Below are 59116 nucleotides of genomic sequence, written 5' to 3' on the forward strand. Positions count from 1 at the left end.
AGCTATATGTTAGCTTCTATCTTCTTACAGGATCTTAAAGGAGGTAGTTCATATGCACAAGTAATTATAGGTGATAGTGTGTTTAAAGAGATGATATGAACAGGACCACCCACAACCAAGGGTTTCCAGGTAGAGTAGGGAGAGATCCCTTCACACAGGAATAATCCAACTTCACGAAAGGATGGCACTTCACAGAGGCCTTTCTCAGAGGAAACAGAACAAAAGTAGGAAAGCACAAGTCGGGTTCAGGTCCAGCGGGTAGTTAAGCTCTGCAGGATAAGTGATGAGTCATTGGTAAGCAAATACGGAGTTTAACAGGTGCCTGTTAAAGAGCCAGTCCAGATTTTTAGAAAAGAGCTTTAAAATGTCTTATGGGAAGATCTATAGAAGAGAATGAATGAAATATGAGCAAAGAAGCACTTAAAAAAAAGTCACCCCAGGGATCCCTGGGTGGCGCAGTGGTTTGGCGCCTGCCTTTGGCCCAGGGCACGATCCTGAAGACCTGGGATCGAATCCCACATCGGGCTCCTGGTGCATGGAGCCTGCGTCTCCCTCTGCCTGTGTCTCTGCCTCTCTCTCTTTCTCTGTGTGTGACTATCATAAATAAATAAAAATTAAAAAAAAAAAAGATTTAAAAAAAGTCACCCCAAAATACAGCTGAGTCAGGTGAGAAGGCCTCAGGCTGTTTGCCCGTGAATTCTCACTCCCTGGCATTGAGCTGTGTGACCTTGGGCAAGCTAGTCAACCCTTCTGAGCCTGTGTCTCATGTGTAACACGGGGTTAATGAGAGCATGAGCCTCATAGGGTTAATATACATATCACATAAATCAGCTACAGAAGGCACCTGTACAGTGGCAGCACTGTGTACTCGTCACTCATGAAGATGATGGCACTCTGAGGAAATTGTGGCTCAACTAGATCAACAACTACCCAGAGGTAAATCTGAACAAACTGTAGTCTTACGACTCTGATCCAGGGTCCTTCTTCCTTACACGTACAAAAAAAATCCAAAGTCCTTCCGTCCTTCCCCCAAATATCTCCTGCAATCTTGTATTTTCACCTTTATGTTAAAGCACCAATAGTTTCAGAAATATAGTAGTCTCAGTAGTAGCTCCATTTTCATGACTCTGAGGAAGAAAGCCTAATTTGTGACTACAGTTAACTGATTTCCAATTAATAAAGATTTTATTTAGCTGGGGATTTCAATGCCTTTCCGTCGAATCCATTGTTTTCATTTCAATAAGTAAATTTGATAGTATCTATAAACATGCTATACAATAAAATGTATTTAAACTTTTTTCTGGGCAGCCCGGGTGGCTCAGCGGTTTAGTGCTGCCATCAGGCCAGGGCGTGATCCTGGAGTCCCGGGATTGAGTCCCACGTCAGGCTCCCTGCATGGAGCCTGCTTCTCCCTCTGCCTGTGTCTCTGCCTCTCTCTCTGTGTGTCTCTCATAAATAAATAAAATCTTTAAAAAATAAATATAAATAAATAAATTTTTTTCTACTTTAGGAGACATAGTGTATACATTTTTATTTGTATTATTTTCTTTAAAGATTTATTCATTTATTTTAGGGTAAAACAGAGAGAGAATGAGGACAAGCCAGGGAGGGGCAAAGGGAGAGGGAGAGAAAGAATCTTAAGCAGACTCCCTGCTGAGTGTGGCACCCAACAGGGCGCTAGATCCCAGACCCTGAGATTATGACCTGAGCCAAAATCAAGAGTCAGCTGCTTCATCGACTAAGCCACCCAGCCACCCCGTCTATACATTTTTTTTTTTTTAATTATCTTGGGGATGCCTGAGTGGCTCAGCGGTTGAGCAGCTGCCTTTAGCTCAAGGCATGATCCCAGATCTTGGGATTGAGTCCTGCATCGGACCCCCACAGGGAGTCTGCTTCTCCCTCTGCCTAGGTCTCTGCCTCTCTCTCTGTGTCTCTCATGAATAAATAGAATCTTTAAAAAAAAAGTTATCCTGATTTTTAAAGTCTACTTTTGTAGGTGCAAAAAAAACCCAAGTCATAAAATGTCTTATTTAGGCAAGTAAAATTAAGATAATTGAGATGCATAAAGTCTTCGGGACATAACCACATATAACCAAATGCTATAACAGCAATAATGATGCCATATAATGGCATAATAATGCTATAAGAACAGGAACAAACCAATCATCCTTTCACCAGAAGTGATTAACTGGTTTTATTTAACCCAAAGCAAGCTTACTATTCTGGATGTTTTTACTGGCAAGGAATAAGTAAAATTATTTTTAATTCTACGATGCCATAGGAGAAATAAAGATACTCAAAATACTTTGGCGGGTGCTGGGAGAGAGAAGAGCACTGTCTTGAAGCCCTTGCAGAACCATCACTGCATCGAAGAGTTCCACTCATTCCGTGAAGTTCTAGAAACCAAGACAAGGACTAAACAATTTGAAATGATATAAGTTCCAGTTCAATTTAGGCACAACTTTCTGTCCATTAGAGTGCTCAAAATGGAACTTAACATGAAATTATGTTCTTATTCAGATTACATAAAAAGTATATGTGTGGTGCTGTCTGAAGGAAGGGTACAACAATCATATAAATATGTGTACAAAACCCTCCAGGTACAATGGTTGCCACAGTGAGGGGCACTGAACAGACGGAGAATTATCCTCTCAGCATACTCTTTTGTTCTGCATGTGTTTTCATGTGTAATAAAATGAGAATAAAAGGAATGCCTCAGTAATTTTTCTAATTCTGATGGTGGTTGGGCACAATCTTGTCGACCAGTTGATAGGATTGCTTTGAAAAGAATTCTTGCTTTGGGTGAGGACCTGTTCATGACAAAATTCCAAGTTCCATTCCAATTTAGAGATCTATGAACAGGTTAGAGTGGTGGAGGTAGATGAGGCAGGTGAGCCAGAGACAGTGGGGAGGACTTCATGCACTACATTTCTTTCCAGTTTCCATGAAAGAAGGGGTGTTAGCTTTCCAGGTGTGCACCAATGCAGAATCAGTGATGGTTACCAGAAGCAGAGGGATGCTTGCAACATAGTCTTGATTTTTCTCCTTATACTTTTCTGCTTGTATATTTAATCTCTTAGCTTCACATCAGCACAGTGGCAGATAGTATCAACAACTATTATCTCTGCCCTGAGGTAGTTATCAACCTGGGAGAGAAACAGGATCAACTCTGGGGAAATACCACCTGGGCTTTGCTCCTAGAGGCTGTAATTGCCTCTGTCAGGAGAGGTATAAAATTCCACTTCCCTCTGCCACAGAAACCAGAGTGAAATTCTCTTCCCTTGCATTCCTCTGGGCTCCATTGAGAATAAGGCTGGCTCTGGACAAGAAGGAAATGAAAGCAGATTGTCCCAGTTACAATGTCTCACTGGATCCTTCCAGCTGCCACTGCCCTAGCCAGTTCTGCTGACCTCCCTCGGGCACTGTGGCCAGTTGACTGCCAACACCATCTTGCTTCCTCTGCTCGTGTTCACTCTGGCCCAACCTGGCCCAGGCTTTGACATATTTAGTATTGATCACTGACTTAGCTATAACCTTTCTTAAGAGGTCACCTCCTCGCTTGCACCTTTAACCCAGTGTCCCCTACACCCCTGGTATGACATATGGTGTGCACAACCCCAGGTCATTGAGGAAGGAAAAATAAGTTCGGTCCTCTTTGATGAAATACCTGATTGCTTTATGCTTTGCATAAAGAGAAGTTTGCTTCAGGTAACACATAACACATGAAAGCTGAGAATGGGATTGCCTTTTTAAAGGGAGAATGTCTGCTCAACCTAATTTGGGGAATGTTTCTCTTATCTCCATTGTTCAGGCTAACTATACAATTTGGGAACCAACCAGATCTTTTCCTTTTTTTTTTTTTTTTTTTTTTTTAGATCTTTTCCTTTATCTTGTTTAGTCACCTGTCTTGCCTCTCAGTTATTTAGAAAGTGCTTAATAGCATCTTCACTAATGAGTAAAGAAACAGTAAATGACATTTTAAAAAAAATAAAAGCTTTTGTTTTGTTTTTACTATTAACTTATCTGGTAAGGATAAAATTTTAATAAGGATTGAATTCGATACCTTCTGCAAATGGTAGACTGGATAATGAGGAATAACTCCTCCACTGAGAACAATTAGAAAAGCTGCTCAAAATATAGAAATAATTTGTTTGAAGGCATTAGGGGAATTAACAACACAGTAAAAAAATTACAGGGTTGGCATCTAGAGAAGAATTAAACCCAAGGAGTGACATCCAGCATTAGGTCTACTATTCCCCCAAGGCACCTGCCTTACTAAAAAAAGTAACTGAAAGATTGAAAAGCTCAGCAGATATTTTAATAGCTTTGTGAGGGAGATCTCTGAGGGGGAGTGCTAGAGAAACACACACACACACACACACACACACACACACACCACTGTGGGTTGGGAAATTCAAGGAGCAGATCCCAGAAATCAGGATGAACTGAAGCTCAGCTTCCAATTATCTTAAGGCCTCTATTGAATTAATCTGATCTGGAATTCCTGGTATCCCTAGCCACCTGCCAAAAGCAAATACAAATCTTCTCTAGCAAAAGATAACATTATATCAGATTTAAATTATTTCTGTAATAATTGATATACAATGTTCTTGTACACAACAAAAAAGAAATAGGTTTATGAGGAGTCAAGTCAGCTGAAACCTAGAGAAACAAAAAACAATAGAATATACCCATAAGGATCAAAATAGTGGAGTTCTTCTTACTCAGAGGTGTTAAAATAACTATGCTGATTATGTTCCAAGAGACGAAAAACAACTCAAAAGAGCATTGGAAACTATAAGGCAGAACTAAATGAAAGTTATAGAATTAAAAAAGTAATAACTTTGGTTATTATTATAAGAATTCAGTATATGCATTTAACCTCATATTAGACACAGCTAACAAGGGAATAAATTAGGAAGAGGTCAGGAAAAAAATATCTAGCATGAGCCTTGAGAGACAAAAGGTAAGAAACCATAGAAGAGGAAGTAAGAGGGATCCCTGGGTGGCGCAGCGGTTTAGCGCCTGCCTTTGGCCCAGGGCGTGATCCTGGAGACCCGGGATCGAATCCCACGTTGGGCTCCGGGTACATGGAGCCTGCTTCTCCCTCTGCCTATGTCTCTGCCTCTCTCTCTCTCTCTTTCTCTCTCTCTCTGTGTGACTATCATAAATAAATAAAAATTAAAAAAAAAGAAGAGGAAGTAAGAGGAAGAGGCAGAAGGGATTAAAATATGTCTAAATAGAGTACCAAGAGAGAAAAGAGAATGGGGATGAAGCAATATTTGAAGAGATAATGGTAAAGAATGTTCCAGAATTGATGAAAGATATGAAGCTACAGATACCATCATCCCAATGAGCCGCAAGCAAGATAAATACAAAGAAAAATTTCCATGTAGATATATCACAGTAGAACTTCTTGGAAACCAAAAACAAAGAGGAAAATACACAAGTTCAGCCAGAGGAAAAGAAGCTTTCAAAAGAATAACACTAAGACTGGTGGCAGAATTCTCAATAGAAACAACAGAATCCAGAAGATAAGAAATATCTTTGAAGTGGTTAAAAAAAAAAAAAAAAGATTTAGAAACTACTTGATAAAAAGCAACCTTACTAATTCATTCAATCAGTACATATCGTGCATCCATTGTGTGCCAGGGACTCTGTTAGACAATGGGCGTATAGCAATTAAAAGGCACATTGCTTAATTCAAGAAGCTCAATAATGGTACTCAACCCTTTGCTCAACAGCTTTCCACACTTGAGCTACATAACATATTTCCAGCATTAATGGGGGGGGGTCCTCACAGAGCAACTTGAAGAAGGTGGGGATTCAAGGGTACACATCAGAACTTGAAGGTGTGTGTCATTTTAAAAGCATCTCCCAAATGATATAATACTCTCCCTTACTCCCCTGCAGGACGTTAGATGTATTGAGAGAGAAGGTGTAAATATTTGCACTGTAATAAAGTAAAGCCATGATCAGTTACCTAACCCAATCATTTAACATTGTGTTATGAGTACAATGATAAATAAATCCTATTTCCTGACTTCAAGATGCTTACAGGTCAATGGGAGAGACAGCCAAGAGAAATCACTAATTACAACACAGGGTTTATTATTCAATATTCTTTGTGAAACAGAATGGTACGAGCATGATCTCTCTCCGTTTCGCTATGTTCTTATAAAGATTAAGTGAGCATATGCAAAACATTTAGTACCATACAGCCCTTGGAATTTTAAGTAACTGTTAGTAAATATTGGCTATTTGATTAAAAGTGCCAGAATTCAACTTTATGTCGAATAAGCAAAAAAGGTGGGATTTTTCTAAAGACACAGGCATATACCAAGAAACTTAAGGACAACAGGGCCACAGGAAAGGATCCAAATGAAATGAAGAAAATTAGTAGAAATGGGCAAAGTACCATCTCTCCTCTTTCTTCTCTACTTTCTGCATTCATTTGGCTACCCTTCTGAAGCCTGGACTTCTCTTTTCCAGTAAAAAGGCCAACTGTGGCCACTCCCTAACTCCTGAATTTATGGTCTGTGGTCCAGCCGTATACAGGGACTGCTGACAGTTTTACAGATGCCAATTCTAAAACTCCCGATTATGACAGACACTCACTTATGATACAATTAGTTTGGGGGGAGAGGTGAGGCCAGTGATACAAACATGATTGGAGGGACGCTCGGGTGGCTCAGCGATTGAGCATCTGCCTTCAGCCCAGGGTGTGATCCTGGAGTCCCCGGATCGAGTCCCACATCGGGCTGCTTCTCCCTCTGCCTGTGCCTCTGCCTTTCTCTATGTCTCTCATGAATAAATAAATAAAATATTTTTAAAAAGAAACATAATTGGATAAAAAATAAATAATATAGCCCTTTTCATATTCTTTTCTATGCCTTCAATTAAATACTACATATGGTAAGCTAAGTATATTCTTAATAATTGATGAATGCAGCTCAGTGATGTGAGCTAGTCAAGCTTCCCTTCTTCCAGCATATCTAGAAAGTAAGACTTTGCTTTAGAAGTATGTAACAGATCCTTGGTAACTAGAATTTATAATGGATGGTCATGTGCAAGATTCTTCCAGACGCCCTATAGGCATGAGATGATATGAACAGCGGTCTTGGTCTGTGAAGCTAGGAGGGGGATATGGTATGGCGTGCATGGATGCCTGGACAGAATGGGTGAAATGAGATAAAGAGAGAAGATGGCTAGGCCTATGTTCCCAGTTGCTATTGACTGAGGGGTAAGGTCTCAACGTGGAAGAAACATATTTCCAAAAGGCTCTGGCTGGTAGAAGTCTGGATGACAGCTGCATGGCTCTGAGTTCCAGCTGAGAGACTACAACACAAGACTGGTGGGAAGTCTATCCACCATAGTCTGTACATTTGCCCTCTGAGGGTTCAGTGTAAACACCTGCAGAGGACAGCTGGGTCCAGTCAAATCATTGTTCAACCAGGGCACCAGTAGCAAGCCAGGATAAGATCCTCAACAAGAAAACTGCACAGAAGAACCTAACTGGGACCCATTTCTTTTTTTTTAAGACTTTATTTATTTATTCATAGACACACACACACAGAGAGAGAGAGAGAGAGGCAGAGACACAGGCAGAGGGAGAAGCGGGCTCCATGCAGGGAGCCCAACATAGGACTCGATCCCGGGTCTCCAGGATCATGCCTTGGGCCACAGGCAGTGCTAAACCGCTGCGCCACTGGGGCTGCCCCTGGGACCCATTTCTCAGGATATGACACAAATCGAATGGATCCCAGAAATGCCTTGGGGTGTAGAAGGAAGGGATAAAAGAGGTTAAGCTATTTTCTGAGCATGTGAAAACTGAGGCTCATCCTGGGTTTATGGTATTCACGGTGTTCCTCAGTTACACCCTGAGCTGGGCCTGAGATCTTTGACACTAAATAAAAAGAAACAATTTTATGTATGAAACATTTGCAGACAGAGGTTACCCTTTTATATATGTAAAGTAAATCAAGTTTTAAAAAATCATCCTTTTTAAATTGGGTTATTAACTTTTTTGCTCTTGAGTTTTATGAGTTTTATTTTATTTATTTATTTATTTTTTTAAGGATTTTTTATTTATTTTTTCATAGAGAGAGGCAGAGACACAGGCAGAGAGAGAGAGAAGCAGGCTCCATGCAGGGAGCCTGACGTGGGCCTTGATCCTGGGTCTCCAGGATTACACCTCGGGCTGCAGGCAGCACTAAACCGCTATGCCACCGGGGCTGCCCAAGTTTTATGAATTTTTTGGAAATTTACCAATTTACCTACTACTTGATGGTATAGATATTTTCTTCCATCTTTAGGTTAACCTTCCATTTCATTGCTTGTTTTCTTTGTGGGGTGGAAAATTTTTAGTTTAATATAATCCTACTTGTCTATTTTTGTTTTTGTTGCCTGTGTTTTTGGTGTCATATCCAAGAAATCACTGCCAAGACCAATGTCATGAAGCTTTTAAAAAATGGGCTAAATACTTGAATAGACATTTCTTCAAAGAAGATATACAAAAGGCCAATAGATTCATGAAAAGATGTTCAACATCATTCATCATCAGGGAAATGCATATCAACATCACAATGAGATACCACCTCATACCTGTCAGAATGGCTGTTATCAAAAACTCCAAAGGATGATAAATGTTGGCAGGGATGTGGAGAAAGGGAACTCTTCTACTCTGCTGGTGGGAATGCAAAATAGTGCTGCCACCCTGGAAAACAGTATGGAGAGTCCTCAAAAAATGAAAAATGGAACTACCATCTAATCTAGCAATCCCACTCCCAGGTATTTATACAAAGAATTTAAATCAGGATTTCAAAGAGTTATTAGCCCTCCAATGCTCACAGTAGTATTATTCACAGTAGTCAAGATGTAGAAATAATCTCAATGCCTGTTGGTAGATGAGTAAAGAAAACATGGCATGTACATACAATGGAATTTTTTAAAGATTTTATTTAAGAAAAAAAAAGATTTTATTTTTAGGGGCACCTGGGTGGCTCAGTTAAGCATCTGACTCTTGGTTTCAGCTCAGGTCATGATTTCAGAGTCAAGAAATCAAGCTCTACTTCAGTTTACCACTCAGTGGGGAGTCTGCTTGAGATTCTCTTTCCCTCTTCCTCTGTGCCTCCCCTTACTCCTTCTATAAAATAAGATAAGATAAATAAAATTAAATTAAATTAAATAAATAAAATAAAATAAAATAAAATAAAATAAAATAAAATAAAATAAAAAACTCAGAGTCAGAGAGTAGAACATTGGTTTCTAGCGGCTACAGGGATTGGGAAATGGGCAGCTTTTAATCAAGGGCCTAAAGTGTCAGTTATGCAAGATGGATAGATTCCTGAGCTCTGCTGTACAACATCATACACGTAAACATTTGTCGAGAGTAGATCTCATGTTGTGTTATAATAAATTTAAAAATGTATATATGATACTTTTTCTTCAATGCATTTTGAAGTTTCTGTTTTCAACAGATTTTGTTAAAATTGGAAGGGAAGATTCTACCCTCAAAGAGGTTATAGTTTTACTGGAGAGACACCGAGGGGAATTTTTTTATGTAGCCAAGTACACTGTTTAAGGAGCAGTGAAACTGACGTCAACTATTCCTCTGGTTGCACTTCACATTTCATGACTCTAATCCATACTGTCACTGAACTTCCCAGTTTCAACTGACATCTTTGTGATGCACATTTTGGGTGAGGCCTAAGGACATTTAGAAATAGCTTAGTGCTGAGCATAAGCTGAATATAGTCCCAGAATTCCTGTGCTAATCAATTATTTATCCCTTACAAATGCTGAGATCAAAAATGAAGAAAAGTTATATATTCGAGCTTGACAGGAGGCTTTGGGAGAGCAGCAGGAACAAAATAGTTTTGAGTCTACAGTGGGTAAAAATGAGCTTCTCAGTTTAGCTTTACTTTATCTAAAACAAGGCAAAGAATTCTCCTTTGCTACCAGGAGTTAAAAATCAATTTATAAATTATAAGCAATATGTAATTTATATGAAACGTTGCAGTCTTTTACCATGACTTACCGGGATTTTCTAATGTAACTATAAATATATTGTGTTATTTCTCACACTTTACCCCTCATTTTTGTTAGTATGGAGGTGATAAGATATACTAAATTGCTACTTCAAAAAGCATCTTTTCATCTATAAAATTCTCATCCTTGTACACATACATTTTTAACTAGGCTTTAGTTTTACTGTTACATTTATAGGAAAATTGATAAGATAGAACAAAATGTACCTGGACCCATGTACCCAGGTACCTGACACCCTGTTTCAGCAATGATTACCATCTGTGGTATATTTGTTACACGTGATAAGCCAATATTAACACTTGTCTCCTGTTTCTTTTGTCTTTGGTTTTCTTCCAGCCTCTCTGTCTTCAGTGGTGCTGGGCTCTCCCCTTGTGCTCACAGCCTCTGACCACACCCAGCTCTGCCTCTTGCTTTTCACCCCAACAGTATTATGCTCCCAATCTTTTCTGTTTCCATATATACAGCTCCCTTCTTCTCTGAGTGCTATGAAATAATCCCTGATGTGAAATACCATAATTATTAAATCAATCACCTATTTATAGACATTGGTATGACTTTACAAGCAAAGCTTCAGCACTTACCTGGCACATATTTCTTTATGTACTTGGGCTCATATTTCCAAGGGATGGCTTCTTGGAGGGGAATTGATAGGTAAGAGGGTATCGGCTGTACTCTTTTAAACCTTTTAGAAATAGAGGTTTCACAGTAGTGAACATTCTATCTGTCCGCTTTTACTTTTCTATGTTATTAATAAACTATTAAATGCTTGATTTAATCAAAATATATCAGGGGTGCCTGGGTGGCTCAGTCAATTAAGCATCTGTCTTTGGCTCAGGTCATGATCCCAGGGTCCTGGGATCAAGCTCCACATCAGGCTACCTGCTGGGGGGAGGGCTACCTGCTGCTTCTCACTCTGCCCCTCCCCCTACTCATGCTACCTCACTTGTGTGCTCTCTTTTAAATAAATAAAAAATAAATATATATATATATATATATAAATGATAATTCCACTCTATAAGAGACTGACTCATTTTTAGAGCCATCTTCCTTTGGCCCTATTCACTTTTCCATTGTCTACCCACAGGTTATAGCTTTCCCCCCCCCCCCCCCTCCACTGGAATTCTACTATTCTTAAGTCTGGGACCTATCTGACTAGACCCATGTTTCCTCTAAAATACAGTCACTTTCCATTGCTGCCTTTCCATGTGGTCAGAGTTAAGTTCTATATAGAGGTTCCTGTCATCTAACATTTAAATCTGAACACTTTAATCTCCAACAAAGGAGGGAAAGGATGTATCTGAGGCTCTGCTTTCAACAGAATGAGGCTTCTATCAGTGAGCAGACGGTTCAATCCTCTTTCTTTTTCTTGTGCTGGTTTTGCATTTCATTTTAGGAAAACATGACTCATTTTTTCTGTGTGGTCTGGTGGTTTGTGGTCTCCTTGCCCTCCGACCAACCTCCAGCACCCTTCCTCCGTCCCTACTTTCCCGAATGCTTCCCGCCATCTTCCCCACTGGTGCGTGTGTCTCCACAGTAGAGGGACATGTTCTGAAGACAGCGCCAGTTCACCTCTGTGTTTTAATATATGTGGTTCTTTAATATATGTGAAAACAGAGTGTAGCCTCTTATTTCCTGGCTCATACCCTAAGTTTTATTTCCCTGATTTTCAGTGGTGTTTATAAGATCATTTTCCAGATCCATCTATTCAAAGTTCATTTTGTTTGGTACCCAGGCTCTGTACGTGGCCATACCAACTGTTGCAGCAATATGGGTTTGTTTAGACCTGTTGTATCATCACCCCCAGAATTACTGAGACCAGTACTACCTCAGTTCTTGCTCCTGTATTACTGACTCTGGCCTGGACTTAAACCTGTTCCCCTCCTGCCTTCTCTCACTTCCTCACACAAAGCTTCACAACCATTAGTGACACATTCTAGCTTCCTTCTGGGCTTTTCAGCAATCGTGATTACCGAAAAATATACCTAAAGTTGAGTAGAAGGGCAATGGGCTCTGCATTTAAAGTCATCAACTGTAAGACTATCATGTCATTGTGAGGGATTTCCTTTTTCTGTTAGCCACTCCTCTTCTGTAATTAAAATGGCTTTTTTTAAAAAAAGATTTTATTTATTTATTTTAGAGGCATGGGGAGAGAGAGAGAGAGAGCAGAAGGAGGAGCAGAGGGAAAGGGACAAGCTCAGAGCCTGACATGGAGCTCAAGCCCACAGCCCTGAGATCATGACCAGAGCTGAAGTCAAGAGTTGGATGCTTTACCAACTGAACCATCCAGGTGACCCTGGTTTCTATATTTTCATAGAACAAAAGTAAATGTTTAGTTGTGAGGCACGTGCTTTGTTACATAATTTTTGTACATATTCCTAGGCATCTGTGCACATATTTTGAAATGTAATTATTAAATAATGATTCTGTTAAAATGAAATGGGAAACCTAGTCAAAGCAACCATTATAAGGAATTTTAGCCCTAAACCAGTGGTCAGTGTGCTATGATCTGAGGCTCCTGCAATCGCCGGACATTTCAGGGGTTCATGAGATCAACACTGTGTTCATAAAAATACTAAGATGTTATCTTCCTTTCTCTTTGTGTTGGCATTTGCACTGTGCCGACATCACAACAGACTGAATTCAGAAGCAGATAGGAGATTCTAGCTGTCATCTGATTAACCATTAAAGAGATTTGCAAAAAATGCAAAATGATGCTATTCTTTTCTCCAATTTTTTATTTAATTTAATTTTTAAAGATTTTATTTTTGTTAAATAATCTCAACACCCAGCATGGGGCTCAAACTCACAACCAGTCCCAGGACCTGGGTTGCATGCTCTACCAACTGAGCTAGCTGGGTGCCTCTCACTAATTTTTGATTTAACAAAATACTTTTTTAAATAAAATGTGTTGGGGACACCTGGGTGGCTCAATGGTTGAGCATTTGCCTTCGGCTGAGGGCATGATCCCAGGTCCTGGGACTGAGTCCCACATTGGGCTTCCTGCATGGAGCCTGCTTCTCCCTCTGCCTGTGACTCTGCCTCTCTCTGTGTTTCTCATGAATAAATAAATAAAATCTTAAAAATGTATATATTACATAAAATATATTGACATGTAACAGGTTAAATAAATAAATATATATATTTAATTTTCTCAACTTATAGTACAGCAATTACCATTAGATATATCCCATATAAATAGAAGTTTTTTTGGGATCCTTAATAATTTTTAAGAGTACAAAGTGTTCCTGAGCCCCAAAATTCTGAGAGCTGCGGCCCAAAAATGATTATTCTAATTCAGTCTGGATAGTTTTCTTGAATTTCCTTTGACTTTTTTTTTTTACCTAAAAAGATGAGAGAATTCTATCTACTATTTCCATCTTCACCTACATAACAGATTTTTATTATAACAACTCTTTTAATATATATCTATATAAATATAGATTCTATAATTTCTATATAATATTTCATTCTATAAATGAAAAGGAAAATAAGAGAGGGCATTGGAAATCCTATTCTCTAAGACCCAAAAGAGATATACAGATGGGTAAAAAAGCAGTCTCTGAGAAATAAAAATTTCTTCTGGAATGAACTGAGGTCTGTGTAATTAATTGTCTGTAAAAATAATAAAACATTGGGGGACCTGGGTGGCTCAGTGGTTGAGTTGGCTTGGGTCCTGATCCCAGGGTCTTGAGATCAAGTCCCATATCAGGCTCACTGTTGGGAGCCTGCTTCTCCCTCTGCCTATGTCTCTGCCTCTCTGTGTGTCTCTCATAAATAAATAAATAAAATCTTTAAAATAGTAAGTTTGTAAATAAAGAAGATAATGTTGTCCTAGTCCATTCCCAACATCCACTTCTCTAAAAGTCTTATCTCATAGTCTTTTTCAACAGCTTTCCTGAAAAACTCACATGCATACAGTTTACCTATTAAAGTGTATAGTTGAGTGGCTCTTAGCTTATTCAATAGTTGTGCCTTCATTATACCATCAATTTTAGAACATTTTCATTATTTCAAAAAGAAACCCAGTACTCATTAGCCATTATTCACCAACACTCCCCCACACCCTCCAACACTAGGCAACCAATAACCTGATTTTTTTATTTTATTTTATTTATTCATGAGAGACACACGGAGAGAGAGGCAGAGACACGGGCAGAGGGAGAAGCAGGCTCCATGCAGGGAGCCCGATGCGGGACTCGATCCAGGGACTCCAGGATCACACCCTGGGCCGAAGGCAGGCGCTCAACCACTGAGCCACCCAGGTGCTCCATCTAAAGCTAATTTTTACACCTACACCCTCCATCTTCTCTAGGGCCTGACTCCATCAAGTAGTCTTCCTCTTCCTTTAACCAGTAGGTTTCCTAGTTCTTTCCTGCCAGCATTTAAAATGCCCCAGGCTTTGCCTTCTTAAAAGACTCTTCCTTGATTTTTCTTGTTACTAAGTTATCTCCTTCCCTCACAACCATGTTTCTTTGAAGAACTGTTTGTTTGTATTCATGCTCTTTCCTATTTCTCATTAATGCGCTGATTCACTACACTATGGTCATCAGAGTAACGTGCACCACGGTTGTGCCTCGGTTTCCTCATCTGTAAAATGGGGATAATAGTATCTACTTCATAGGACTGTGGGATTAAGTTAATTATTATATGCAAAGCACTAAGGACACATACTAACCACTCTTAGTGTTAACTGTAATTACTATTATTATAATACTTATTTCTTAATTACATAGATTCTTGCAAACTTACTGTGATTCCTGGTTTTCAGAATTAACCATGAATCCCATGTACAGCCAGCCACAGACTTTTAACCCACAACTGGACAAAAAACCCTACGTGCTCAGTAACTGCTTTGTTTATAATTAAAAAAAAAAAAAAAGGTACATAATGCTAGTCTTGCCTAATAAAAACGAATTGTAGTTTATGAGAGAAGACAAAAAAAATCACCAGCGGTCTCCGGGTCTCCTAGGAGACGGGGTCTGACGTCACCTGAGCGAGGGACGCCCGTCAGCCCTGCTGCGCATGCCCGCTGCCTCCCTGGCTGAGGAAGGGCGCAGTGCGCATGCTCCCTTCCGGGTCAGCGGGTCAGCGAGTCTGTCACGGTAAATGGCGCTGGTGGCGGGAAAGTTGAGTGCTTGGTGCGCCCAGCCTTCGGGGCGATGTGTAGTGACTTCCACAGGGCCGAGTCTGGGACGGAGGTGAGAGCTGCCGGGACGGACGCGAGGGAGATGGGAACGGGGCGGTGGGCGGGCGTGGGACCCGGGAGGGCGGGGGAAGGGGGGCGGGGCGCCCTGGCCTGGAGCGCGCGGCGCCCTCGGCGGAGGGAAGGCGAGCGGGGCGGGACTCTTAGCCTCCCCTCCGGCCGCCCGCTCCCGCCTTTGCCCCCCGGGGCGGGCTCCCAAGACCGGAAGTCCCCTGAGGTGGGAGGGCTGACGAGCGCGCTCCGAGGCGGAGATGGGCACTCCAGCTGCGCGCACGGATAGGTGTGCAGTTCCTCATCTCCCATCCCACTGCGCACACGGATAGGTGTGCCATTCCTCATATCCCATCCCACTGCACGAATGGATAGGTGTGCCATTCCTGATCTCTCGTTGCACGCACGGATAGGTAGGTGTGCAGTTCCTCGTCTCCCATGCCACTGCGCGCATGGATAGGCGTGCCATTCCTGATCTCCCGCTGTGCGCACGAATAGACGTGCTATTCCTGATCTGCTGCGCGAACGGATAGGTGTGCCATTCCTCCTCTTCCATCCCACTGCGCGCACGGATAGGTGTACCATTCCTCATCTCCCGCTGCGCACACGGATAGGTGTGCCATTCCTCATCTCTGCTTGCAAGGTGCACGATCCAGAGCTGTCACATGTTAACTGCTTTAGAAATAGTAAACCCGCAACAGAACCGAGGAAAAGGGGGGGATTGCCAGTTGGAGAATTTATAGCCGTTATCCAGGACAGGAGGTACTTGAGTAGGTTGCCTCCCCTTCGCCCTCTAGTTCCTATGTCTCTGCTTATGGCATCTGGGTTTAACCTGGCTGGCCTGGTTTGCATTTCCAGCTTAAGTTCCTCCCAAACCATGCCAGTTCTTTGACGTCCTGCAAGAATTTATTCAGGAATTGAACCAAGAAGTGTCAAGTGCTTATTACTATGTGTCAACCACTGGTTAAGGAACTTGGGAGTAAGAAGCAAAAGCAACAATTTCTGCCATCAAACTAGGAAGGGAGGGTGACTTTAAAGAAATGCAGCCTGTGTGGTAGAGCATGCTGTCTAGTAGAAGGGCAGGTATCACAAGCTAGTTAGGAGGAGGCAATGACTGAAGTCTTAAGAACCTTGTGAAATATGTTAGGTAAGGAGGGGGTGGCAGTCAAAGCAGAGAGTAGCATTTAATGTGGGTTCTGCCTCAAGAGCAGAGGACTTATTTAGGGGAACTGTAGGTAGATCTGTAGTTGGAACAAAGCTAGTGAGGGAGAGTGGGGTTGGGCAGGGAGACCTGAGAAATAGGTAGAGGTGGATTAGGAAGGATCTCTTATCCAGGTTGGGGAGAGAAGCAGTATTCTTAAGAGGAGTGAACAGACTCTTCCTGTGAAGGGCCAGAGGGTATTTAGGCCTTGCAGGCTAAGGTGTTTCTGTCAGAACTACTCAGTCCTGCAGTGCTAATGTGAAGGCATCCATAGGGAGGTGAGCAAGTTAGTATGGCTGTGTTCAATAAAATTTACTTTTAAACTTTTGGATTTGACCTGCTGGCCATAGTTTAGAGCCACTGCAGTTAAAACTTTACTTATTTAAATGATTATTTGAAACCAAGGTTAAACCCAGATGACTTTTGCAGTCAAAACAAGCCTAGTATCAGGGATCCCTGGGTGGCTCAGCGGTTTGGCGCCTGCCTTCGTCCCAGGGCGTGATCCTGGAGTCCTGGGATTGAGTCCCACATTGGACTTCCTGCGTGGAGCCTGCTGCTCCCTCTGCCTGTGTCTCTGCCTCTCTCATGAATAAATAAATCTTTAAAACAAACAAACAAGCCTAGTATCTTAAAAATGGGAGCCCAGCACAGCCCAGTCATTGAACAAAGAATTTAGCGACACATCCTTGACCTGCCAGGTCTGCATGGAGACTCTAAGCCGATTGCCTGGCTCATATTACCAGGACAGAGGGGTGAAGGGGAGGATAAGGCGCTGGGCCATAGGTGCTACTTTATTCTTTTTCCTTTTTGTTAAGAAAACCAGCTAAGTGAATCTCTCTTCCTTTAAGAGTTCTTGGATACTTGATGGCTAGCACTTAATTCGTTTGGACACAGTTATCTTCCTTTGCACATTACTGCAGTACCTTATGGGTTCTACTTTGAGGCATCATGTTGAGGAAGATACTTGAAGTCACAAGCTAGCCCAAGAAACTGAAGTAAACTACTTTAAAATTTTAATTCACTAGAATTACAACTTTAAAAAACAGTAAATAATTCCCACATTTTGTGAGTATTAGGGAAAAGACATTGTATACAGGGTCTTCTAAGAAATTAAAGTTGCAAAAAAATATTTTAACAGATTCTAGAGATGGAATTATGGTAGAGCAGGTAGCGAGTGGAAAACTTAATAATCCCTTGATTTAAAGATCTGCATTTGACTACAATTTATAATAAAATAACCAATTTTTTACCTTTTCTACTGTTAATCTTTATTTTTTACCCTGTTTATTTTTTTTATTTTATTTATTTATTTATTTATTTATTTATTTATTTATTTATTTATTTATGATAGAGAGAGAGGGGGGCAGAGACACAGGCAGAGGGAGAAACAGGCTCCATGTCGGGAGCCTGACGCGGGACTCGATCCCGGGACTCCAGGATCGTGCCCTGGGCCAATGGCAGGCGCGAAACCGCTGAGCCACCCAGGGATCCCCTACCCTGTTTATTCTTCTTAACACTTAGCACACCTGACATTTTATGTTGATTTAAGGGTCATAGAGCAGACTTTTCGCTGTCTGTTGAGTTTACTCCTTTACTCCCAGTGTTTAGAACAATATTTAGCCCATAGTAGGCATTCAGTAATTGTTTATTTAGTGGATAAATTTCGTATCTTTCTCTTCCCTCTCCCCTTGTTCTACCTTGCTTCATGTGTCATATAGAAAACAAAAAATTTCACAGAAACTCCCTTAATTTTTCCTGTCTTTCTGTTACTGATTTGTAGTCTGTGCCCATCATTGTTAAAAACATACTTTATATGATTTCAGTTCTTTTAAATTTGTTGAGGTTTGTTTTATGGCATAGAATGTGATCTGTCTTCTTAGAAGCAACTTCAGAGTACTTTGAGGTGCCTGAGTGGATCGGTTGGTTAAGCATCTGACTCTTGGTTTTGGCTCACGTCATAATGTCAGGGTCCTAAGAATGAACTGCCCCCACACCCCCCACCCTCACCAGTCTCCATGCACAACTGGGAATCTGCTTGAGATTCTTTCCCCTTCCCTCTCCTGCTCCTCCCTATAGCATGCAGCATGTGTGCCTCAGTGCACACACAGTCTCCTTCTCAAATAAATCTTTTATTTATTTATTTATTCACAAGCGACAGAGAGAGAGGCAGAGACAGGCAGAGGGAGAAGCAGGCTCCATGCAGGGAGCCCAATGCAGGACTCGATCCTGGGACTCCCTGATCAGGCCCTGAGCTGAAGGCATATGCCCAACCACTGAGCCACCCAGGCGTCTGAAATAATATCTTTTAAAAAAGAAAGTGCAACTTCTCCACTTAAATAGGATTTCTTCCATTCCATTCCTCCTTAAGGATCTTACTACTACAGGTGTTCCCACTCCTCTGGTCATTTTTCTGTCTTTTGTACTTTTAATCTTCTTTTCCACCAATCATTTCCATTGGTATCCTAACATAAAATAACTCCTTAGATGTCTATGCCCCATCCAGCCCCATTCTTTTACTCGGCACAGCAAAGTGTTTGTACTTTGTGTCTGCACATCTTTATCTCCCAGTCACTCTTTAACCCATGGTGATCAGGATTCTGTCTCCCACTGTACCACTAAAAATTCTCTTGTCAAGGTTATCAGCCAACTTTATGTTGCCAGATGCTCATTTCTGAGTGAGCATTTCTCATTTCTTTTAGACTCAAATATAGGAACACAACAGAATGTGTACTTCCTGTAGGCAAGCCGTTAGGAGGGAGGGAGGGAAGGAGGGAAGGGATGATCCATGCATGTCTAGTACCTGCTCTTGAAATAACACATTAGAAAATCTTCCCTGAGGAAGAGAATGAGAGAATAGGAGAATATGCCAAGAGTGTTTCTCCAGCAGAGTTCCTCACATGCAAAGTGAGAATAAGTGTTCAGCCAACATTAAGCTCCTATAATTTTGATTTTGTGCTTTACTGTTTTTTTCTGGGACTGCATATATTTGATTTTTTTTTATCTAAATGAAAATTTGAAGCAGTTTGGTATAAATTCTTGATGAAATCTGAAGAATGCATTTAATGGGATTATTAATTTGTGGGATAGCATATATTTAAAATTTAATCCTTACAAATTCTGCTAGAAATTATAATGCTTCTTACACACCTTCAGAATGGCTAAAATCAACAACACAAGAAACAATGGTTGTTGGCCAGTATGTGGAGAAAAAGAAATACTCGTGCACTGTGGTTGGGAATGCAACTGGTGCAGCCACTGTGGAGAACAGTATGGAGGGTCATCAAAAGTTAAAAAAAGAACTATTGATGATCCAGCAATCGAACTTCTGAGTATTTACCCAAGGAATACAAGAACACTAATTCAAAGGGATACTGTACCCCAGTGTTTATAGCAGCATTATTTACGGTAGCCAAAATATGTAAGCAACCAAGATGTCCATCAATTGATGAATAGATAAAGAAGTGGTACAGGGATGCCTGGGTGGCTCAGCGTTTGGGCATCTGCCTTCAACTCAGGTTGTGATCCCAGAATTTGCTTCTCCCTCTGCCTGTGTCTCTGCCTTTGTCTCTCTCATGAATAAATAAATCTTAAAAAAAAAAAAAAAAGAGGAAGTGGTTATATACATACACTAGAATATTAATTCAGCCACAAAACAATGAAATCTTACCATTTGCAGCGACATGGATGGAGCTAGAGAATATTATGCTAAGTGAAATAAGTCAGAGAAAGATGAATACCATGTGATTTCATTCATTTAAGAATTGAAGAAATAAATGGGCATCTGGGTGGCTCTGTTGATTAAGTGGCTACTTTTGGCTCAGATTGTGATCCCAGGTGTCCTGGGATCCAGCCCTGCATCAGGCTCCTTGCTCAGCAGGGAGTCTGCTTCTCCCTCCCTCCAGCTCCTGCTCTCTCTTTCAAATAAATAAAATCTTGGAAAAGAAAAGAAGCAAGCAAAGGAAAAAGACAAACCAATACACAGACTCCTAATTATAGGGAACAAACTGATGCTTACCAGAGGGGAGGACAGTGAGGGGATGGGTGAAACAGGTGATGGGGATTAAGGAGTGTGCTTGTCCTGATGAGCACAGGATGATGTATGGAAGTGTTGCATTACTATATTGTACACCTGATTGTACACCTGAAACTATATGTTAGTTAACTGGAGTTAAAAACTTAAAAAAAAAATTTGTGTTGCTTAAATTATCAAGTGTATATTTAGTAGTTTTTGCTTTATATGTATTTGTTTTTTCTTCTTATAGGATGATTGCTTTTATTTTTTTTAATTTTTATTTATTTATGATAGTCACACACACAGAGAGAGAGAGAGAGGCAGAGACATAGGCAGAGGGAGAAGCAGGCTCCATGCACCGGGAGCCCGACGTGGGATTCGATCCCGGGTCTCCAGGATTGCGCCCTGGGCCAAAGGCAGGCGCTAAACCACTGCGCCACCCAGGGATCCCAGATGATTGCTTTTAAATATTATTTATAAAAGCATTAGCTCTTCATGGAATGTACTTAGAAATGATGGGATTTAACCATATAGTATGTTATTCAACAATTGTCTTTTCCAAATAATTTTATTTATTTATTTTAGTTTATTTTTTTTTATTTTATTTATCTATTCACGAGAGACACAGGCAGAGGCAGAGAAACAGGCAAAAGCAGAGGGAGAAGCAGGCTCCATGCAGGGAGTCCAATGTGGGACTTGATCTTGGGACCACGGGATCACGACCTGAGCTGAAGGCAGATGCTCAACCACTGAGCCACCCAAGTGTCCCTTTTCCAAATAATTTAGACAAAAGCTTGATTGAAGAGCCAGGCCTAGTACTCTGCCCTGAAGGACAGTTGAGTTTTCAAAGCGGCAAAGGAGCCTGATTTCCCATGTGAAGAGGAATTGGTCCTCTAATTTATGGAACTACCATAAGAGCCAGATTTTGCATCAGTCACCTAAATACTGAGCTGCTGCTTTGCTTCACTTCCTTACTTCAGCTCCTTTCTTACATTCCCTGTGTTATAGCTATTTTTGCCTGAATTTCCTCTACATATGAATTGTTTTAATTTTCTAGGTGAAAACCTAGGCCTGTTAGGGGGCAGGAGTGGAAATATTTAGTTTAGAATGTTGGATTTAGGTAGCCTTTTATACTTCACTGGTTTGTAACGGCTGCTGCTGGGTGGGGTCTGTCTGCAAATATTTAATTAGAAAGGTCAGGGGATGGGACGCCTGGGTGGCTCAGCGGTTTGGCGCCACCTTTCGCCCAGGGCGTGATCCTGGAGTCCCTCGTCGGGCTCCCTGCATTGAGCCTGCTTCTCCCTCTGCCTGTGTCTCTGCCTCTCTCTCTGTCTCTCTCTCTCTCATGAATAAATAAATAAAATCTTAAAAAAAAAAAAAAAAAAAGAAAGAAAGAAAGGTCAGGGGAAATGAGCCTTTATCCAAATGAGTCTTATATAGACATTTGCCTTAATGCCATTTGTTTCTGGTTAGTTTGATCTTTAAGTTCTTCCTTCTGCTCTTGTGTAAGCTTTTCTGCAACCAAATGCTCTTTAAAGAGACCTATATGGTAGGTATTCTACTTACTAGGTGTTGAAGGTATAGGATTGCACCAGAAAGGCCTTGTGTTAGTATGAAGAACTTAGATGATATACTCATGGACACGAATATTCAAGGACTTTTGTTTGGTAGAAGTTTGCAGACTATCCAAACATAAAAATCAAGATAGGGGCAGCCCCTGTGGCCCAGCAGTTTAAGCGCTGCCTTCAGCCCAGCGTGTGATCCTGGAGACCCAGGAGTCTCACATCAGGCTCCCAGCATGGAGCCTGCTTCTCCCTCTGTCTGTGTCTCTGCCTCTCTCTCTTTCTTTGTCTCTCATGAATAAATAAAATATTTAAAAAGAAAATCAAGATAGTTTGAGGTTCTTTACGCTCTCCACCCTTCCCAAGCTTGCCTACATGTGCTCTGTTTACCTTTAACAGGCAGCTGAGTTTCTGCCAAACAAAGCATTTCTCCATGGTAAGCCAAAATAGATTCTTTTCCTTTTGAGTTTTTACATCCAGGTGAGGGAGACAGGTTGGTGTAATGTGTTAAGTACAGTAACAGCTTCATGGAAAGAGGTGGCCTTGAGAGATGTGTATTATCATCATTTGTTCAAAAGTCTTGACCTTAGGGGCACCTGGGTGGCTCAATGGTTGAGCATCTGCCATTGGCTCAGGTCATGATCTCAGGGTCCTGGGATCAAGTCCTGCATCAGACTCCCTGCAGGAAACCTGCTTCTCCCTCTGCCTGTGTCTCAGCCTCTCTCTGTGTCTCTCATGAGTAAATAAAATCTTAAGAAAAAGTCTTGATCTTAGAAATTTAAATGAGAGAATAGGCAATGGATTCCACATAGAAAAAAAGCATTTCTCTATCAATGCACATTTTGTGTTTAAAAGAACTATATGCTAAATTTCTCATTCAAAATTGAAGGTGCTTTCCACAAATTAAAACTGCCCGCAAGACTGAAGAAAAAAGCCGACAAGCCCACCTTGTTATGAAATGGCTTGTTAAGGACTTTACTCACTGAGCTGTCTCTAGCAAGATGAGTAAACCTTAGCAACCCCACCTCCCTGAAGACCATTTCTAGCCCTGGGGGTTGGGAGTGCTTCAGGGGCCACCCAAAAAGAGACTGTTTAATGGATGTGTGTCCTAGGTCTCCAGGGCAGGTCAAGGATGTTGTGCCTTAAGGGTGTACTTAAGGGTGTGGTTAAACAAAAGGAAATTCCCAAGAATGTTGGGAGGGAGCAACATGCTCCTGGAGGTCCCAGGTCATTGGCTGGTCCTTGGGATGATTTGTCCAGGATGGCATTAGTCAGGGTCACACACCTTTGCAGCACCTGCCTCTATTTCTCTTGTAGCATCTACAGTACTTTACTGCAGTTTTGTAACCTGCTGACTGTCCCCTATTAAATTCTTTGAAGATGGAAACTGCTACATCTGTGTATCCCTAGCACCTCCCTCAGTTCCTGGGACACTGTTGACTTGGCTGAAATGTTTAGCAGTGGATATCTATACAATTAAGTATTATCCCCATTGCAGACCATATACTTGTTACAGTAATAGTGCTGCCGTTGAAGACATTTAGGGCTCCTTGTTGCTGTTAGAGGGAGTACTAACAGAGATGGTTGAAAGAGGCCAGGTGATTACGTAGACAGGATCTCAGACAGATTTTGGATCTTGGTAGGTCCAAAAACCATTTCATCTCTGTACTCAAATTTTATTAGACTCGCCACTACTGACTGTGAGACATTGTAGCACAGTAGAAGAACCCCAGCCTTTGGGAGCCAGAATAGATCTCCTAAATCTTGACTCTGGTATCTACTAGTTTTCTCATCTGAAAAATAGAATGGTAATAAATACAAACCAAATGTCAAATCTATTAATTAACAATATTAGTGAAACTGCCAAATAGACTAAAATTGTTGTGTCCACTGTGCATTCTTTCCTAAATAGGAAATTTGGCCTCAGAAAGATTGTTGAGAGAATCAAGAGAAATCCATCACCAAGCTAATTGCCCAATGTGTTAATCTTCCCTAAAAGGATTAAACTGTCTTGTCTGGCAGAACTTATTCGGGTTTCCTTTATCCTGGACACTTAATAAACTCTTTTTTGCCCTTCAGAAGCTCCCGATTGATTATACCTGGCTTCTTTCAATAATTCCTTAAATCTAGACATCATTAATTTTAATTTCTATAATAGGTTTGTGTCAGGCCTTAAGGTGTTTTTTTTTTTTTTTAAGATTTTATTTATTTTTTTGAGAGAGACAGAGAGAGAAAGAGATACAGCCAGAATACAAGTAGGCGGAAGGAGAGGGATAAGCAGACTCTACACTGAGCATGGAGCACAATTTAGGTTCAGTCCTATGACACTGAGATCATGACCTGAGCCAAAACCAAGAGTCAGATGCTTAACTGACTGAGCCACCCAAGTGCCCCTAGGGTCTGCTTTCTGCTTTCTGCTTAGGTTTGGAAGATATCTCATCCCATAAAATGGCTTTTATAAACTGTTACTATTATTTGTATCGTAATTTGTAAGGGTAAATCTAGGTTCTGGGATGCAATTTTACTGCCTCTGTACTCTGTATACTCTGCTTTGTCATTGCAAAACATTATTTTGAATATTCTCTTTCTTTTAAAAATTTTATATATTCATGAGAGGCACAGAGAGAAGCAGAAACATATAGGCAGAGGGAGAAGCAGGCTCCTCACAGGGAGCCGGATGCAGGACTGGATCCCAGGACCCTGGGATCACAACCTGAGGCAAAGGTAGATCCTCAACTGCTGAGCCACCTAAGTGCCCCTTGAATATTCTCAGTAGTGGGAAGTTTTCACCCTTTGAAAATGAATTTGATTTTTTAATTGGTGGCGATTCAGATGCAAACTGGCTAACAGCCAATTTAGTGAAGGGAGTAATACATTTTTGTCCAAGTGTCATGTCAATGTAACACCTCCTTGAACACTTTCTTACAAGGACTTCTCACAGGGGAGAATTCTAAAATATTTTGAGGGATCCCTGGGTGGCGCAGCGGTTTGGCGCCTGCCTTTGGCCCAGGGCGCGATCCTGGAGACCCGGGATCGAATCCCACGTCGGGCTCCCGGTGCATGGAGCCTGTTTCTCCCTCTGCCTATGTCTCTGCCTCTCTCTCTCTCTCTCTCTCTCTCTCTCTATGTGACTATCATAAATAAATTAAAAAAATAAAATAAAATAAAATATTTTGAGCAGTGACAATAAGAATAAACAATTGGAGTAACTTCCTAAGTTAATCATTCTGATGAAGAGGTTAGCCATGTGTATACATGCTTTTTCAAACATTTTGAAGTCCTTTAATTGAGTTCCATCTTGTCCATGAAAGTTTCTGTCTTGTCCTTCAAGCTGGACTGTGCATCTTCTAACTCAGTGGTTCTCATACTTTTTAGCTTTAGGGAGTGCATTAAAAATTATTGAGAATTTGAAAGAGATTTTGTGCATTTTTTGGTGGGGGTTGGTGGTACAATAGATATATAAGTTTCAGGTATATACCATAATGATTTAATATTTGTTTATGTTGCAAAATGATCACCACAGTAAGTATGATGATCTGTGATCAGTAAGTGGTGATCTGTCACCAAAAGAGCTTTTAAAAAAATATTTTAGGGATCCCTGGATGGCGCAGCGGTTTGGCGCCTGCCTTTGGCCCAGGGCGCGATCCTGGAGACCCGGGATCGAATCCCACGTCGGGCTCCCAGTGCATGGAGCCTGCTTCTCCCTCTGCCTGTGTCTTTGCCTCTCTCTCTCTGTGACTATCATAAATAAATAAATAAATAAATAAATACCTTTAAAATTTTTAAAAAAACAATGTTTTATAAAAAATATTTTATTTATTTATTCATGAGAGACACAGAGAGGCAGGCTCCATGCAGGGAGCCCCATGTGGGACTCAATCCCAGGACTCTAGGATCACAACCTGAGCCAAAGGCAGACGCTCAACCACTTAACTACCCAGGTGTCCCACCAAAAGAGCTTTTGTTTTTGTGGGTTATATCTGTCAGTGAAATTGGGAAAATTAATTTTTAAAGTTATTAAATAGCAGAAACAAGAAAGTTTATTAAAGTGAAAAGTATACTCCAGATATCTCTAGAGAGGCAAGCTCTAGAAAGAGAGCTGCACTGAGAAACTTAAAATTTTTAAAATTTACATCCATATACAAGTGACAATAATAATCCCTTTGAATATTATAATAAATATTTTAATGAAAGATAGCTATATTCCCCTAAACAAAAAAATGTGAGGACTGAAACTGTTTTACATATTTTCAAATCTCTTTAATGTCTGGCTGAATTTAACTGGGTTCTCATCTCTTCTGCATCCAGTCTATTACTGTACGTTGTTCTGGTTAAAGTACATGAGGACTATCTAGCCTTTCACAGATAGATACGGGAGTTGGAAAAAGAGGGGGGGATTTGAAGATCTTGTCAGCTAATTGTGGATTTTCTTCTTTGGTTCTATACCAAAACTTGACAAATAGTAGTTTCCTAAAAGTTAATTGCAACGTAGATATAAAATTTTAGCAGTGAATTTTTCATACATTAAAGCCAATTGATTGGTCTGAACACTGGGAGTGAATCTTTTACCCAGGAATATTTTAACATCATGCATTGGTCTTTGGAAATATTGGTTCACTGAATTACACGGATCTTTGAGGTAGTGATGTGTTTTGTTAGATGATTATTTTTAAAAATCACATTCATTAAAACACTGGTGATTCACCAAAAGGACCTTAAATATTGGGAAGCTATCAGGGTCACAGTACTGGATGAGTTTTCCAAAATTCAAATGTTATCATTGGCAACAAGTACTGTCAGTTTTCTTGAAATGACCAGCGTACTTTCTGTGTTTTCGATAAAATGTCTGCCAAATACCAAAGTCTGTATAATCAAAGTTTGTCTTTTAGTCGTTCTTTTAAATAAAAGGGTAGGCTATGAAAAAAGCATTCTACTGAAATAATCAACTCAAGTGCTTTTCCTAGAGAAAAAAAAAACCCGATTGTATTTCATTTTGGAGCAGAAACCCTTAATTGTGTGTGAAGTTGGGGAAGGCTCTAGGAGCAGCCTTTACTCCAGACAGAATGCAGAGTTCCAGATCCCCAAGACTACACTCAGCTCTGATATTAATTGCAAGTTGAGGGGTCCCTGAGACTGCCTTTAGGTATAGCAATTCAGTAGAAGGACTCACAGAACTCATTGGAAACTGTTAATTCGTGGTTATGGTTCACTACAGGAAATGGATGCAGGTTTGAAAGCAGCTAGAAGAGGATGAAAGTCCGGGAGAATTGCAAATGTAGACCTTCCAGTTGTCCTCTCCTGGTGGAGTTGTGGATGGTACTTGGTTCTCTCAGCAGCAGTATGTGACTGTCTGCCAATCATGGAAGCTCACCTGGACTTTGGTGTCCAGAGTCTTCATTGGGCTCACTCATGGAGACACAGTCAACTGCCCAAACAGCTGACATCACTCTACAGCCCCTCTGATACCTGAGATCAAGTTGACCCAAAGCCCCAACCCTAAGTCACTCTGTTAGACTCTCTGGTGTGGCTGAAGGCCCCCTGGTAAACAAAGACACTTTTATCAGGCAGGATATTCCAAGAGAGTTGGAGATGACCTCTTAGGATCCAAGGGCAAAGGCCAGACCTCTGCAGTCAAGGTTAAATTCTTTACTGCTAGTATGTGGCCTGTGTTATCATAACTTTAAAAAGTAGTCAGGGGTCATGATTTAATACAACTAATACTTTTAACTGCATCATCAAAGGCATTCTTATGAAAAACTAGTTTTGCTTGTTTGAGTTTTTTTTTAAGTGGTGAAGAATGCTGTGTCTGCAGGGACATAGTTTGATGCCACTGCCTTGTTTCTGTCAGCATTTTCATCCACCACTGCTGTTACACTATCAGTGCAAGCGTCAATTTAGGGAGAAAGACAGATTATGTCTTCATCATAGTACCCATGAAACGAGCCTTAACTTCAGATACACCTTCAGAATCTGCTCTAACTCACTGTAGAGAGCACTGTATCTCTTGTGTATTGAGCAGTCTTTACTTTGTTTTGTAATAAAATGTCATTTAGAGGACGGACACAGCAAGTTCTTTGAGGGTCGGTTGTCATCTTCATCTTTGTAGTCTGCATTTTACCTGCCATGGTGCATTGTATGTAACAAAAACTCAATAAACATTTGCTAAATTAATGTATAGAACCCTTTCATCACTTCAGGAAATCTTTTCAGAACTTTTGCTTCAGTTTAAAAAAAATCTAAAGTGACTGCTTTGTTCCCATTTGTGATATGCTCTTTTTTTTCTTTTGTTGTATGGAAGAGTTGTCAAATCTGTGCTGATTTCTTATAAACTTGAGAATCAGCTGTGATAGCTTTGATTACATGTCCTTCATTGACATTTAAATCAGTCATGCAATTCTGTTTGCTGTCATCCTAACTACTTTTGTTTTGGGGGAGGGGCACTCCTCTCCAGATTAGTGTGACAGACTCCATCCTTGTTCCCTTTTAGCCACCGGGATAATCTATTTAAAATGCAGCCGATGATAGCTTGTGTTCTACTTACATTGTGCTTACTTTATGCAAAGCACTTTTTTAAAATACTCTGAATCGTCAATAACTTTGGGAGGGGAGATACTGTTTATCACTTTAATGATAAGATACCTGAGGCCCAGAGAAGGGAGTTAGCAGATCTAGTTCTGAATTCCCAGCTGTCTAAACTATTTGAGACTGCTTCTCAGAGACTGCTTCTTACACTGTTGCTTACAATCCCTTCTCTTGTCTACAAACCAGAGAACAAGCTCCTAAATATGGCATCTAAGATCTTCTGTGATGTGACTTCCGCTCTTTTAGGACTTAACTCCTGCCTATTTCATACTACGAGCTCTAGCAGTTCAAGTTTACCTACATGCAGAGTGCTCCTTTCAGCCTCTGCACCCTGGCTGATATCACATCTGCCTGTACCCTGATTCAAATACTGTGTATTTGACCTAACAGGTAAGGATCTTGATTTGAATTCAAGTCTCAGGTTTGCCCCTTCCTGTGTGACCTTACGAAGTCACTTATTTAGGCAACTAGAGCCTCATTTTCTTCATCATGAGGATTAAATAAGAATGCAAGCAAGGTGCTTGCACCCAGGGCATAGGGAACAGCAAGCCTTCAAACCTCAGAAGTTCTTGGTGGCGTCATCATTATTCCTAAAATTACCTTTTGCATAGCAGATCTTGCCAATCCTGGTATGCCTTTATGTTGTGATTTATAATGAGAAATATGTATTTGGTCTTTATCCCCATTTCTGGCACAGAGCTCCTAAAAATCCTTGGAATTTCCTATGTGTTCAGACTGACAAACATGTCATTTGTTATGTTAATGAGGTGACTTTTGGACCCCACCTATGGATAGGGACTGGTCATCAGGAGAAGGAGCCATGTGATTAGAAGGTTGGAATCTTCAGTCCCACTCTCTGACCACCAACCTTCTGGGAGGGCAAAGGAGCTGGAGACTGAGTTCAACCACCAAAGGCCAGTCTTGCATCAACCAAGTCTATGTAGTGAAATCTCCATAACACACCCCCCACCCAAAGACAGGGTTGGAAGAGATTCCAGGTTGGTGAACATATAAATAGAGGTGCTGAGAGAGTGATGCTTCCAGAGAATGAAAGCTCCTCCCTTTTTCCCCAAGCCTTCCCTGTGCATCTACTCCTTTGAGCTCTTCCTGAGTTGTATCCTTTTATAATGAATGGGTAATCTAGTAATAAAATGTTTCTCTGAGTTCCATGAGCTGCTCTGGTAAATTAATGGAACCTGAGGATCCTAACAGATGGAGGTGGGAGCTCCTTGAGGATGGCTTTTCTCTACCTTTTTCCTTTGCCCCCTCTCACTACTAGATAAAGAATTTACAATATACAGGGCAGACAGATAAAAAGCTGATATCTGTATAACAAGTGTGGTAAGTAAAGTGAGAAAGAAAAATTGTGACACATAAGAAAGATAAATACTTTGCAGTTAGTAGTTTGGTCCTATATCCCAAACTATATAATCAGCTCTTTTGAGGGCAGGGACTCATTTTATACCTTAGTATTTGATACATAAACAAAAGAATGACGTATTTCCTGAATAAATGAACAGATTTTTCTCCTAAATTTTATTTCCTATTTCATAATTTCTTCCAAATCCTCAAAACTTATTGAGTTTTTAAAATAGACTTTAGGAAAATTGTGTAAATATAGATTTGTAAGATTTTGTATTTTTAGGTAATGAGTTTTTCCTTCTCTTTTTCCTTTTCTTTTCTTTTGCAAGCTCCTTGCCCGACTTGAAGGTAGAAGTTCCTTGAAAGAAATAGAACCATATCTGTTCACTGATGAAGTTTCATCTGTACATGGTAAAAACAATTTCAAATCAAAATACAGTGTCATACATTAAGTCTTATAAAACGTGTTCTTTTCCAACATATATTCATTTATATGTACATACTTGTAGCAAATGGCTATATGGATTAACCTGTAAAATTAAAAAGTGAGAATAGATCATGACAGGACACTTTATCTGTGTCGAGAGAAAGTTTGGCTCATTTGCAGTAAATTTCAGAATAAATACTGACCTCTGTTATCTTGACACGTTATTTGTGGGAGTTTTGTTATAATTTATTTTTTAATTCCTTAGAAGTTTGAGAATCACAGGAAAGTCCTTAGGTACCCTGTTGTTAATATTTCTATAGAAGGGAAAAGACATACCTGCTTGTTCCACTAACACTTCTACACTAGGGAAAACTTACAGAAAGGTACTGTGCTTGCATTGTTTTCTTCTTTAGTGTAAGAAGAGCTCTGTAGAGATATAATTTATCCGTTTAAGTGTGCAGCTTCATGGTTTGTAGTATTCACATTTCTTTACCTGTCACCACAGTTGATTTTAGGACATTTTCATCACTCCAGAAAGAAAGCTGTACCTGTTAGCAGTCACTCCCCATTTCCTCCCACATCCCTCAGCCCTAGGTGGTCACTAATCTACTTGACTCTCTAGACTAGCCTTGTCTGCATATTTCATATAATTGAATTACACAGTATGTGGTCTTCTATGACTGGCTTCTGTTACTTTGCATAATCTTTTCAAGTCTTATCACATTGTGGCATGTATCTGTAGTTCTGTTTATTGTTAAGTAATACTCTGTTGTATGGGTATACCACATTTTGTTTATCCATGCATCAGTTGATGGACATTTGGGTTTCTTTTTGCTGTTATGGATAATGCTGCTGTGGTTATCTGTGTACAAGTTTTTCTCTGGATGTATATTTTCATTTCTCATGAGTAATACCTACGAGAGGGACTTTTAGGTTCCTGTGGCAACTATGTTTAACCTTTTTTGGAACTACCAGACTATTTTCCATAGCAGCTGCACATTTTACTTGTCACTGGGGATGAAGCATAGAAAGGTTCCAATTTTCCCACATCCTGCAAACAAATGTCATTGTCTTTGTTTTTTATTATCCCTTCCTGGTGAGTATGAAATGATACCTCATTGTGGTTTTGATTTACATTCCCTTATGGCTAATGATATTAAGCATCTTTTCATGTGCTTATTGGCAATTTGTATGTGTGATTTGGAGAAATGTCATATCTTCTCATTTAAAAAAAATAGGTTGTGTTTTTATTATTGGGTTGTAAAAGTCCTTTATATATTGTAGATACAAGTCCCTTATCAAATATGATTTATAAATAGCCTTTCCCACTCTTTTTGTTGTCTTTTCATGATCTCGGTGGTGTCCATTGAAGCACAAGGCTATTAAATTTTTTTTAAGGCTTTTCATTTTTATGAAGTCCAATTTATTTATTTATCTTTTTGCTCATACTTTTGGTATAGCTAGGAGGCTATTGGCTAATCCAGGGTCAGGAAGATTTATGGTTTTGTTGTTACTGATTTCTATTTTCATTCTTTTCTGTCAGAGAACATACTTCTGTGATTCATTCTTTTTAATTGGTTGAGATTTGTTTTATTGCTGAACATATGGTCTATCTTGAATGTTCCATGTGCACTTGAGAAGAATGTGTATTCTGCTATTGTTGGATTGAGTGTTTTCTTGATGTTTTGTATTTCTGGTTGGTTTCTAGCATTCAAGTCTCCTGTTTCTGTGTTGATCTTCTACCTAATTGTTCTATATGGTATTGAAAGTGAATATTGAAGTTACCAACAATTACTGTTAAATTGCTTATTTCTCCCTTTAGTTCTTAGTTTTGCTTCATATATTTTGGGGCTTCATGCACTGTTGGGCATTTACAAGAGTATTATTATACCTTATTGATGGATTGATTCTTTTATCATTATAAAATGTCCTTTGTCACCTCACACCCACTATGATAGTTACAGTAAAAAATAACGAGTGTTGGGTGAGGATGTAGAGAAATTGGAACCCTTGTGCACTGTTGATGTGACTGTAAAATGGTGCAACTACTGTGAAAAACAGTATGGAAGTTCCTCAAAAATTTTAAAAAAGAACTGTCATATGGTTGACACATCTCAGTGGCTCAGTCAGTTAAGTGTCTGACTCTTGATTTCCACTCATGTCATGATCTCAGGGTTGTGAGATGGAGCCCTGCAGGTTGCGTCTGGGTTCGGTGCAGAGTCTGCTTAAGGTTCTTTCTCTCCTTTTCCCTCTGTCCCTCCCCACCCCCCCACTACCCCCGCTTGTGTGCCTCTCTCTCAAAATAAATAAATGAAATCTTTTTTTTTTTTTTAAATAAATAAAATCTTTTAAGAAAAAAGGAAGTGCCATATGATCCAACAACTCCACGTCTGGGTGTATCTCCAGAAGAATAGAAAGCAGAGTATTGAAGAGATAATTTGCATACTTACGTTCATAGAAGCACTATTCATAGTAGCTAAGAGATGGAAACAATCCAAATGTTCATTGACAGATGAATGCATAGACAAAATGTGGTATATGCAAACAAGGGAATATTATTCAGCCTTAAAAGGGAAATCCTGTCATGCTACTATGTGGATAAACTGGGAGGACATGCTAAGGGAAATAAACTAGTCACAAAATGAAAAATACTGTGACTTCACTTATATGAGGTATCTAAAGCAGTCAGATTCATAGGAACAGAAAGTAAAATGATAGTTACCAGGAGTTGGGGGAAAAAGGAGACAAGGGGACTTGTTCAGTGGGTTCAGAGTTTCAGTTTTGCAGGATGGAAAAGCTCTGGAGATGTTTTACAAGAGTGTGAATGTAATTTAACACTACTGAACTATACTTAAAAATGGTTAAGATGGGGATCCCTGGGTGGCGCAGCGGTTTGGCGCCTGCCTTTGGCCCAGGGCGCGATCCTGGAGACCCGGGATCGAATCCCACATCGGGCTCCCTGTGCGTGGAGCCTGCTTCTCCCTCTGCCTCTGTCTCTGGCCCCCCCCCCCTCTGTATGACTATCATAAATAAATAAAAAAATTAAAAAAAATGGTTAAGATGTAAATTATGCTGTCTTTAGCAAAATGGAAAACAAAAATATACTTCTTTTTCGTCTCTAATAACAGTTGTCTTAAAGTATATTTTGTCTGATAATAGTATAGCCACATCAGCTCTCTTTTGGTTACTGTTTGCATGGCATATCTATTTCTATCCTTTTGTTATCAATCTATTGTGACTTAGTGATGTGAAGTATTCTTATGGTAGATAGCCTACAATTGCATCAGGTGTTTTTATTCCATTCTGCCAATCTCTGCCTTTTGTTTGGACTATTTAATACATTTATAGTTAATGAATTACTGATAAGATAGGGTTTACGATTACCATTTTGCTCTTTTAGGTAGTATTATATCTTTTTTGTTTGTCTTTTCCTCCATTACTGTCTTCTTTAATGTTAAGTAAATATTTTCTAGTGTACCATTTTATTTAGTGGGGAGAGGCAGAAGAAGAGGGAGAGAGAATCTTTTTTGGGGGGAGCAGGGGGAGAGAGTCTTAAGCAAACTCCATACTCAGTGTGGAGCCCACCATGGGCTCCATCTCACAACCCTGAGATCATGACCTGAGGTGAAATCAAGAAGCAGGAGTTAAGACACTTAACCAACTGAGCCACCCAGGTGCCCCTAGTGTACCATTTTTATTCCTGGTCCTTTTACTTTATTCCTTTTACTTTATTTTTTTGTGTTATTTTCCTAATGGTTGCTCCAAGGATTACAATTAATATCTTAATTTAAAGCAATTTAATTTAGATACATATCTTAATTTCAATATTTCATAAATACTTTGCTACTAGGTAGCTCTATTTCCTCCCCCTTCCTTTGTGTTGTTAATAAATTACATATTTATATGTTGTATGTCCATAAACACTTCTAAAATTATTACTTAAAATTATTCCTTAATGCAAGAAATTAAAAAGCCAGTACAGCAGAGAAATTAAAATGTATTATAACAGAAATAAAAAAATTACTTAATTCATTTGTTTCTTAAGTCAGATAAATGGGAAAAGGTGACAAATATAAAATATGTACTGTCTTTCATACTTACTTAGGTAGGTTGTATTTACCGGTGGTTGTTATTAACTCATTTGGATTCAGGTAACTCTCTACTGTCCTTTCATTCAACCTAGAAGATTCCCTTTCATTCAACCTAGAAGATTCCCTTTACTATTTTTTATAGAACAGGTCTGTTAGTAAACAATATTCTAAACTATCAGTAAAAGACAAATTTTGACTAACCATGTTAGACAAAAGATTGAACTTTGTATTCTATCAGAAAGGATGTTATTAAGTTGGACCTTATGAAACTGACACTAAAGCATGAGTTGGCAGCACCACTTATACATTTGAATATTACATTTGTAGAAACTTTAAAAACACCATCATGTTCAGTCAGTAACAAAAAAGTTTATCTAATTTGGATTAACACCATCTTAATTTCAATATTTTATAAATAGACATTTTAGCTGTAAAACTAGTTAAATGAATACTAATTGGAGCAATAGCAGACTTAAGACTGGTATTATAAGCATTATTTATCAACAGTAGTTTATCAGAAACCATATAAGGAAGGTCAAAGTGAAGCAATAAGAGAGTTAGGGATTATAAGAAACTCTAATGCCATTCTAAACATTTCTATATGCTTTTTGTAGTAGTTACTCTGTACTATATACCAATTACCTCTTCCATACCATAATGATTGTAATCTGCAAATACAACATATTTGTCATACAATTAGTAGATTGGTACCAAGATGATGTATTTTTTTGGCTTCTCTTTTTTATCCTTATTTTGAAGGATCTTCAGATTCATAAACTCACTCTGACAATCTGTTACCCAGATCCCTTACAGCATTCTATTTGTGAGAGCAACTATCAAGGCCAAACCATCCAGATTTTCTGATTTAGTTTAATTTGTCAAGTGCCAAACTGTAGAGGTGTTTTTTTGGGTGTGTGTGTGTGTGTGTGTGTGTGTGTGTGTTTGGGGGTGGGGGTAGGGGTGGTTTTTTTTTACTGCAAGTTGTCATACTCAATACTTTTGAATGGACAAGGGTACAATTTCTGTTGTAGCAGCTCTCAGAAACATTTGAGACAGTGACTTCAAATACAGCTAAAAGGACGGTGCCCCTCTGTAGAACATCACGTTTGAAAAAGATTTTTGTTGTGAGGATTAGACAGTAAATGTTTCTAAAATCAGCAAAACTGACTTCAATTCATCATTAAACATACTTGTAGGGAATCTAGGACCTTAATGATAATATTTATGTGTAATTTGCAAGTTGCATATTTTATTTCCCCACTTGTTACAAATGACCCTTTTACTGCCTTGCTGTTAATCTGTAAAAGAAGAAGAGTGTTTTTATATACCATTTAATAATTTCCTAACCAAGGATTTCACCTTAATCTTTGCCTCATCTCAATCATGCCAAACCAAGGATCTGCAGAACTCATATACTACATCATCTATTTCTTAGTAATGTGTGGATTTAGCAAACCTTGTTAAACCGTGTAAGCAAGTGTTCTTAAAGGCATAACTCTTTTGAGTTATCCAAAAGATGTTAATGAGCACCACCTCCTCTCCAAGAAAATATCTGGCAAGGTTTTAATTTTTTTCCTATTCTGAGAATTCCAAAAACATCCAGAGAGAGCTCTCACAGTTACCCTCTGGCCAGCGTCACGTATTTCTGTCTTCCTGTAGAGTCTCTTCTCTTTTACTTCAGAATATGTTGCCTTTCTCTTACCTTCGTTTGACTTCATTTGACTCCCCAGCGTCATGAACCTGCTACTGAATATTTTTACTTTTTTTTTTTAAGATTTTATTTATTTATGCATAAGAGACAGAGAGAGAGAGAGAGAGAGGCAGAGACACAGGCAGAGGGAGAAGCAGGCTCCATGCAAGGAGCCTGACATGGGATTCGATCCCTGTCTCCAGGATCCCACTCTGGGCTGAAGGCAGCACTAAATCGCTGAGCCACCAGTGCTGCCCATATTTTTACTTTTTAAATGAATGTAAGCCATCATATTTTTTCCCTTATTCCTCATGTGCCCTCTGCCTTCCCTTCAGCCTGGTTCTTGGAAGAACACTGAGTGCTCCCTGGAGTGCCCTTCCATCTCTTTTCTGAATATCTGATTTTGAAGTTTGTTTCATAAAATAATATTTGTATTAAATGTGGTTTTGCAAACTACACATTTTTTGCTATAAGGTACTATCCAGGACCAGTTCAGTGATCTGTTCCCAAACTGCAATTTTTTTACTTTTAGAAATTTTGTGCTATTGAATGTTATTTAGTACAGTTTCATTTTCTTGAAATGTTTTGTAGTCTGTTTCCTCCTAATTTTTTTTAAGATTTTTTATTTTATTAATTCATGGAGACACAGAGAGAGAGAGAGGCAGAGGCAGAGACACAAGCAGAGGGAGAAGCAGGCTCCATGCAGGGAGCCCGATGTGGGACTCGATCCTGGGTCTCCAGGATCACTCCCTGGGCTGCAGGTGGTGCTAAACTGCTGCACCACCGGGGCTGCCCTCCTCCTAATTTTTAAATTTTTTTTTTTTTTTTTTTTTTTATTTATGATAGTCACAGAGAGAGGGAGAGAAAGAGAGACAGGCAGAGGGAGAAGCAGGCTGCATGCACCGGGAGCCCGATGTGGGATTCGATCCCGGGTCTCCAGGATCGCGCCCTGGGCCAAAGGCAGGCGCCAAACCGCTGCGCCACCCAGGGATCCCCTCCTAATTTTTATATTAAATTTCTGTTTTGTATGTCTTCATGCTGACTCCTCTAACGTAGATGTATCCTAAAAATTGAGTTTTTGACCTCTATTCTTAATTTTTTGTTCATTCTCACCCACGAAATTGAGCTGTTTTCGGTTTCTGTGTAGCTTACTCTCTGATCATTGTGGCTACATATTGATCATACATAATAAAACATTATTATTGTTTTGAATCTTAAATTCTAGTGGTTATAAAACATTTTTCTTCTATGACACCCTAGCTAACATAGCCTTTTGAAAGCTAAATTCTTGTTAGGATATTTATGTGATTATGTGACTTTAAAATCCCTGCTTTCCTTATGTATTTGATTTGTATGGGTACTTCCAACCCTGTCTCTGAGAAGAACCTTTCCATCGGTACGTTAGCTTTACCCTTAACCTTCTGAATAAGTGATGGGGGCTGAAAACCTGACACAAACTAGTGTCAGCACGTCTTGAGGGCCAGGTCTTATTCTTGCTTGCGTCCTCTGCTGGTCTCTTGTTTCACACCTGCTGGACTCTGGGAAGCAATGCCACACCTCTATCTCTGTCCCCTACCCGACTTGCTTCCTTTCAAAATGTCATGTTCCAAAGTCCACTGTGGACCTTTACTCCTTACCAGATCAGGACTTATATTTTCATTTTTTAGATGTCTCTCAAGAAGTTCTCAAAAAAAAAGGTAATCTGATGAAGTGCATCCAAAAGATACTGTGTTTTGTGCTGGAGATGGAATAGTGAGGTTCCAACTTAAAGTAGCATACAGGAAATATAATGAAATAGGCAAAATCACACAGCATGAGGGATGCCAGCTGGCTCTGTCAGTGAAGTGTGCGGCTCTTGATCTTAGGGTTGTGAGTTGGGTGTAGAGATTTTTTTCCCCGAGATTTTAAATTTTTAATTAATCTCTCTTTAAAAAAAATTATAGAGCACAATAACTGTGATGATGGAAGGTGATAAAGTTTGCTTTCTTTACCTCAAAGTATTGTTATTAGGACCAAATGAGGTATCATGAAGTTGTCCCTTTTCATCTGTAAAGTACGATGAAAAAGTTAGTTACTATTGATTGGCCTCTTCTGCCATTTCTGGGGAAAGAAGAGAAGGTTTGGTGCAGTCTAATTGGCTTCCCCATGTGTTTCTCTGTGGTTCACTGTGTCCTCCAAACCCTTTTTAAGATTAATCTTGCTAAACTTCAGCTTTCCTTCACTACCATTAATATCTGTTCTATGTTAATGTTTCATCTAATGCATGTAGTTCTCTTTCTATCATATAGTGCAGTGAAAGACTTAAGGGAAAGATAACAGCTTAGCTCCTCAGTCATTATAGTAGGAGAGTAAACTGAATATCTGGCTTAAATAGTTTTTATCACTACGTTAACTTTCAGTAAGAGCATCAGTGAACAATTGTTATTGTGAAAATAGTTTTACTCCTTGAGCTGGGATCTTTTGGGGGAAGGGTGAGGAAGAATCCTCTTTATTTAAATTTTGAATTGCAAATTACATGTGAGGTTATGGTAGAAACTGATTGAAGTTTGATACTACCTTAAATATTGTACAGTGGTAACATGCTAGATTTTTTTTTTACACAATGTGAATGTTCCAATCTATAATGGTTTATTAGTAATAACAGGAAATAAAGTAACTGGACTCTCAGTAGACTGTAATTTGCTTGGGGCCCAAGAATCTGCATTTTTAACACAGTGTTTCCAATTATGTGATTCAGCCATAAATTAAATGGAAACAAACCAACAAGAATTGGAAGGCCGCTGTTCAGAGTGGATTTTGAGGAGCTCTGGAGGCAGGAAAACTTCCCCAGGTGTTTAATTTGTGTTGTCTTCATTGGAAGAGTTACTGGAACCTATATAGTAAAGATTTGGAGTCTTTGAAGTTCAGGGTAGTTTACTTAAATTTATAATGCTAGGAAAATACTTTACAGTGCAGATGTCATTCCAGCTGGGCACAATTTCAAGAAATTCATGTAGCAGAGAATAACTGATAGCATTTTAGAAATGTGGACGGATGTTCTCAGCTGAGGGACGCTATTGGCATTTAGGCCTAAGAGCTGTGGACTCTTATGGCTCTGTATGTGTGAAACTGCACAGTCAAGAATTGTTCTGCACATAATGCCAGTAACACTGAGAAACCCTAGTTAGGGATTGTTTCAGTGTGTAATGAAGTCCAGCCTAGTGGCTTACCTGAACCAGGCTTATTTTCCTCATCTCACAGTGGTTTAGAGGCAGGCCCTGCATAGCTGGGTAGGGTTCTGTATTGTCATCAATGTCCTGGGCACCTCTTGTCTTCCTGTTCCACCATTCTTAGGGCCCACCCTATTTAGGGTGTCCCTTTTATACTCACCGCTTCAGCGTGGCTGCTTCCCCTACAGAGTCAGGGGTGGCAGAGCAGAAGTGGGGTCTGTATCAGGAGAGCAAAACTTAGAAACTCCCAACAGAAATCTAATTGTGTCTCATTGGCTACAACTGTGATATCTCTGACCCTTTTCTGCAAGGGATACTGAGAAAAATGGTTTTACAATTGGGCGCATTGCCTTCCCTCGTACCCTCAAATTGAGGTTTAATACTTAAGGAAAAAGAGAGAATGTATATTGGGTAATCAAGCGCCAGAAATGGTGTGTACCATAGTAATCAGTAGATTTTTGAAAGACCATAGGTCTGGCACTTTAGTAACATCACCAGTTTCAAGTGTGAGTGCATGTGGACCCCTCCCCAGGAGATTTCCTTGGGTGCCCTTCAACCCTGTCATTCTGTTTTTCACATTTTCTTGATGCTAATTAGTAGCCAGCTCCTTTCCCAGAGGTGAAATTTAATGATTCAGTTTCCTTATGTATTTGAATTTGCTTATATGGACCCATTTTGGCAAATAGATTTAGATTTTCTTTCGCATTCCAGTAAATGTCTTTTCAAACATTGTTGCAGACTTTTCATTCTGTAGCCTACTGTTACCGTGCTGCTGCATTTTGACTGACATTTTTAAATTTTACACAGGTGATATTCTTGAATTTCATGGTCCAGAGGGAACAGGAAAAACAGAAATGCTTTATCATTTAACAGCACGATGTATACTTCCAAAATCGGAAGGTGGACTGGAAGTAGAAGTCTTATTTATTGATACAGATTATCACTTTGATATGCTTCGGCTTGTTACAATTCTCGAGCATAGACTATCCCAAAGTTCAGAAGAAATGGTAAAACACTGCCTCGGAAGGTTGTTCTTGGTGAACTGCAATAGCAGCACCCAGCTGCTCCTCACACTGTACTCACTAGAAACTGTGGTTTGTAGCCACCCGTCCCTCTGCCTTTTGATCTTGGACAGCCTGTCAGCTTTTTACTGGATAGACCGTGTCAATGGAGGAGAAAGTGTTAATTTACAGGAGGCTACTCTGAAGAAATGTGCTCAGTTCTTAGAGAAACTTGTAAATGAGTATCGCTTAGTACTTTTTGCAACAACACAAAGTATAATGCAGAAAACCTCAAACTGGACAGAAGGACCTTCTTCTGCCTTTAACCATCCGAAGGAGGCAGATGCAGACTATAGACCCTATCTCTGTAAGGAGTGGCAACAAGTAGTAAAGCACAGAATATTTTTCTCCAAACAAGAGGATTTTAAAACCAACCAATTTTCTTTAGTTTCACGTCATTTAAAAAGCAACAGTTTAAAAAAGCATACTTTTGTTATTGGAGAAAATGGCATTGAGTTTTGTTGATATGTATCATAAAATAGTGTTTTTCAGGATATTCAAAATTTTTAAAGTCTTTACTGAAATAAAATGATCCAATTATAAGGCTTTTTTTTTTTTAAGATTTTTATTTAGTTATTCATGAGAGACACAGAGAGAGAGAGAGAGAGGCAGAGACACAGGCAGAGGGAGAAGCAGGCTCCATGCGGGGAGCCCGACGTGGGACTCGATCCCAGGTCTCCAGGATCACACCCTGGGCTGAAGGCGGCGCTAAACCACTGAGCCACTGGGGCTGCCCCCCCCCCTTTTTTTTAAAGATTTTTATTTCAATTATAAGGCTTTAAACTCTGGGAAAATTAAATAATATAAGTGTCTCTACACAGAATGGATTTTTTTTTTTCTTTCCAGAATGGATTTCTAAACTAGTACAGTAAAACTGTAGACTATTCTGTTCTTAAGTTGTTGAAGCTAAATCAAAGTGCTGGTAAAAAGTAAACTGTATATTAAGCCTGTTTTAAAACTAAATAAATAATCTACACGTTGCAGCCTAAATAAAATGAACTTTTATAACTTTGTGTCACATTTCTGGAATTTTGTTAAGTACTTGTTTAGGAAAGTTTCAATGCATTTCTGATTTCTCATATGTAACTCCTTTAGGAAGCTGTGACTTTGGAAAATGTTTCTGCAGAGCTGTTATTTCTGCAAAGGGAATGAAAACAAGGAGCCTGCCCATCTGCCTTTCGCACCAAAGACTGGAAAGTCAGGGCATTTTGATCTGATTTAGAGTGACTCCAAGATGGAGTTGCATTCTGCTTGGATTTCTTCATAATTTTTTAAACACAGGGAGATAATATTCCCATTCAAGGAATTCTGTGAAGATAGTTTTGAAATTTTCGTCTCCTCCTCCTCAAGTGAAAGACAAATGCTGAAACTGCATTATAATTCTATGTTACTAGTGTGTTCTTACCCATTTGGAATAGTCCAGCCATACCATGAAATGATCAAATTATTCCCAGCTGAGAGCTAGATAACCTTCTGTACTTTGGTCAAGGGATGACCAGAATGGGAAGCATGCACCTCTGGCAATGTATTGTGGAGAGGAAGAAAAATCTCAGAACTTCTCTTTATACATCTTGATCTAAGAAAAGGTAAAATTGTATCAATGTTTGATATTCAGATTGACTGGTGCACCCACCGACCTGTGTCAGGTTGTCCTCTGTCACATACATACCTAAAGAATCTTATGGGGAAGTAGAAAGAATTGACAGTGATATTTTTGTAGGTATGTTCATTTATATCTTACCAATTTAGTTAACATTCACTGTAAATTGACCTACCTAACAGATTGTTTTTAAGGGGTTAGAAAGAATTCTGCAAAGAAATTAAGATTAAAGATCATACTCTTTTTTTTTTTTTTATTTTAAGATTTTATGTATTCATGAGAGATGCAGAGAGAGAGGCAGAGACACAGGCAGAGGGAGAAGCAGGCTCCCTGCAGGGATCCCGATGCACGACCCGATCCCAGGACCCCAGGGTCACAACCCCAGCCAAAGGCAGAAGCTCAACTGCCGAGCCACCTGGACATCCCTGAAGATCATATTCTTCATAATGCAGCATAGCATATGCTGTCTGCCCTGTTCATGTACCCCGCCTCCTCTAGCATACCTGCACTCTCCAAAACCCACGGGCTTCTGGAGGTGTCCTGTGGCTGCGAGGCCAGGAGCCCTTAATCAGTAAAGGTGTGTAAGTGCTGCAGCTTTCTTACCCCTCAGCTTAGAGGACACTGAGGTTTTCTCAGACTGGCCCCAATAGGATTGATTCCCATTGCTTATGGCAGCAATCCGTCTATCCTTCCCTCTCACTGCAGCCTCATGGGGCATCCTGGGGTTGTCTCCCCAGTGAACAACTAAGTTTTGGTCCAGGAGCTACTTCTATTGTGGGTCAGGGGGATCCAAACCGACAGTAGACAATAAAAGGTGGTCAGACAGGCCTTCTAGGCCCAGGGTTTGTTCTTCAGCCACACTGTGAAATTTTAAACAATGGTGACCCAAATAGCAATCAAGTCAAGTCACATGGGATCACATTCCTGTCATTCACATTCCCACACCCACCCATATGCCTTCAATAAATTTTGTTTTCTCACTAATAAACTTTTTTTTTTAAGATTTTATTTATTTATTCATGAGAGACACACAGAGAGAGAGAGAGAGAGAGAGAGAGGCAGAGACACAGGCAGAGGGAGAAACAGGCTCCATGCAGAGAGCCTGATGTGGGACTTGATCCCAGGTCTCCAGGATCACACCCCGGGCTGAGGGCGGCACTAAACTGAGCCACCAGGGCTGCCCTGATAAACTTTAAAATATTTAAGAATATGACCTATTTTATCCCTAGTTCATCCATTTTCACTTTGTATTTTTTTTTATTACATGTAAGTAATTTATAAATATTTGCATGTTGGAGGAATATGCTAATATCCCCATATGTGTGTGATGAACCAGATTGAGACTCTTGGGGCACCTGGGTGGATCAGTTGGTTGAGCCTTCAGCTCGCATCATGATCCTGGGGTTCTGGAGTCGCCCACCTGTGCTGCTCAGCGGGGGGCCTGCTCCTCCGTCTCCCCTGCCTCCCACCTCCCACCCACCACTCACCCCCACCCCCCCACCCCCTGTTGCTCATGTGCACCTGCAGCACACACTTACTCTCAAATAAATAAAATCTTTTAAAAATAGTAAGATTGAAAATCTCTTGGTCTACTCTAGGTTATGTCTCTTTTCAGCTGTTGGAAAAATGAAAATTCCACCACCTTCCCTGCCTAGCTTGTGTGTTACATGCATATAGGAGAAACTTACTAACTCTTAGCAGAATTCTATCCTTGTTTCCATTTCTCCTCTATATAAATGAAGTATTAACTTAATGGACTGTTATTCACAGATTTATAACTTATTCTTCAGGAACATGATTAAAAAATAATGAACTTTTATATTAACTTAAATTATCAATTACATATTAATGTGTCAGACCAAAGACTTAGTTATCTTAAAAAGATTTGTTATCTGACATGTTGGAAGGAATTAAGAGTCCTGGTTAATAAAAAATTCTTTTAAACTAAAAGTTATACCAATGGGATTTCTTGAACACTACAGAAAATTTAATACTTATAAAAAAGAATGAAGCTTACAGGGAAAGAAAAGTAGCAAGCACATCTTAGGTTATACGGAAAGCATATATGGGGGTGCTGGTTAGAACCAGAAGAATAATGAAGTGAGGGGTTACACATTCTAGAGTGTTCCATTTACCTGTAAAGGAGTGGGGAGGGGTGAGCTGCTTTTCGATCCTCCTGAGAACCTAGTGAAAGAAAATTGCATATGAAGGATATTCCAGATATTCATATGGTAAATGCAATACAAAATTAAGATAGCACTTACCTACTGCTTCCTTTATATAGAGTTTTCAGCCTTCAACTATCAAATACTGTGTTATTTATACCATTCCAAGCAATTTTGATGTAGATACTCTGCTTTATGGATTATCTAAGAATGAGGGTGAAAGACATTTTTAGATGAACAAAAACTTAGAATTTACCACCAAAATTGCCTCACTAAAGGAACTTCTAAAAGATAAACTTGAAAGAGGAGGAATATTATCACAGAAGGGTGTAAGGAGTAGCAGTGAGTAAAGAAAATAATAAGTACTTGAATAAATCTAAAGAACTATTGATAGTGTAAACAATGTCAAATTTGTAGGAAAAGACGATATAAAGTAAAAAGTCTAGGTATTCTGTTGTTTTTTAAGCCTAATGCATATGAAGTAGATAATTGAAATTATCAATTTCAATATCTTGTATTATTATTTTTTTTAAAGATTTTATTTATTTATCCATGAGAGAGAGAGAGAGGCAGAGACACAGGCAGAGGGAGAAGCAGGCCCCATGCAGGGTGCCTGATCTGGGACTTATCCAGGGTCTCCAGGATCACACCCTGGGCCAAAGGTGGTGCTAAACCGCTGAGCCACCTGGCCTGCCCCTCTTGTATTATTTTGAAGGAAAGTAAAGATGTGGACCTACTTTAGACTTAGGTATAAACTTGACAAAGTGAAGAGCTGCCCCTGGAAGAAACAAATCAATACATGCTCCACTGGTATCTGTTGAGGAGGCAAAGGAAGGTGAGAAAAACAAGAAGCAAACAAAATACACACAGGAGGAAAAGTGGATAGGACAAATAAGTGCCAAATAATTGGTAGGGATAAATCCAATGGTAAATGGAATGAGCACTTCTTCAAGAAATCTTGGTCATTAGTTTTTTAAGTCTGCAATGTGCTTTTAAAAGAAATGCATCTAGGGCAGTTCCGGTGGCCCAGCAGTTTAGTGCCAGTTTCGGCCCAGGGCGTGATCCTGAAGACCCGGGATCAAATCCCACATCAGGCTTCCTGCACGGAGCCTGCTTCTCCCTCTGTCTGTGTCTCTGCCTCTCTCTCTCTCTCTCTCTCGTAAATAAATAAAAAATCTTAAAAAAAATAAAAGAAATGCATCTAAAACAAAGATACTGAAATGCTGAGAGCCAAAAGATTAAAAAAAAAAAAAAAAAAGACCAAAGAAAGATAAAAGAAAGCTCTGTAGCTGTATAAATAGACTCTAACTATGGTAACATTTTGTTTTAATGACGATCACTACATAAAGACAGAAGGTTTGATTTATCCCTTAAGTTTATATGTCTTCAGTAAGATAACTTCCACTATATAGCAAAGAGAAATTGTCAAAGTCACCGTCATGGTAGATGTTTTAATATACCTAGGAGATCAAGCAATTAAAAAAATCAGTTGAAGGGGCACCTAGGTGGTTCATTCAGTTAAGCATCTGCCTTTAGCTCAGATCATGATCTCAGGGTCCTGGGATTGAGCCCCACGTTGGGCTCCCTCTGCCATACCCCTCTGCTTGTGCTCTCTCCTTGCTCTCAAATAAATAAAATCTTTTTTAAAAAATTGGTTGAAGATAGAATATGGACACAAAATCAAACCTGATATAGTGGACATATGTAGAACTCTGCATACTAAATCATATGTACTTTAAACAAAAAAGAGAAATTTATGTAAAGTGATCTTGTGCTATGAAAAGATATTAAATTTCAAAGAATCCATATCATGGAGATCATTTTTCTTGATTATAATGGAACTGTCAGAAGTCAGCAACAAAAGAATGATTGGAAGTCTCCAAATAGAAGGAAAAATGTTCAAATTTCTAAATCTCTAGGTCAAATACTATAATCATTACAAGACCTGGACTCTCCCAGTCAGTGTTACTTCCAGTAATAGCAGAATGTGTCAAAGCTAAACAAAACTGGATAAAATACACATTTATATTTAAGGTATCAAAGAGCTAACCAGTTAATGAGGAATTATCAGATGAAGATTCAGAAGAGGAAGGACCAGGACCCTGTAGCCCTAGGATTAAGGGTGAAATTGAGGTAGACCAGCCTTGCACAGACCACATCTTGGCCTCTCATCATCTGGATGGCTCAAAAAAATCACAAGCCTTAAAAAATCATTTTTCAAAATATATTTTACAAATTTGAAGTAGGGGGTGTAACAGAAACAAGAATGGCACAATGTTCATGACTTAAATCTGGGTGAAGGGTGGTAAGGTGGTTTCAGACTTTTGGTGCACCCATGTCCCTATCAAAACACAAGTTCTCTCTGGAGAAGGATATCATCCTGGGCTTCAAATTATTTCTAAAAGTGAACTCTCAAGAGCACTGTTCAAGACAGGCAAGCACACATACATAACTCATACAGACCTAGATGCTTAGGAAGAGCAACACGAGGTGTGGGAGTAGGGGTCAGTTGAGTTGGTGTTCAGTCAGACTGTAAGAAGGAAAGGGATCAGTTAACATGCAGCGATAAAGAGGATGCATCTTATGATTTCTAGAATAACCACTCAGTAGAAAAAGGGAATAGTGTTAAAATGAATAGAGCACAAATGATGATTTTTAAAATCTAAAGAGAAAAGGAACAATACAGGAGGACAAATTGAAAAGACATAAGATAATACATCTAAATCCATGTGTAGCAATAATTATATTTAAATGGACTAAGTAGTTTGGTTTAACATGCATTTTCAGACTGGATTTTAAAAATACATGTTTGCTGTTTTAAAGAGACCTCTAGACATAAGAATTCAGGAAACTTGATATTAAGGGAATAGAAAAAAGATCCTCTATTAAACACAAGTCAAAGGAAGACTGATCTATGTATATTGATGTCAGACAAAAAATATTAAGCTGGAAGGTGTCTTTACTAAAGGTAAAGATTAATAACAAAATTGATAAAACTCTTGGTTCACCAGGATAATATGAAGTTTATAGAAGTGTAAAGGAATCCATTCAGAATCATGGATAGAGATTTTAACGCCTGAGTGGTGCAAGGAGCAAACAAAATCAGAAAACATACTGAAACCTGAACACCACAGTCAATAAACTCGCCAAGTGCAGAATACGTTATTTTCTAGCATGCTTATAACATTTTTTTAGTGACTCTATACTGGGCCATAAATCTGTCAACAGAATTCACAGGATTGAAATCACAGAGTAAGTTCTCCAGTGACAATATTTAGGGGGAAATTTACAGCCTTAAACTCTTATATTAGAAAGTCTTTAAAAAAGTGAGCTAAATAAGCATTTACTTGAAGGAAATGAGCAAATTAAATCCCCTTCCCTGTGTAGAAGAAATGTAATAATAAAAGCAGGAATTAATAAAATGGGGAGGGGGAATGTAATAAAGGATCAACAAAGCCAATTGTTATTTGTTTGAAAAGGCTAATAAAATTGATAACCCCCTGGCTAGGCACAAATAACCAATATCAGAAATGAAAAAGGGGACACCCCTGCAGATTCTACTGACCTTCAAAAGATGAGTTATTAGTAATTATTTCATGTTCAAGATTTTTGATAAGTGGTAAGATGAGCAAATTAATAGAAAAATACAGCTTAGTAGAGTCTGCACAGACGACATTTTAAAAGTCTGTATAGTCTATAACTATTAAATTGGATCTGAAATTTAAGACCTAAGGAAACTCCAGGCTTTTGTGGTTTCTCCACTGAGTTTTATCAAGCATTTGAAGGGAGAATGTTATCAATTTTATGTGAACTCTTTCAGAGAAAAGAAAAAGAGGGTCAGGGTCAGATTCCAATTAATTTGTTTTTTGAAGACTTTATTTATTTGACAGAGAGAGAGAGTGCACAAGCAGGAGGAGTGACAGGGAGAGGGGGAAGCAGACTCCCTGCTTGGGAGCCTGATGTGGGGCCTGACCCCAGGTCCTTGGGGTGATGACTTGAGCCAAAGGCAGGCACTTAACCGACTGAACCACCCAGGCGCCCCAGATTCCAATTCATTTAATCAGGCTCCCAACACTGATGCCAAAACTGGACAGAGACATGAGGAAATTATAAGCCCTTCTTTCTGAAGGGCATATATGCAATAATACTGAACACAATCAACAAACAATTAACTACATCATGACCAAGTTGGATTTATCCCAGGAACACAGATTGGTTTAGCATTTGAAAATCAATCAATATAATGTACGACATAAACTGGATTAAAGGGAAAAACAATATCTGAAACAATGTAGAACAAGTATTTGATAGGACTCAGGATCTTCATGATAATACAATGTAGGGCACCTGAGTGGCTTAGTCAGTTGAGTAACTCTTAGTTTTAGCTCAGCTCATGATCTTAAGGTTATGAGATCAAGCCCCATGTGGGGCTCAACACTGAGCAAGGATCCTGCTCAGGATTTTTTCTCCCTTTCCTCCTACCCCCTGCCATTGAGCTTGCACACTCTCAAAAACAAACAAACAACAACAACAACAAAAAACAACCTGAGTTCTAGCAGCAGAATTAGAAAAAGTTTTAAAATATATAGTTTCAGCCATAACTAGAAATATGAGATCCCTAGAAATCTCGCAAAAATTAGCAAGACCCTGGGAAAATTAAAATGCCGTGTTGAAAGAAGTTTTAAAGAAAACCTAAATAAGTGGAGAGAGATACCATGTTCATAGATAGATTCCTTATTTTGAAGATGTCAGTTCTGCAGTGGATAAATCCAGTGTGATTCCTATAAAATCGCATCAAAGTATTTTTGTTTTTGTGTTCATTTTGGAAACCAGAAATCTGATTCTTAAATTTAATAGAGCAAGGCACCAAAAATCACCAAAAGGCACCCTTGTATCATTTCGGGTCTTCCAAGAGACAGTGGTCAAAATGTGGTTACAAGTGTAAAATGTGAAAGATAAAGAGGAAAGAGCAGGATTAGGCAGGGAAAGCCTTCAGGCTGAGATGCAGGTCTGATTCTGATGGGCAGATGGAGGAAGGAAGAAGGATTGGCAGGAGGAACCTCAGACTGGCCACACAGCTCTGAGAAAATCTTGGCTTGATCAACAGGGAGCTCCAGCACAGAGATTGTAGAGGAGCCCCACATCGTGCAGAAATGCCAGGCTTTAGTTGTCTGGGAAGAACATTAGTTCAGTTCAGATGCTGCAGCAGATCCAGAAGGTGCTTCAGATGGAGGCTGTCAACTAACTCCAGTGGTTGCATATCCCTTCTCAGGGAGGTCTGAGCAGTGCACTTCGAAGGCTACTCTGTAGACTGAGGTAGGGAGGCTTACCCTATTATATGGAAATAGAAGTTATGTTTTTGGTACAGGAGTAAATAAGTAGACCAGAAAGAGCTCCAGAACAAACCCACCCATGAATGGAGCTTGATATACTTCAAAAGGAGCAAATCATTGTGGAAAAGATGGGCTATTCAAATTGTAACAAGAAGATAAGATACATATGGGGGGCAAAAAAAGAAACTGGATCCTTATAATATTTTTAAAAATCTATTTCAGTAGTTAAAGACATAAATGTAAAGGCAGAAGATTAAAAACCACAGGAGACAGAATATATTTGTAATACTCTAGGGAAGTAGTTCAGACAGACGCAAACAAAAGAGTTGTTAATGGAAAAGAAGTAAATTTGACATGAACACTTTTTTTATCCATCAGAGGGTAAAATAAAGTAACATGCTACAAACTGAAAGTATTTGCAATCCATGTGAACATAGTATCCAAAATAAATTGTTAGATATGTATCATATGACTATAAACATATGCACTGTATATATTTTTTCTATTAACTTTTTTTAAAGATTTTATTTATTCATGAGAGACACAGAGAGAGAGGCAGAGACACAGGCAGAAGGAGAAGCAGGCTCCCTGCGGGAGAGCCCGATGTGGGACTCGATCCTGGACCCCGGGATCACGCTCTGAGCCAAAGGCAGACACTCAACAACTGAGCCACCCAGGCATTCCTATCCATTAACTTTTCTAATTTGTTTTATATGTATATGATACTGTATTAACATACAGTATACACACACAATGATAAGGAAAAATTAATGAAGAGAAAAATGGGCAAAACCTATCTGAAGGCATTTCACAGAAGAAATGGGAATGATCAAAAAACATAAAATGAGGTTCAGTCTCATTGGTCATTTGGAGTACAAATTAAGATCTCAGTAAGATGCCATTGCATCCACAATTGGAGGACAGAAGCTTAAGGGCCAACAGTACTCAGCAGTGAAGGTGTGTAAACGGAGGGTAGTGCTGGTGGGAACGTAGAACCGTGACAGTGCAGCACACAAAGAAACTAATTTGTCATTATTCTATCCTGTTAAACACTTACAGTCTTTACTCTGGTATATGTACTTGAGAAGTTCTTGTTTATATGCATCAGGAAAGGTGTATAAATATCTTAGCATTGTTTTTAAGAGCAAAAGCTGAAATCCACTAAAATATCCCTTCACTATAGTATGGGTATTCATACCATGAAGCACTCAGCAGCGTTAAAATTGAAAGCACTACAGTGTAGTGCATAAACATTAGGGTAAACCTTCATTTTTTTCATAAGATTTATTTTGGTGAGACACACACATACACACACACTCTGCCACATGTGAGTGGGAGGAGGGGCTAGGGGAGAGAGACTTTAAGTAGACTCCCCGCTGAATATTGAGCCCAATGGAGGGCTCAATCCCTCGACCATGAGATGACAACCTGAGCTGAAACCAAGAGTTGGCCACTCAGTGGACTGAGCCACCCAGCCACCCCTACATAAAAATCTTTAAACATACTGTTGAATTTTCTTAAAATACTGCCAAAGAACACATTCAATATAATACCTATTTTTGATAGCTTTATTGAAATATGCTTCACGTACCATGAAGTTCACCCATTTAAAGAATACACTTTGGTGGTTTTTGCATATTCAGAGTTGCACAGCTATTTAATTTTAGACAATTTTCATCACCCCCCCCAAAAAAAACCGCCATACCCCTCTCTCCTCAGCCCCTAGCAACCACTAATCTTACTGTCTCTATGCTTTTCCCTATACTGAGCATCTCATATAAATAGAATCGCACAATACGTGGTCTTTTGTGAGGCTTCTTTCACTAAGCATCATGTTTTCAAGATTCATCCATGTTACAGCATCTTTGTTACTTTGTATCACTGTGTAATATTCCATTGTGCAAATATACCACTTTTAAAAAATCCATTTATCAGTTAGACATGTGGGTTGCTTCCAATTTGGGGAAATTATGATTGATGCTGCTGTGAACACTCCTAAGTTTTAATGTGGACATTCTTTTTAAAATAAGGTTCAAAGACCAGCACAACTAAACAGTATATGCTACAATTAGGAAAGGAAGGAAACAGATTGAGATTTGTCAATGTTCTAGTAAGTTCATTAAGGTTCATTTTCAATATGCCTTAGCTCGTTATCATACATTATAGTAATCATAACATGTACTCAAAAATGCATTTGGAGTGGGCACTCTGTCCTGCACGTTTTGTGAAAGTAGTGGTCCAATTCTTTCCTTCACAAAAATAAAGAGATACTGCTTGGTTAAAGGATGTTTACTTTTTTGAGTTCTTAGTATATTAACATGTACTGCTGAAGGGTGTGGAAAACACTAAAGCCAATAATAAAGGTGACGCTTTGGCAGTGTCATCTGGCTTCTTGCATTATTCAGTTCTTGGACTTCTAACTTGTGTGAACTAATGAATTTACATTTTGCCTAGTATGGCAAGATTTGTTATGACATTTCAAACTCTTGCTAAGCTAAAGAGGAAGGCACTCAACCATACCTATATTAGTATTTAAGTAACGCAGTTCAGATCTCAACTCCGATGAGGATAGCAAAATGCTGTGCTTCTTGTGAGTGCTAACAAATGACTCAAAATTAAAAAGTTTGTATCTGTTTTGTATAGATATGTCTAAATTAAGAGTATGGGTTAATATTTAGAGTATTCTTAGCCTAATACATTGTATTACATTACATCTAAAGTCTTGAATTGATATGAATTAACCTACACATCTTTAAATATTTGCAAAATTATATTTGATATGAGCCTGTAATAAATGACCATATTACAGTTCAGAAGCTGGAAAGTGTAGTGAGAGTTACCATGGGAACCTTAATGTGATAGCCCCTTGCTTCCATTTAAATTTCATTTTTAATATTGCATTAACATTTTTGCATTTAATGGATAGATATTTGAATTAATATTGAAGTGCTCACTAATATAAATAAAATATAAGAAATGAAAATGTGATTTTTCTTCCAATGAACAAATGAACGTATAATCCAAGATCTTGTAGAAATAACAGCACTTGAGTTTTAAATTATTAGATTCCATTAATTTATTTTGAAGTTTCTTAAAGGATCTCTTTTTAAAGATTAAGAAATATTTATGAATAGTCACATAATTCATGTCTTTACATTTCAAATATGGCCCAGAATTTCCTGAAGTCTGTTTGGGGGCAGTTTTCACTGTGATTTAGTGTATTCTTTTGTCTTTTTCTGACCACTTGACCTCTGAGGTCTCTCCTACTTCTGTGAGTCCATATTAGTGTACTAATTAATTATAGGATGATATGACTCATCTCACTTAAAATTCTAACTACATTACCAAATACAAGTTTGTTCAAGTTCATTGTATAAAAAATCTAACATCCCAGGGGATCCCTGGGTGGCTCAGCGGTTTGGCGCCTGCCTTTGGCCCATGGCACAATCCTGGAGTCCCGGGATCAAGTCCTGCATCGGGCTCCCAGCATGGAGCCTGCTTCTTCCTCCTCCTGTGTCTCTGCATCTCTCTCTCTCTACGTCTATCACGAATAAATAAATAAATAAATAAATCTTTAAAAAACAAAAAAATCTAACATCCCAGAGATACAGGTATTTTTTCTTAGAGAGGATTCCTGACTATACAAGAATATTCATACCTAGGATTACATGTGAATAGTGTGTTTAGACAGTAGAATCTGTGATTGGAAGTAGCCCTTAGGTGTCAGGAGTCTTAGAATCTTTCTGATGCCCCACAGTCATGTAGATCTGTGACTGTGTGCAAATCATTTAATCTCTTATATATAAAACAGAAAGACCAAATTAGGATCACTGGGCTTCTTTGCTACTCATGTACTCCCTACATGTAATTTGGGGATTTTTGTATCACCTTGCACCTTTCGAATTGACATTCAGAACTTTAATTCATAAGTTTAGATATCGACAAAAGATTTGATTTTTGACGTTAATATTTTAAAATAAAACATGAATTCTATCCAGTGAAATCTGTATCATAGCAATTTGATATTACCTATATTTTAGAATGCAAAAGTAAAGTTGATATCAATACTGTAGGATTCCACTTATGGGGGGCTGTGTATCATAGTCAAATTTGCAAAGACGGAAAGTAGGAATTGCCTGGGCTGGAGGGAGGGAAGGATGGGGAGCTGCTGAGTGGGTACAGTTTCACTTTTAGAAGATGAAGATTTTTGTAGGTTAGTTGCACAGTAGTGTGAATGCACAACACTACTAAGCTGCACACTTCAAATGTAACTGTTGTCTTATATGTATTTTGCCATAATTTCTTAAAATTAAAGATAGATTTTAAAAGGTAAAACTTCTATTGAATAGTCAGAATCTTTACATTGTTAATAGTTTCCTGAATTTGTATTTTCATTCCCTTCCCTTACTGAATTTTAATCTCATCTCATCTGCTTTATATTTGAAAGTCCTTTACTGACATTGTTGGCCTGCTCACATGCATCTGCAACAAAAATATGAGTGTAAATTTAAGTTAGAAAGAATTTTCTCCTGTAACTTTGAAACTCTACATATTAAGTAATTGAGTAATTATTACAAAGTTATTAGAATATGATTGGTCAAAACAACCTAAGTATTTCAAATATTGGTAAATAACCCAAAGTAAAATGTGTTGGAGAACGATTTCTTAGTAAAATCTGTTAGTAAAGTCAAAATAAGTACATACTGGGACTGAATAAATGAACAGAATTAGTTGATCAATAATATCAGGAAGGAAACTTGTCCGTGTTGAAAAATAAGTATGGATTTTCAAACGCAACAAGTTAAAAATGAGTGAAACTATACCAGTTATATAAAACTGTCACTTACCTTGAATATAGTTTCTTTCATTTGAAGTGGTAAGGTTCATCGGGTCAGAAGTAAACATGAAAATTTCCATTCCTCTTCCTTGGAAATCATGCAAAATGCAACTGAGACACATTGTGTGGCCATATTAACTATGTTTTTCCCCGTTATCTGAAAATGCAGAGAAAATGCATTTTGTAACAGATTGGCATTTCCCAAAATGATATTTACAAATCTTGAATATTTTAATTATTGGATGGATAGACAGGTAGATAAATTCACTAATCTGTGCCATTTTATTGCCCAAATGAAGTAAACTTCCACTGCCTTCCGTGTTTGTTTTTTTTTAATAAGTTTTTTTTTTTTTAATTTATTTATTCAGAGAGAGAGAGAGAGACTGAGAGGCAGAGACACAGGCAGAGGGAGAAGCGGGCTCCATGCAGGGAGCCTGACGCAGGACTTGATCCTGGGTCTCCAGGATCAGACCCCAGGCTGCAGGCGGCGCTAAACCGCTGCGCCATCAGGGGTGCCCTGCCTTCCGTGTTTTGAACTGATACTTCTTAACTCACATGATACTCTCCTTCAGAAGTGATGCATTCTTCCAAATAATCAGAGGTGTTAGGTTCCTAAGAGAACAGTCTTTTCTCCACTGACCCACTTTGTGAGATATCCCACCCTTAACAAATAAGAGAGGGGTAAACATGGAGCTTTAGGGTTCTTTGATTAAAGAAATCCTCACAGACACTAGGATTTATAATTGATCACCACCCCTTGCTCACACAATCTAGTTTTATGTGATTATAATTTTTAATGCCACATGATATTTCATAAGTCCGTAATTTGACCAATTTTCAATTGTTGGACGTTTCTTCCTTTGCTTTGTCCTTTTAAAGATGATTTCAGTGTGTTGAGGACATTCATATAAATGCAATCCTCTCTCTGCTATCTATTTTTATTTTCAGATGATAGGTTCTTCAGAATGGAAATTCATTTCTAAAGGAAATGTTCATTTGACTAGTAACAGTATATGAGAGCACTCGTTCTTCACGCACTTGCTGATGCAGAGTATTATCCTCTCTCTAATCTTTGCTATGCTGCTGTGTACAAAATGGCATCTCATTTACTTTGCATTCCTGTTATTAACAGGATAAAATAAAGTTTCGGATGTTCATTGGCCATTTGTTTGTTTTGTGAATTGTTCACAACATGGTTTTGATTTTCTTAATATTTTTTATTTCAATTTGTCACTTGCCTTTGTTTATAGTATCACATGTATTTTTCTACATATTTGGAGTAATTTTAAGAAAAAAACATTAGAGCAACCTTTCATCTATTCATAGTCATTCCTTTAGGGGATTTTCCAGTCAAATGAATGTTGAATCCCTCAAGGACCAGCTCAGATGTTGCCTTCTCCATGAACCCCTCCCTGACTTGCAGTGACTTAGGTCCTTTCCTGGGTGCTCCCACATGTTTGCAGAGATACCTTGCCCATTATAAGTTTTTTGAAAGCTGGAACAATATCTTATTCTGTTAACTCACCTCAGCCAAATAACATATCCTACACTTTGTGTATATTCAATACAAGAGGTTGAATTGATTTCTTCTCTTTAAATAGCAATGCTTTTACATTTAGGAATATTTTTCATAGAAGTATTTTTGAATAGTATATTTGCATACTTTCTTGAGCAGAGTTTATTAAAGAACAGTTTAAGATTTTTCATGATTGACATTTATATAAATATGATTTATTGGACTTTGCTATGAGACACTAATGCCTTCAGAGGTTCCTAGTTCTGTATTCTACAACTGAATGGCCCTATGTGCTTATAGATTATGTATTCCTCTCTGATGGTGTGTCTCTGCCGATGTATGACGGCACCCAGCATTTTCCAGATGAGCAAGAGTGTGTTAGAATTTAATTTAATATTAGACTTAAGTACCCTTTAAACTTGTACCCAGATGGCACTCATCTGGGCTCCAGATCATTGAAGCTACCATGTAGATGATCTCTGTGCTCATGGCTGTTCACTGGAACTTTTTTTGTGTGCCTAACTTCCCAGAGTTTTATTGTTACTTCACTCTTATTTCCTCAAACTGTGCAGAATGAATACCTACTCTTACCAGTGTTCTTTTATAATTGGTCCAATGTCATCTGCATTGTAAAGATCTGCGTACTCTTCTATTATGATGTTGGACCTTTGCCATTACCTTTTGAGAGCCTCTCCTGAGTGTCAGAAGCATTATTCAGAATGTGCAACAGACGCAAGAGGTGTCTACCAGTGCACTGCTGGGCTTCCCACCTTTGTCTATTAACTAGGTTACTGGACAGACAACTCTGTAGAGTCAGAGGTTAACTTGTAGATTCCTGTCCTGCTTAAAGATGCAAATAATTTTTGTCCAGTGGGAAAGATAACTTCGAGGTTGTGGCTTATGGCCCTGTGGGACATTAATTAGTTTTAAATATAACCTAGTAATCTTATCCTAACATTCCTGCATTAAATTGTTATCAATACGTAGCTCCTCACATTCTCATTTGAACCCAGTCTTGCCATTTTCCGCATTAACTAATGAGTTGAATAAAATCTTTGGGCATGTGTTCCTTTCACATTTGTATGAAATTGTATTTTTAACCTTTTGAAAATTATTTTTTGGCATAGTTTTAGAGGCCTCTGCTTTTTTTTTTTTTTTTTTTTTAGGCCTCCCCTTTTTTACTCTGGCCTCCAAGTAGGTTAGGTTGATTGATAAACAAAAACGTATATTACTGCTAATAAAAATAACCCAACTGGTACTCAAATCCCCTCCTTCCTTCCTTCTTCGTTCACTGTCAAGTACTTTCTCTGCCTGTAACCTAGAAAAGATGAGCTAGAGAGAATTGTTCTGTTAGCTAATCCATCTGCCAACAACATTTTTAAAGCCCCGTTTGTTAAGAGTGTGTCTCTGGAGGGCACAGTGAACAGACAGTAAAAGGGGGATGTTGCTGCATGGTTTCATGTTACTGTTTGCAGCTGCAATTCTGCTAGTCTGAAGCAGGAGGGAAAAATTTGCGACGATAACGAAATGAAGCTATAATACATTAGCATCTTGCCAGATAAACAGACAAAGCCCCATGTAGCTTAGCCAAGTAATCATCCAGAAATGATCATTTTCCTTATTGGATGGTGAGTAAGGCTAACCTAGCGAGACTAACAGATTTGGACCTTAGAATCAGATACCTGATACGAAAAAGGCCCAAGAAAATGTGTCTTTTGGGAGAAGCACCCTGCGAACTGTGGGTGAAGGAGAATCTTCTACTCATCACAGTAATTGTTTCTGTCATTTTGTTAAACTTATTTTGGGCTTCAACACCCAGCTCAAATCTTACCTGCCCTGAAGCTCCCCTGATCCTTTACGGCCAGAGTTAATTTCTGCATGCTTGTGTGAGCCCCTGTTTGAGACGTCTGCACTATCTTGGCCATTACTCTTACCTGCATCTCTTTTTCTATGGGTCTGGATTGTAAGTCCTAGAGAAAAAATTTCGTAGCCTCTACTTTTATGTCTCAGTGTTGGTTACATAGTGGCCATTCAGTAATCAGTAACTGTTGGTTGGTTCACAGGAGAGCAGATTACTCTTGGCCTATAGAGGTAGAAGAGGTACTACAGCCTGACTCTTTTTAAAGATGATCAAGCTCATTGGCACTTGATAGAATTTACTTCTCTGTATGATCTGCAGCAGTGACTACAGCTTCTGTGTGGCATTTTTTCAGCTATCTACACCCATTATTGTTTTCCTCATACAACCCTATGCCTAAAATTTGAAGTTGTATTTATGTAGCAGAAAGCTTCTGAAACTACTCTTGAATTTTCAATGTGGCATTTAAATTTGATTCATCTAATGAAGAGCAAGATGTGCACAAGGAAAGAACAAATCTAATTCCATATAATCACATGTGTTTTACATTTGGTTGAATGAAACATTTATTAAAGCAATATGCCTATGTTTCATGACAGCTAGTTGGAGTCTAAAAAAGTCTGTAGAGTATTTGAGTCTAACAGGATGCCATTGGGATTGTTTCCTATTCCTATCTCCCAATCACAAAATTAAGGTTTTGTAAAAAAATATATATATATATATCTTCCGTAATACAAGTCTTGGTACCTTGCTCATAGGAGTTTATTAAATATTCCTTGACTGAATCATTAGGGTAAGCTGTGAACTAAAAAAGGACCAGCAGAAATGACCACCTTATCCTGTGTGATCATGAGCCCTATTCCGAGTACTTCTAAGTACAAATACACTTTAGGGTGACCCTAATATAAGACTCCTAAATAAAGCAGGACTATTGTGGCATAGAAGAATAAAACTCTCTGTGTGTTTCCCAGTGCTTCTCAAACATTTATGTGCATACAAATGACCAGGAGGTGTGTGGGGTTTTTTTAAAGATTTTATATATTTATTAGAAAGAGCAAGAGCACAAGCTTGCGGGTGGGACGGTCAGAGGGAGAGAGAATCTCAAGCAGACTTCCCATGGAGTGTGGCACCCAATGCAGATGGGGCCAATCCTAAGACCCTGAGATCACCACCTGAGCCGAACCAAGAGTTGGATGCTCAACCGACTGAGCCACCCAGGCGCCCCAGGAGATTTTTTTTTAAATGTATGTTTGGATTCTATGAATCTGGGGTAAGGTCTTAGATGTGTATTTGTGCTTGTATTTCTAACAAGTTCCCAGGTAGTGCTTTCAATGTTGGTCTGGGATTACACTTTGATAATTGTTAC

The 59116-nt window shown here is 39.0% G+C and overlaps 1 protein-coding gene and 1 long non-coding RNA gene across 2 annotated transcripts; one reads left to right on the forward strand and one right to left on the reverse strand.

Moving 5' to 3' along the window:
* Positions 1 to 2169: 2169 nt before the first annotated feature.
* On the reverse strand, positions 2170 to 15050 carry LOC140605006 (uncharacterized). Its single transcript, XR_012007805.1, has 4 exons — positions 14800 to 15050; positions 10632 to 10732; positions 8605 to 8716; positions 2170 to 2396 (listed from the first exon to the last, which is right to left on the reverse strand). It is a non-coding gene; the product is annotated as an uncharacterized lncRNA (long non-coding RNA).
* A 40-nt stretch (positions 15051 to 15090) lies between these two features.
* Positions 15091 to 41449, forward strand: XRCC2 (X-ray repair cross complementing 2). Its single transcript, XM_072776870.1, has 3 exons — positions 15091 to 15248; positions 30293 to 30374; positions 40188 to 41449. The coding sequence occupies exons 1-3, from the start codon at positions 15210 to 15212 to the stop codon at positions 40904 to 40906; spliced, it is 840 nt and encodes a 279-aa protein (XP_072632971.1). The 5' UTR covers positions 15091 to 15209; the 3' UTR covers positions 40907 to 41449.
* The last annotated feature ends 17667 nt before the right edge of the window (positions 41450 to 59116 follow it).

The sequence above is a fragment of the Canis lupus genome, chromosome 15 (assembly GCF_048164855.1).
Source record: "Canis lupus baileyi chromosome 15, mCanLup2.hap1, whole genome shotgun sequence".
In the NCBI taxonomy this organism is placed as follows: Eukaryota; Metazoa; Chordata; class Mammalia; order Carnivora; family Canidae; genus Canis; species Canis lupus.

Bases quoted from the DNA above. Each gene is read 5' to 3' on its own strand.
- XRCC2 (XM_072776870.1), top strand. From the start codon at position 15,210: ATGTGTAGTGACTTCCACAGGGCCGAGTCTGGGACGGAG. The intron at 15,249-30,292 runs GTGAGAGCTGCC...TTCTTTTGCAAG, and splicing joins GGGCCGAGTCTGGGACGGAG to CTCCTTGCCCGACTTGAAGG. The intron at 30,375-40,187 runs GTAAAAACAATT...AATTTTACACAG, and splicing joins TGAAGTTTCATCTGTACATG to GTGATATTCTTGAATTTCAT.